At 45.0% G+C, this 65,522-nt stretch overlaps 2 protein-coding genes across 2 annotated transcripts; one reads left to right on the forward strand and one right to left on the reverse strand.

Annotated features, from left to right (window-relative positions):
* The first annotated feature begins 3,415 nt into the window (after window positions 1-3,415).
* Window positions 3,416-43,497, forward strand: LOC104533333 (probable E3 ubiquitin-protein ligase HERC3). The gene is made up of 24 exons (XM_010186246.1): window positions 3,416-3,670; window positions 17,828-17,987; window positions 19,479-19,555; window positions 20,148-20,369; window positions 22,765-22,856; window positions 23,877-24,007; window positions 24,701-24,861; window positions 25,382-25,458; window positions 26,231-26,355; window positions 26,898-26,957; window positions 29,292-29,403; window positions 29,760-29,949; window positions 31,536-31,699; window positions 32,229-32,342; window positions 33,635-33,658; window positions 33,745-33,834; window positions 35,143-35,313; window positions 35,944-36,087; window positions 37,391-37,557; window positions 38,428-38,494; window positions 39,165-39,247; window positions 42,001-42,184; window positions 42,902-43,004; window positions 43,289-43,497. Exons 1-24 carry the CDS (start codon window positions 3,445-3,447, stop codon window positions 43,495-43,497), a joined length of 3,153 nt encoding a protein of 1,050 aa, XP_010184548.1. The 5' UTR covers window positions 3,416-3,444.
* Window positions 43,498-49,825: 6,328 nt separating this feature from the next.
* Window positions 49,826-65,070, reverse strand: FAM13A (family with sequence similarity 13, member A; the record flags this gene model as incomplete). The annotated part of the gene is made up of 10 exons (XM_010186248.1): window positions 49,826-49,952; window positions 50,937-51,038; window positions 51,689-51,885; window positions 55,605-55,688; window positions 57,197-57,292; window positions 61,404-61,487; window positions 62,833-63,053; window positions 63,184-63,265; window positions 64,335-64,473; window positions 64,857-65,070. Coding segments are annotated over 10 exons (1,346 nt in total), but the record flags the coding sequence as incomplete, so codon positions are not given.
* Between the last annotated feature and the right edge of the window lie 452 nt (window positions 65,071-65,522).

The raw sequence follows: 65,522 nt of genomic DNA on the forward strand, positions 1-65,522 counted from the left end.
GATATAGATATAGATATAGATATGGGGAGTCTGTGCAAATGGCCAGCTTTGCTGCATTGCATCTGTACTTATCTCTAAAACATGAATACCAAGCTGGCTGTGTTGTGATCTGTGAAGAACAGGAATAGGTGATATGGTTGGGTACTGCAGCTCTTGCTTTTTGCTATAGTGTTTTTAAAAGGGACCAGGAACTTTAATGCCCTATCTAATGCATTTATAAAAACACACTTTCCCTAGGGGTTTGTCCGCTGGAGATAAAAATTGAACTTTTTAAAGGTGTATTGAGCTGAGTGCTAGGAATAATTAGCTTTAGAATTCCAGATAAGTGAATATAAACCTTATCTATATTTTATATATATGTATGTGTGTAGACACGTGTCTGTGTTAGTGCCTGCCCACACTAGAAACTTCTTACGTAATTGTATTAGTTTAAGGAGGGTATGCATCTCGTAGAGCAGCTTGCAGTGTAACATGGGTTTTTACTTCCTCTGCTAGTGTCAAAGAAGAGTAGCTGCCTTAACCACACTGGAAACGGAGCGTGAAATTGTCATTTGAAGCCTTGTTGTGTTTCAGGACACAGCTCCTATTTGAACACATGATGTATTAAGACTTGCGGCAGCTTTTCTGGGGGGAGAAAAAGCCCCAGACATTAACACACTTGTGGTTTGAAAAATGTGCTGCATCCTCAGAATAAGTAAATTTAAAATATGGCTCACCAGGTCATTGGAAAGTATTTAGTTGTGCTCATACACTCAAATGGAAAGTGGCCGTGTTGGTTTTACCTCTGGAGTGGAAAATGCTGCTCTGTCTCCTTGGAATAGAGCTGTGCAGGGATTTATCGGCAAAATGTTTGGAGGATGGGGGGTGGGATTCAAGGAAGATGCTTTTTTAAAAAAAAAAAATCTAGTTAAGACTTTCTGAGGGGTCTGGTATGCTGCATTGTCTGCCATAGGGATTGTTAAATTCAGGGTGCTTCAGAAGATCTGGCCACTAGCACGAATGAGGATTGGACTCCTCCAAAACATCACCCTAGTGTGCACAGGAATTTCTGGGAGCTTGAACTCTCTTCAATAGTATTTTACCTGGAGAAAAAAACCATCTCTTACCAATCGTGTCGCATCCCCCTGCCCATTACAGGAACTTCTTGCGTGGAATATGAACACAGGGGAAGTAATTAAAGTATTTTTAGCACTTTAAATGAAATTAGCACTAATGATGACTATGGTCTATGGGGAGTGTCCTGGTTTTGCTGGTTAAACCATGACAGGGAGCAGGCTGTTCAGGAACCCTTTTAGAAAGATATCCCAAATTAATATTTAGCTCATGTTGTACAGTGTCATGTAGTTCAACTCGTATATTGTGAAATCTTTTCAGCTCGGAGGCAACGTGCACTTACATTAGCAGGGAACACGATCTTTGGATCTCCAGGTTTGCTGCTGTCGTGCTGCTTCTGTCTTCGTCACACGGTGATTCCCCAGGCTGAAAGAAATGGCAGTCCCAGATTGCTGCTGTTTCTGGTGTTGGTTTCAAAATGGTTTCGTGCCTTAGTGTTGCCACCTTCAGGGTGTTGCTTTTGCCTTTTTTTTTGAGATAGAGCATGAAGTTCATGATAAATATAGCAGTTGTGTCATTTAAAGCACATGCATGCGCTTCAGTTTTACCGTGTCCCACAGCATTCCTATTCTTGGCATAGGAACTAGCGTAGCCAGAGTAGAGGGTGTCTTCCATCAGGCTTTTTGTGCTGAGGGCAACCAAGTACAGAGTGTACAAAAAAAACCCCCCAATTTAACTGGACAGAGCCTTGCAACCTCCTGCTTTTCCCTCTGGCTGCTTTGGAGCTGGCCAGTGATAAGTTCATGTGTAGATGTGAATGAATTGGATTATGCTATAAAGCAGCAAGGGTTGCTGGAGATAAATGGGATTCATTGCGTGCTTTAAAGCACCTAATAAGAGATCCCAGCAAATAGCTCATGGGATGAAATTGCACCACCCATGAACTACAGCTGGAAAATCCAATCCTTCCCCATCCAGCTCAGTCCTCCCTTGGTGGAAGGGACCAGCCCTGACTGCGTGACCGCAGCTGACAAGCGAGGGTAAGAGATGAGCGCCCGTTGCTTAGGGCTTAGATTAGGAAAGGCTTTATTGCTAATACCTAGAGCTTGAATTAGCACCAGGCTTTGGAAACAAACCGAGTGTGTATGTTCCCTATCTGCTCAGAGTGGGAGAAGGCATCCTCTTTCCTTGAGGAATCTTTGGTGCTTCAAGAGTTACTGTTTGCTTTTTGATCCTGTGCTGAGATAGTGAGTGCTGCTGCTGCAAATTACCATAGCTTGAAACTTGGCATGGTGAGTCATAAGACTTGATGTCTCTTCATTTTCTTTTCTTCTTCCCTTTAAATATAAAAAAAAGCTTTAATTGGTTTCTGGCTCAAGCAGAGGAGTTCTCAATGTCTTGTTAGTGTAGCGTGTTTAACAAATAACCCAAACCTGTCAAGATTAGGAGTGACAGGGGACTGTTACTAAAATCTTTCGCATGCTACTTCTGGAATGAGAGCTGTTTCTCTCCACCCAGCTTTTATGTATTGGCGTCCTGTTGTAATGATCAAGTTCAGGCTGAGTAATTCCTTGGGCCTTTTATACTGCTGTGTTTTTTTCACTTCCCGTGTTACCCCACTCTCCGAAATCCCTGACTTTCACTGAGCGCAGCACAGAAGATAACACCTGACTGCTGGCAAGTTGCATCACTGTTATCTGCCCATTGCTGCTGAGCAAAGCTGTCATTGTGCTGGTCCACAAGAACTGCTGCTGCTTGGGAAATTCTTGCTGCAGTTTAGGGATGTGTGTGTGTATGCACGTATTTAGGTTGCAAGAATGTGCTCAGTTAAGCAAAATACTTCTTAATCTGGATTTATCAGAAATAATACAGTTCTGCATTGGCCACTACACCACAAATACCTATGTCAGTCTGTCCAGGATTAGTTTGAGATAATTTTTAAAGATTTCTTGAAGCAATGGTCCCAAATATGACACCAGTTCAGGTTTGGATCTGTTAAGTCTAAAAAAGCATTGCAGTTGGTTTGGGGGTTTGGTAGATTTTTGGTTTTTTAAGCAGAGTGATTTTGCTGAAATGGAAGCTCAGATCTGCTGGGTTTCAGAACATTTTTTTACTGCCTTACAGATGGAGATGGCCAGGGCACGAAGGTGCTGAGTCAGTACCTGAGCTGAGCTGTCTTGATTCCTCTTTCTTTGTAATGATGACAATCCCTCTTTACTGACAGTCCACAAGCCTGACAGTCATGCAGGAAATGCCTTTTTTGGTTGTTTCCACCTCCTGCTCTGAGCAGCTTATCTCTGTAGGATCACTTGTTGCTACTTGCTTCATTCACACACCTTCCTCTCTTTCTCTTGCCCAGGAAGGATACATGACTTGCTGAAAAGAGAGAAAATGCTATGCTGGGGATACTCGTCTTTTGGACAACCTGGGATAGGTAGCAACCTCCAGGTGATCATTCCTGAACCGCAAGTGTATGGATTCATCCATGACAGAAATGTCAAGGAGGTGGCATGTGGAGGAAACCACTCAGTGTTCCTGTTGGAAGATGGGGAAGTGTATACCTGTGGCTTGAACACCAAAGGCCAGCTGGGGCACGACTGTGAAGGAAGCAAGCCAGGTAAGTCTGCTTTCTCTGTGTGTTTTAGGCTGTCTTTTGAGGCTGGTGAACTGAGAAGATCGTGGAAGCTTTGTGTTGATTGCTATGGAGCTGGAGCAGCTAACAGAGCTGAAGATTGTGTGTAATAACGCAGTACTGATGCTGAATAATATTTGCCAACTCTGGAAAGCTAAAGCTGAACAGCATGGCTGGGAAGACAGGTCTGCTCAGTTTAGCTGGGAAATGCATCAAAACAGAGGTGAGCGCAGGTGGTCTTGCAGCAGATTTTGTTATTTGGCTTCATGTTGCCTTTTTATAAGAGGGGAGAGAGGGCCATGAGTCATGAGTGTCTTCTGCTTTGTCTTTCCAGTTGGACTGTGTCCTTATGCCTACTGTTGTTCAGTTATTGTTAGAATTTTCTCATTTATCTTAAAGAGTAGATCTGTGTTGAGCACAGCTGTGGAGGACAAACTTGATTTTGGCCAAGTGGGTTTATAAATTTTGTTTTCCCCTCTTGGAAATACCTGGTTGACTTGTGCCTTCTCCCCTTCATGCTTTCTTGATCTAGAAGAAGGTCACTGTAGCCTTGTGTTCCCTAGACTCAAATTGCATTTTCTTCATTGTGTTCCAGCAGGCACAACCTGTGCGTGCAACCCCACGGGCAGCTAATGTCCCTTCTTCCCAGGGTGAAGGAGAGGTTTAATTGTGTATTGTTATTCTCAGAAACCCTGAAGCCTTTCTTGTGGACTTTCTTTTGAACGTTGACCTTCCATTAACTTCTTGGTTTTGGCATGTGGTAAAGATACAGGTGTTTCTGTTTCTATAATATAATAAAAATCCCTCCGTGGGTAATTAGACCAGTCATCTTTCCTCAAACTGCAGGCTACCCTCTGTAGGGCTTCTGCAATGTACCTTATTATTGCATGACAGTTGAGATGTGCACAAAGTATGTAGTGTGTGCAAATCTGACCTGATTCCGCTGCCTTTTTTTTTCTGTCAGTGTGTCTTTTTTCTCTTTCTATGAAGCACGAGGTGACGGATGCTGCATGTCCGTGATGCTAGATTAGAGGAGTTGACCTTGAATCTGATCTCTTTTGCTTTTCCTACAAGTGGTTTCCAGACAATTACTAAAAGAAATCAAGATTATCTGGATTGCTTAAGTCCTCTCTGTGCACAGCCACAGTTCATCTTCTGAGGACTTGTAAATTTAGGCCCTAGAATAGATCAGATGCTTAGTGTGTGTGCTGACACAGGCAGGATGCAGGAACAACCACAAAACGATGGATGAAATGCAAAAAGCAAATTTATTCTCATTAGTTCATGAACCAGGGCATCTCTGAAGCAGCACCTGGGCAGAGGCACATAGGTGGGGATGCAGGCACTGTGGAACTTGATCCTTGCTAGAGAGAGTGAGAAATTTCAAACCTGCTGCTTTCACCTCTATATCCAGGATTTTTTACAAGTGTAGTTTCCTGGTGTTGTGCTTTGACCTTTCCCACAGCAGAGCAGGAATCTCTAGCATGTTCGAGATGGTGCCTCTGAGTCCATCACATGCCTGTGTTGTCTAAGCACAGATGTTCTGCTTGTCAAGCACAGAAGACTAAAGAACAATTAGTACAATATATGTGTTTTTTGACACCCCAGCTGTAAATCACTTGAGTGTACTTACAGTCCTCCTTGCCAACCTCCCTTTATTACCCCACACTTAGTAAAAGGGAGCCGAGCTTAGCAAATACTGCACCTGACCTGCTGAGGTTACTTTGCCCTGCAAGTCCCTGTGCCAGCTGCATGGCTCTAATGCAGAGGGCCCTGAAATCCAGTACCATTGTTCTGAGTGCTGTAAAGATGTGTACTCTGAGAAACACCTTTGGGCTAGCTTGTGTACCCATCAAATAAAGCAAGCACAAGGTGATAATGAAAATAGAGGCTTCACAGTGAATAGGTGATCAGAGCTGGAGATGATCTCGTGAATCCCAAATGCAACCAGGTAATCCTGCCTTCCGCTAGGGCTGTAGCAGAGGAGCGGTCTGAGATTCGGAAGTAGAAATAAAAAGTTATTTGGGTTTGATCTCAAGTGCCCTTCTTGTGCCCCTTACATTAAGGGGCTGCCACTAAGATGTGGCACCAAGTCCCAGTTATCCTGCGTGTTTCACTTACTCTGAAAAAAGTTCTGCAGTGGTGCCCTCTGAGGAGCCTGTGGCCATCCTTGAGAAACTGTTTCTCCACTGACACAGGATGGAGCAGCTGGGAGGGTTGTGCTGTGAAGTGAGGACCAGCTTCCCTTTTTAGCTGATGGTGAACAGCCACCGCAGTCTTCACAATGACAACAGTGAACTGAGGGAGAGTCCTGTCCCACATGCTGCTTGTGTCCAACTGTTTTGGCTTGCGTTACTGGGAACTGAATTTCCTAATTCTCCTCTGCAAATAGGAAGAAGAAGAATCGAGCTCTCCTCTTTCATCCCCACCTCCCCTGTTTGGGATAGGTGACCTTACACTTCCTGTATAGAAAGGCAGGTCATTTTCCTGGCTCTCCGTTAGTTGTGGACCCATGAATGAGGCCATGTCTGGTAGAAAGTGAAGATTCTTTGAAGTGTGGGGCCTGTGGAGTGGCGTGGTTGTGTTGGGGAATAACATCAAGACATGAAAATGTGCATGGGGTCTTGAACTTTTTGGAAGCTGGATGGCTTCAGAGGGGTGGAGGGATGTCCTTCCTGCTGCCCAGGTCTGTGCTCGTAAGAGGAAACTCCCTTTTCTCTCTCACACTTTTTGTGTGTGTATGTAAGGCTTATGCTGCCAGCATGCTAAAAGGCTTCAACTGGTGTTTTCAGAATGTGTGATCATGTTGTTTAATCAGATATGGTTATTTCTGCTTGCGAATAAAATTCTGGGACTTTGCAATGCACTGGACATGGATCAAACCCTGTTCTCCTTGAAAAACTTGCAGGTTTTACTAAAAAGAAATGTTTTTTTTCTAGTCGGAGTAAAGTTGTTATATTTGCAGTAAGTGCTTTTGAAGACTTTGCCTCCTTTTTTTCCATTACTACATATTCCAGATATTTCTCCCCTCTTGTTTTGCTGCCCATTTACACATATCTGTAGTAGGATGACTCAATTCTGTTTCTGATTTGACTCACAAAAATGCCACACAGTAGCGCAGAAGTGTGTTTCAGTAATTCCTCTTAGAGAAGCCCTTTAGAGGGCACCTTTGGAAATGAAAGAAAATTGTTAATTAAAAAGCTGTGTTTACTGTCACATCAGCTCAGCTTTGGGTGTAATGTAGAGACAGGATGGCAACTGGTGAAGTGATTCTTGTGCCTCTCCAGTACAGGGAGCAGAAATTACTCGGGAGTACATGTCATTGAGCGAGCATGAGTCACTAGTAGTTTATTTTCTGAAAGTGCCCTTTCCTCAGACTTTACATTGTGGTAAAATTAATATTTAAAACGTCTAAAAAGTTTATCTTAACTAAAAAAAGTCCTTTTTGACTAAAAGCTAACAGTGTGTGATTGCTTCCAACTCCCTGCTTCTGAGCTAGGGCAATACCAGTTGTGCCGCTCCTATGGGCTCCACCAAGAGCCTGGCTTTGTATTGAATTTTTCTTTTTCTTTTTCTTCCCCCCCCCCGAAACAGTCCCTACTTTGTGTCTCTGCAATAATTTGGCAGGGATGCCAAGGGGCAGACACGGTCACAGTGTTCTTTCACCACGACCACAGTTAACAAAGCTTCTGTCTGACCTGTCCTAATTTTCGCTTGCGTTGTTACGCACTTGGAGTCCCCAGAGTCTCTGATAATACCTTAGGAGAAGAAACTCGTTGATCTTCGTTGTGAAGGATTGAGCTCCATGTCTGCAAAATTAGTCTGAGTTTGCTTTAATTTCCTGAGCATTGGCAGGTGTTAACGTACATTTTGTCTCTAATAGGAAGTGATAATTTTGTACTGTGATATTTTTGGGAAACAAATTTATTCTCCATAATTATATCTAAATTTCCACTTCTTTAACCCTTTAACACTTAGATTGATTTTCTTTGGGTCCAACATGGTGTCTTGACGGCCTGTGATGATTCTTAGTTAAGGGTGTTTTATCTGAATGTGCATGCGTATGCTGGGGAGCAAAAGGCTGACCCAGGTACCTGAGGTAAAGGCTCTTTTGGGATTTGGGATGAATCACAGAGGAGTGTGAAATCACTGTCTGGTTATGAACCATTTGCAAAGCTTTAGAAACATGCTTGCGTCTGAGAACTTATTTTCTGGTCTAGAGACTTTTCTCTGCTAGTCATTCAGACATCATTTGACTTCCACTAGTAAGAAAAACCTGGACTTTGGTAATTAGTGTTTCAGGAGAGTTGCAGGAAAGTGTCTGGTGCTAAATTTGCCTTGAACCTTTCTTCTGGTAACATACAGTAGGCAAACCCAAGCTTTTTTACTAAATTTCTTGTTTGGATGCAAATGTGAAGGGTAGCATTGCTTCTGTGTGCATTGTGGAATCTCATAGCTGCAGGGGTAGAAATGTCATCATGATGTTCACTCAGGGAAAAAAAAAAAAACCCAAAATGCAGAAAACCTCACCAGAACAACAAAACACTGCATGTTCCAGATCCCGTGGCTTCCTCTGAACTTGGTGGCCCTTCTTTTCAAACATAAATCCACTTGTCCTGAATGTCAGCACAGGGTTGCGGTGACCAGAGACCTCGGTGCTCGCTTCAGTGTGGCTGTTAATCATAAACCCTGTAACAGCTGAGAATTCAGAGGAGCAACCTGCTTGGAAGGACGGACTGGGGTGTTCTTCCTCTCTTAGTCTTTTCCTGGTGGTGGGTGAGGAGTCAGGCAGGAGGCCCTGGTTGCTGAGGAGGAGGAGAGGTGGCAGGGGCTGTGTGTGCTGGAAGTGGGCAGGGGAGGAGGGATGGAGCCATTGGGGAGATGCAGGGGCCTTGCAGAGTCAGACGTGGTCTTGCGCTATGGTGTGTCCATCCCAGCTGAACTGGTGCAGTTTGGGCTTAAGGATTTCAGGCTTCAAAAGTAGAAGACTGGGTTTCAAAATAACTTCATTTAGACACAATATGTATATGGTCGAATGAGAAATAAAATCAAAGGAAGTGCCTTCCTTAAATGTAAGGAATATATAAGTGCCTTCCTTAAATATCTTAAATATGCACACGTTGTGTTGAATAGGTTGACTGAAGGTTCTGAACATGCCAAGCATTTATAGTGGGCTGTTTTAAAATTTGCGTGGTCTGGATCATGCGGACTGACTTCTACCACTGCTCTCTGAGACAGCAGGATTAGGAGAGGCTGAACTGAGGAGAGAAGGCTCTTTAGGAGAGCCTAAACCAGTAGAAAATTGGTTTTTTGTCAGTAAAGACACTTATAACTCTGAAGTGCCATCTCTAAAAACACATGTATTATTATAAACACCAGATTTTTATCTTGATTTTACTTTAAAAAAGAGTGAGGTACTGTTTTTTTTAGAATTGGTACAGCCTATTTCATTGAGGACATGGGGGACCATTTTAATGTCTTTTATCTTGCAAGGCAGAGCTGCAGTAGGAATGACCAGCTTTTTGCCCTTTAACTGGGGACTTGTAAGGCAGTTTAGCAACATAAACTTGCATTTATCTTGGTCTTATTTGTTATTCCCATATCATGTTTCCTGATGGAAAAGGGGTTGGCTTGTTTTTCAGGGTTGTAACTATTATATGAAAAGACCGAGTTTGATTCTGGCTTGTGATATATGCTTGTTGTTTGTTTTCTATAAACATCAAATCTTCCACAAGATGCGTAATCATGTCTGTGATGATTTTAAGTTTGACTGAGTCAACATTAAGATACTACTCCTTAAGCTGTATTGGAAAGAAGAATTTATCTCACAGATCTTTGTGAAACATCTTTTTCTTCTGAGAAGTAAAATATTTTTGACACTTAAGGATGCTAACAGAAAACGGCTGTTCCTACAGCAGAGCTGTGAAGAAGTGCTCACTCCCTTAACACCTGACCTGCCTTATTTAAGCTGACCAAAGAGGAATGTACAGATGGGCATCTCCTTTTCTCAGAATGCCCTTCAAATCTTACAGTAGAGAAAAATAATATATAAGCATTTGTAAACATTCAATAGGAGTACATTAATTATGTCCCTTTCCCAGTCACCATACTTTTTTTGCAGTAATGTATTTTCAAGCAGTATTTGTCAACCTGATGGGGATGTCATTGAAAGCAAGGCCAAGGGGGCTGTACTGGGTCTGCACTGTGCAGGTGTGGCTTTTTGGGAATGTGTGGCATTCTCCTGCTCCAGTGTAAATCACCGCAGGATTGAAATGTACAGGAACAGAGCGAGGAGCACACCAAGTGCTTTTGAAAAATCACATGCGACTTCAGCAAAGCCTGGGGCTGCCACGAATGAGACTCTGCCAAGTGCAGCTACCTAGAAAATGTAGCCTCATTTCTAGAAGAAAATAAAAATTGACCCTGTGAAGGCCGAATGCTTCTTGTTGTGCAAAGCTGCTTCAATAATGTAAAAAGATGGCAAAATAGCATCTGTCCGGAGGCAAAAAGTGGAGCGAAGCCCTTGTGGCTGGCTTGCAGTGTGTATGGTGTAGAGCAATGCCCTTTGTCTTGCAGGCACTTGGAGGTGCTTCACTTTGAGCCTTCTGCTCAGACATGGTCACCTCTGCAGGACACTCCTACAGCAGTGATCTGGACAGCAGATGGATGATGGTTGCCAAAGACCTATGTTAACCTCTCCATGTGGCTATTATGGGCTGCAGAGAAGGGCTTGCTCTTCCTTTTCCCTGTCCTGCTGTCCCCACTTGCTGCCATTGACCTTTGTCACAGCTCTCAAGATTGCAGTGGCTTTGCTTGGGATTTCTCAGGCAGAAATACAGCTTTGTGCTGTGCAGTACCAGCACGTCAAATCCAGCATCTACGCACTCATCTCCCTAATTCCTCCTCCCACCCCTGACATCCATCCTCAGCACGTCACCCTGAAGCCTGGCGCTTCCTTCCCACGCTGGGGTTGCTGCCCTGGAGCTGTGACATTTACTGGAGTGTGTGTGGTGTATCTATGGCTGTGTCTGAGGAAGGAGTGTGCTTTCTCAGGGTAGGTGTCTGCTCTCACAGCTGTGAGGGGGAGCAGCAGGCAAAGCCTATGTGAAGTGACACCCTGGGGTGTCGCCGTGGCCTCTTGCTTCCCTGCCTTGACGTGACCACAGGCAGCTTTATAAAAGTGAAGGCAGTGCTAATAACTGAACCAGCCTCTCTTGGATGTAAAGCCTGTAAGTAGCTATGCTAAATAAATTAATGAGCAGTCCTGTGTGTGTTTTGTACAGGGAAGCAGTCATCTTGACAAACCTCATTAGTGTCTGTGGATGACAGGGGACTGCAGAATTTCTGTCTCTGTTACTTGCAGCTTCTCAGCCTTGGCCTATGGACAGTGTTACTGGGAATGCCACCTGCTTTACTCTGTCCTCTGCCCTTTACCATCTTCCCCCGCTCTATTTTTCTGTTCAGTGAGTCTACTTTGTATTTACATTTCCTCCTCTGTAACCAAATCATCAGAGGCATATCAGCTTCAGCACTGCTGCTGTCAGTCTCTCTTATCAGCTCTTGGTACTGTTCTGCTTTCTGCTGCGAGCGTAGCTGCAGTTCATGAAGTTCAGGAAAGGAGGACCTCAAGATCTGCGAGTTGGACTCATAAAACCCAGCCTCCTCGGTGGATATAGTAAAATTCAGTTGTCAAAAGCCAGAGGACATGTGCTGATGTAAACATTTGCTTGCTCCGTATTTTGAAGCTTTTGCCCTATCCTAAGAGGACTTTGAGAATAAGACAGGTTGCCATCCGTGGCTGAGAGCAGGCAGAAAGCGAGGACAGCTGCCATACAGTGGGGATGTGGTCTCCCCATGGGGTTTGTTCTTGTAGTCTTGTGCTGTGCAGGTGCAAAGCACGATGTTTCCCACACCTGTGTGTGCAGCAGTCTCACGTCTGAACGAAAAACATGAGCGTGTAGTGCCTTCTCGGAGAGGCTCACAAAGAGGAGAGAGGTAGCAGTGGTGAAACTGTGGGGCTGGTGTCAGGCAGGGCGGTTCCAGCTGCCTACGTGTTGTGCGTGTCCTACGCCTGGTCGTGCCAGAGGCCGTCTGCAGTCATGAAGGTGTGTTCCCGAAACCGTCTTGCAGCCCTCACCTCCTCCCCATGAGCCTTCCTCTGGCGTTACCACTGACAAACCACAGCCTGCAGAGCTGGGGTGAGCTAAGGCACAGAAGCAGTTTTAGCTGGCTGGGTTAAAATATATGTGTTCAGAAGCACCTGATAGCTTCAGAAAGTCTGTAGTTTAAGTGGTTTATAGAGTCTGGTCTTTTTCCTCCCAGACTCCAGATGTTGTCGGTGGCAGCTGTGAGCATGAGACACTTAAGTGGTTGGAGTTGAAAGTGTGCAAAGGGAAATCAGAGGCTCATTCTTGGGAGCTTTAAAGGAGAGAGGAAGAGGCAAAAAAGCCCTGACAAACAGTGTGATTTTCCCTTCCTCAGTTACCAGTTTCCAAGTGGCACAGTCACTCTTCCATTGGGGATGATGTTTCCTGGAAAAGCTGCTGAGTGTACTTGTGCTGTTAATACTGGCAAGAACATTGAATAGCTAAGATGTTGTTGAGGTTATGCTGACAAAATAAGGAGAAACCTTCATAAAGGGAGGGAGAAATCTTGGGTGTTCTCCTCTCACGGTGCACTTTGGCTTGCAAGCATTTCGTCTGCACTTTGTTTTTCTCTTTTCCTCTTTCCGGTTTCATTAAAACACCCAGACATGTTTCAATGCTCAGCTGACTTCACCAGGACTGAAATCACGAAGCTTATCACAGCCTAGAAATACAACCAGGATGTCCATATGCAGAAGCATCTCCAGGGTGTGCTGGTGGAGACTGGGCAGTCAGCTGAAGTTTCCTACTCAATGTATAAACATCTTGTCAGGGAGTTTGGTGATCCACTCTTGCTTACTTGTTTTTTGTACAGTGGGTTAAGGAAATGCTGGTGACTGATAAGTTTGGGCCATAGTGGTTTTCTCATTTTACTATAGTACCCATTGAAAGCAGCAGCAGGTTTTTCATGGAGTTTTTGGCTGCTGGATTAGGCTTCCATAAGTGCTAATGCTGTTGGTGTCACCTGACTAGCTGGTTTAATGTGTTGGTGTAATTCATCTCCAAAAGGAGACAACTCAGCTCCTTTTCTGTGAGAATTAAGGCTTTTTAGTACGTGGAGAACAGAAAGACCATATGGGTGAAGTTTAGATTGCTATTGGTGTCTGATTAAATATTCAGTTGCATTATGCATTAAACTGTTGTATCTCGTGCTTCTGATTTTTAGATCTTGGATACGCAGCACTCAAGCCTCCTTAATGTGGACATGGACTGTATTAACAAGCATGGCAACACGAATAAATTGGCTCATCTGTCCTCAGACTTGCCAGCTGCTAGCATTTAACCCGGAGGGGTTTCTTGCCAGTAGTTGTTTCTCCTTTTCCTTGTGTTTCTACCACCATCTCTTTCTTATCCGCGCAATCTAGCAAGACACCTATCTTAGAGAGTCTATGACCGCTTTCCTAGCAGATGGCAATAACCAAGATGAGTAAATGCTCCAAGTTGCTTATTGTCAAGCTGTGAAGGCAATGAGGAGTTTTGGCCAGGTATGGCCCAAACCCAGTGTATTGGGTTTGTGTGGTGAGTTTTTGGTAGCGGGAAGGGCTACAAGGGTGGCCCCAGTGAGAAGCTGCTAGAAGCTTCCCTGGCTCCACGTTGGACCTGCCTGTGGCCAAGGCTGAGCCAGTCGGCTTCTCATTATCCTACTCTGTTTTGATTGTTAGCAAATTAAATTGTTTTTATTTTCCCCAAGTTGAGTCTGTTTTGCCTGTGTCTGTAATTGTTGAGTGATCCTGTCCTTGTCTCACCCCACAAGCTTTTTGTCGTATTTTCTCCTCCCCATCGCACTGGGGGCAGGGAGTGAGCGAGTGGCCGTGTGGGGCTCCGTTGCCGGCTGGGCCTAAACCGTGACACCAAGCAGCATGAAATAACTTGAAACTCTTCCAAGCCACAGCTTCTTCTCACCGGGGAAGAAATCCGGGTTTTGCCACTGAAGGTGTAACTTCAGGGCTGGTAGTTTCTCTATGTCGTTTTCAGACAGTAGCAGCCATCTGGTGCTGTTGGTGTGCATCCCAGTACACATATGGCCAAAGGATTCTGCCATGTCCTCTGGCAAAAGCCTGTCCTGTGAGCAGCTGGAAGTTATACATAGCAAGGGTGTACCAACTCGCTGATAAACTTACCAGGAGTAGGAAAGCTAATTAATCATTCATTGCCCATGCATCCTAATCAGTGCAGCATAACTGAGTGCTTTGTGCTTCCAGCAGATGCAGACACTGAAGACCTTGTTACGGCTTTCCAACACTGTGGGGACAAAGTACAAGCCCTGGTTTATAAATAGTGAAGCCGAGGACTGAAGATGGGCTTTTTGACGGTTTTCATCCTTGGCCCAGCTTTACTGCCATTTCTCAACCTTCAAGCTGAATGTTTTGCCTATGACCATAGTTGTTGAGTGTTCCCTTCCTGTCCTTGTCTTGCCCCACAAGATTTTTGTCATATTTTCTCCTCCTAAATGTGTTGACTGTCAGAAAGCTGCGTTACAGAAACATACAGCGCCTGTCTTCAGCTTTTGCTGAGGTGTCCCTGCGAACCACTGCCAGGCGAGAAATCACAAGAGCAGTCCTGGGAACCAGGCCTGTCACCATTCAGGGCTGTTGGACCTGGACCTCATTCTGTTGTCCAATGTGTATTTTATGAAAAGATACAACAAGGTTAAGACCAAATAGAGTCAAACCTTGATATGTCTGTTTATGTTGAGATCCGTGTGTTAGAGGACAAGAGGGAGAAATGAAAATTTGCGCTCCAGCAGATAACGAAGAACTGGTAATAAATGACTTCCAAGCATTGGTGCTGTTTTGAGACAGCTGATGGCTTCAGAAAGAAAACATTGAGTCAGTGTGTACTTCTTGGAACTTGTTTGGGGTTTTTTGTGTTTGTTTGTTTGTTTTGAAAGTTTTATGACATGTTGAAACGCTGCATTGCACAACTCCTTCAGCCCTTCCCTGTTGCTTTCAGGGTTTTGTTCTGCTTGGCTTTGTATGTCATTGTGCCTATTAAGCGCCATTTGACTGCTCTTATTCATCAGTTACTGAAGACACAACACTAAGAACAACCTTCACCCTCTGCATCCTTCATCTCAGTGAAGTGGTGCATCTCTGCTAAGGAATGAATAGTGGTGATGCTCTGGAATCTAAAACAAATGTATACCAACCACTAAAACACCTCGTATTGTGGTGTGAGGTCAGCAAAGAAGTAATTGTCAGATGTTTTTGATAGTAGTGCCCATGTCAGCAGGGAGCTGGTACATTCGGTGGCTTGGCAAGCCTGATGGTGAACTGGGACCCTTGTTGGACTGCCTGGGCAGGCTGTGTCCCAGAGGAAGGCTGGCTTTTCTCCATCTCTGGAAAGAGATGTGTGTGAGCGTGTAAAACTGAAACTGTTTGGCTTTACATTTCTTCATGACTTTGCAGACAAGCTGTGATTGATAGGGTCTTGAGAAATGTATTATGGTGAGATGGGCCATGCTCCTACATTTCTAAAGGCAAAGATCTTCAGCTCCAAGACATGTTTTTTCTGTCTGTGGTTATCCAGCTGGTCCAGGTGAGGCTGTGCTCTGCTCCTTGGGTGAGCAGTGCAGTCACTGAGGCTTTCAGTGGCACAGGGCAGCCTTTCAAAACAAGCCAGTATTTATTCGTCCCCTGGGATGGCACATAGAGCAAGGTCAGGTTTGTGTTGCCAAATTAAACTTGAGATGGAGTCTGTGGGGACTGAAGCAAGCGCTCTGAATTCCTATACCCACTGGACGTCCTCTCCATGTCCCGGTGTGTGAAGCCCTCACTATGTGCTCTTTTCAGGGCGCTTTTTCTCCAGTCGCAGTACTGCAGTGGTCAGAGTCCTGCCTCCTCCAGCTCCTGGTGCTGATCTGTGGTCACTTCTGTCACCTCCCCGGATGCTCTGATGGCTCAGGAGCAGCTCACAGCACTCCTCCTGCAGCAAATGAGACCTATATACTTTCTGTGGCAAATACTGGTTTCCCAGGGAAATCTCTGTGATGGATGCCCCACACTCTCATGTTGTCTGCATCTGTCTTTTTGTCAGGCTCGTGTTGTCCCCTGGGGTGTTTGGCAGTGTGCAGGGACCAGCTTTGGAAGAAGAGCAGGCTGGTGAGTTTGTGACCAGTTTTAAGAGCTCAGGCACTCTGGATAATGGCCAGGCTCAGTGCACCCTGGCAGGTGAGCCCATAGCAAAGTGATGGGTTCATGCATCAAAAGGGATTTCCTGTGGGGATGGGGATGGCTTCATCCTTCTTTTCTTCTGATGGTGGGATCCTCTCCAGCAGAAGCTTTAGTTTTGGACCTTCAGGTCCCGGTACAGGAGCATGCTTGGCTGAGCTTTGCTGGTGTGTTAGACATATTGCAGCGGGTATTTTTTTGCCTTGCTGGCTGACTAAGAGGAAGAGACCACAGCCACGTGTGCTCTTGAGATACCTTATCTGTTGTATGTGATTGACCTTGACCAGCCCCTACAGCTGCACAGATAAAAATAGGCTCCCTCAATTACATATGCAAATGAATATAAAACAGGCTGCCAAGCAAGGCTGCAGTTGGGCCCAAGCATGGAAACTGCATGTGTAAATTGAGCTACTGCCCTCAAAACCTGTCTGTGCCTTTGCATGGGGTTGGCAACAGGACTGGGTGAAATTAGTGCTGCTGGAAAGAGCTGCAGGGAAAAGGGCCTTATTAGTGGTGGGGCTAAAGCATGGCTGGACAGCACAAAGGCCTGGTCCTCGAGCCGTCCTAGATGTTTGTGTGCGTATTACTTGTCAACTACACCTCTGTTGCCATTAATTACTTTGAGTGAAAGGAAGCATATGTTCAGGTAGCATTTCCTCTGTTAGAATACATACTCGAATAATTGTCACCTTTCTCTTCCATAACATCCATTAAGGATCCTTCTCCTTCTCATTTGCTGACTCCCAGACTTAGAAGGCCAACCCTCCTAGGGACGCCTTCCTTTTGAATTCATCTGAGACATTTAGATTGATGGGTATGCAGTTTTTGCTGCTAAGTACATTACTGATTTCTGGATGCCCTTGATGTGAGTTGTCATTTTCATAGAATGACATGACCCTTCCCTTCTCATGGCACAGGCAAGAGGGGCTTCAGTACAACCTGTCACTGCCTTGCGGCTTGTAGGGTGAGATCTTTCTTCATCTACCTGAAACATTTGTATCATTCAGGGAAGGAAAAAGAAAACCAACTTTCCTTCTGTCTGGTTTGTGGGGAGTTTTCCCATGAGATGTGTGGTATTTCCAATGTTTTACTGCAAAAACGAGACTTTTGCATGTCCATTTGTAAAAACTCTGGTTTGGTTTGGTTGTTGGTGTTGTAGGAGTAGTTGTCAAACCTATTTCTGTTGCCTCATGATTTTTTTTCCTTTTATTTTTCTATAAAGTCTTCTTGCTTTGATTCCTTTTTATGGGACATTTTTATGAGTGTCTGACAGTGGTAGTAATATGCTGCTAATAAGTAGTAATAGTAGTTCAGACGTGTTCCAAGCTTAGCACGGGGGATGTTGTAACACCCAGGCTTTCACGCATCGAGCAGTAAAGCGGGGTGGATGGGTTAGTTAGCTTTCTTCTAGCACATCTTCATTGGACATCACAGCTGTGGAAGGTCAAATAAGTTTTATAGGATCTGCCAACGTCTGGGTCCTTGGTGATCCCCACATCAAAACTGAGTGAGAAAACCTCAGATCTGGGAAGTCTGTCTGTTCCTAAATAACCTGATAGTTTTCCCTGATTTTTTTAAGCCATCTGTGTGCTTGGGGACGTCTGCCTGCCTTTCTCCTGTGACTTACAGACCAGGCTTTCAGAAGAGCTCAGCAGCTACATGTTTTCAGTAAAACCCGGGGCTTTTCTCTTGCAGAAAGTGTTTTAAAACTAAATTGGGAATCGGTGCATCCATCTCAATGGCTTTACAGACACACTTGCCTAGACCTGCTGTCTGCATGTTACTGTGAGATGAATCCTGTGACCAGAGAGGTTTTCTGTTTTCCTCAGAGCAAATTGGAGCCTTGGCTGGGCAGCACATTGTGCACGTGGCCTGCGGAGAGTCTCACAGCGTGGCGCTCAGTGACCAGGGCCAGCTCTTCTCCTGGGGTGCTGGCAGCGATGGGCAGTTGGGCCTCACCACTATAGAAGATGCAGTGACGGTACCAAGGTAAATTGTTCACAGGTTCAAGTTTCTTCAAGGCGGCTCCTTGGAGGTGACATGTCAAGGATTGCTCGCCTCCCAGCATGGAGTTGGGTGGAGCACTGCTCAGAGGGGCAGTAACTGGGCACTTATCACATAGGGATGTAAGGGTGATGCTGCCTCCTTTTCCATACTGTACTGGTGCTCCCTAAGCCCCCTGGGACTCAGACAAGTCCTCAGGAGGTTTGGGCCTTCAGCCCATGGGTACTTGGGGCCCAGAAAAGGAAATTGGAGCATGCTCAGCTTCCTCAGTGAAAAATACCACTATGTTTTGTCTGGATCAAGGAGGTTCATGAGGTAGAACCCAAAAATAGAAATGCTGTGTGTGATACCCCTCTCTATTCCAGTCCCTAGGACTCCCAGTCCTCTGAGGAAGGAGATACATTTCAAGAATGGGGAAAAAATACATGGCTGTGTGAGCTGGCACTTCAGCTCTGAAACTCTTTTGCAGTTTTGCCTGTTATCAGCAAAACTACTAAACCAGCCTCTGGCAATTCTGAATAGTGAATGATGCTCAGAAACTTTAGGGTAGTGCTCAGTTTTCTTCATTTTCTTATTTAATGTCTGTGCCAGAGCACTACTCGTGTTAAGTGCAAGGACATGTAGATGGTGGCAGTAGCAGAGGCCAGTGGGAGACACCAAGATTCCTCCATCCAAAGCAGTTCACAGATGATAGGTCTCAGCTTATCACTATAATGAGGATAACTGGTCCCTTTGTACTTTGTGGTGTTGGATGATGCTACATTAATGACAGATGTAGTCTGTCTCTTTTCAGTCTGCCACTGCAGATCCAGTGCAGAGTAGAAGTTTGGGACATCTGTCTAGGGTGGCTGTCGTTGTTGAAATAGTATTTAAAGGAAGAGTTTCAGTCACAAAACATTAATGTTTGAGCTGAAGGGCTCTGTGGAAAAACAGTCCTTAACTTGCAGGTGGCTCCTATATAACAGAGAGAGACAGGCTCACATGTCAATGTAATAGTGCCACTTTAAAAATAACATTTTCGTGGATTAACTTGAACCTTTGGCATGTTATTCTCTGTACAAAGCGATGAAGAAGTTTGGATACTGTAACTCATAGGAACTGCTAGGCTCCTGACAGCATGAAAAATGTCGATGCCTGAAAAAGAGAGACACCAAGAAGCAGCTATTTTCACCATTTCCAGATGGCTGGATTCAGCGTTATAGCAGGAAATATAGTTGGAGTTCATAGTCAAGTGTCTAAAGGTCTCCACAGATTTGCATTTGTTATGTATGGATCTGTATCATGTTCATGACTCTGTTCCTCAGTTTCGAAACCATAGGTTATGTATATGTGTAGAACAAATAGACTCTGTTCCTTAGTTTCAGAACCATAGGTTATGTATATGTGTAGAACAAATATCTGAATGGAAATAATAATTTGGACCTAGGGCAATACCGTATTTGTGGAGAGTATCTAAAATAGTGTTGTCTTCTTTAGGTTGATAAAGAAATTGAACCAACAGACGATACTGCAGGTTTCCTGTGGAAACTGGCATTGCCTGGCTTTGGCAGCAGGTACTGTAACAGTCATTATTTATTACCAAGATTTGTGCTGTTATTTTGCACAGTGTCCAAGATTGCATATTTCTGCATAATAAACCAAGGACATCCCTGACCCAACTGCTTTCAGGCCAAATGGGAGACTATAAAATGGATCAGGTGCCATTAATATTGAAGAAGAGCTTTGCCAATACTGCCAAGAAAGAAAACATTACACGCAGGCCACCCGCTGTCTCACTGGTGAATGATGGCAGGAACACTTAAAAGCTTTCCGTCTTGATGTAGAAACGTGTGTAATTAATTTCTTTGTGTTGAAATTATCCTTGGCTATCACTCTTCTGTTTGCAGTATGTGGACTGTTCTTTGTTATGCTGTTCTAAATTACTGCAGTCTGATGTTGCAGTTTGCACTTAGTTGCACATTTGTTTATTTTCCTGGTGGCTTCAGACTGTGCTTTTAGTTTAGCAAAGAAATATCTTGCATGATTTTTCCATCGTGAGTCTTGAGTGGGAGCGAAGTCCCCAGCACCAGTTCTTACTCATTTTGACAACCTTGGTTTTCTGTTGACCAGCTTTTATTCATTATTCTCTTCCTTTCCTTGTTTCAGATGGCCAGTTCTTCACATGGGGGCAGAACAACTATGGCCAGCTGGGCTTGGGCAAAGAATATCCCTCCCAAGCCAGTCCACAGCGTGTCAAGTCTCTTGATGGGATCCCTTTGGCTCAGGTTGCTGCAGGTGGAGCCCACAGTTTTGCCCTCTCTCTCTCAGGAGCTGTGTTCGGCTGGGGGAAGAACAGCTCAGGACAGCTGGGACTAAGTGACGAACGAGGTATTAAAATGATGGCCCTAGGTGAAAGAAGGATGGATTTTTTTGACCTAGTATCTTGCTTTGCACTAACAGTGCATTTTTACTGAGTGGACGTGTAACCCTCAGCAGCTCCTTTTGGGAGGAGAGGGCAGAGGCACAGTCTGATGAACTCTACAGGCTTTTCATACTTAGGAGGAACAGAAATACTTTTTCCCCCCTTGTGGATGTTAGTCAAAGTGAGGAAAGTCAGAAAGAAAGATCTTTCAAATGTGAGTGTCAACATGCAGGCATCAAAGGAAGTGCTTGTATTCTTTCCTCCTCAAAAAATCTTTGTCCATGTTTTGTTTAAAGTTGATGTGGAGCAAAGGCTGTAGAACAGCAAGCTGAACCCACCCCCTTGTTTGTCAACATGTTTTTGACTGACTAGCAACTGTATGCTGCAAAATGATGGCAACACAGAGTATCTCAGCATTGTAAATTGTTGTCTAGTTTATTGGTTGCACAGTTTTGCAGACATGCAGGGTCAATGGTAGGTTTTGTCAGGTGGCCATATTCAGTGAAACCGAGCCATCAACAGACTTGAAGACAGGCTCATAAATGGGGCTGAAGAGTGGATATGACACTCACTAGTCTGAAAAGCCCAGATCTCCCCTGCTTGTTATTAAGATATTCTGAGCTTTTTTTGCAAAAGCAAGGGTGTGAAAGGTTTTCTTTGGTGCTTTAAATTAACCTCTTCATAGTTTCCTGCATAGTTGCCGAGTAGCTTTAAATATCTAGGCAAGTTACCGTGTGGATGTGATACCTACCATGCACGGATAATTTATTTTGCATGGGTGGTACATGAGCTGTATATATCTGTAAATGTTAAGTTGCATAATATAGTAGTATATAAATACTGTAGGTTGCAAGAGAAAAGTGTTACCTTGCATTTTGTGTGCCTGTGATAGAATGATGCATTTTGGCAACCCCCCCCCACCAACTGAAAAATGTTTTTTATAGTCATTACTCAAAACCAACGTGTAGTTTAGCAAAGGGTGCTCAAATGCTGTATGCATCATTTTATCTTGCTTTACACTTTTAGGAATATGAAACACAACTGTAAGACTTGTTGCATAACTTGTGTTCTCTCAAAAATGCTCCAGGTCTAATCTCTTGTACTGCACATAAGCTAGAGCTGATTTGTGTAAGAGCAGCCATGTTCTTTCCATGTAGACTGGCAGATAAATGCTGCTAATTTCAACAAAGCTGCAGTTTATATAAGAGAGACTTGCTCTCACATGGGGCTAATCCGAGATGAATATGTAAGAGGCATCTACTTGTGGGCCTGTGTTGGCCATGCGTCATACTCTGCCTACCCTCAATACATGACACTACTAAATACCTGATATTTATGGTAAGTGAATCATGGTAAGACAGTGCGAATTATACTTAGTGAACATGAACAGCAAAGTCTACAGACATCAGTAGTCTGCAGCACTGTTATTTAAACAATTATGCTATAGAGAGTAAGTGTCATTCCTGTCAAAATAAAGATCAGAGTGCTAAAACAGGGAACAAAGTAAATGAAAAATCTGCTCTCATTTCTAAATCCATGAAGACGTGACCATTTTCATTTTGCTAACCAGAAAAAGCACTTGTCAAATCCTTGCCTGAGAGTCTTAAAAGTGGACAAGTTCTATAGGTAAGAACCTGATTTTTTTTTTTTGTTGGTATGAAGTAAGCAGCAGCTCCCCTTAATATCTACCTGTTTTGGGGTGCCTACTGCTCCTGGAAATGCTTATCTTTTATTTTATTTTTATATCAGTAAAACACGTAACCTTGCTTAGTGTACTCATCCTTGGGAGACCCACTTTTAATGATTATAATGTCAGAGTGAAGGAGAAAAGCATCATTTAACGGTTGGCAGAGATTAGCCTTTGCAAGTAGGAGGATCTTCTGCTTAAAGGATGACAACAGGAGGAAGGCTGGGCATTTAAGTGCACCTTAGGATTCAGCTTGTCTTGTGCGTTGCGCTCGTGTCTCCCACGTGTCGGTATTGTTCTGTGTGGAAAAGCTCTAAGCAAGGTTTTGGAAACAAATGTTTGCAGTTGTCAGCGAGGAGTCTGGAATGGAGCATGAGGCTGAAGGTGGGTGCAGCTAGGCTCTCCAATTCCAAGTGCATGTTGAGTTCATACAAGGGTCTCAGTATTTGCATTCTTGTTCTGGACAATTTTCTTTGAGCCAGGACAAATCTTTTAAGAATTGGAGGAGGAAAGCAGCAGTGAAGTACTCAAGCGTATGGTTTTTTCCCCCACAGTTGGTAAGCTTCCATTATGCATGTAGGCCACATCTGAAAACTAAACTGCCAATGGTTTTCTCAGACATTTAGGTTTGTGTTTGTGAAACAGCTCCTTTATTTTCTTTGTCTTCAATGCAGACCGAGAATCCCCTTGCCACGTGAAGCTGTTGCGGTCTCAGAAGGTTGTTTACATCAGCTGTGGAGAGGAACACACAGCAGTTCTGACAAAGGTAAAGATGCTCACCTGGGAACCCTGGCTGCTGTCTCGTGATGATTTCATGTTGGTTTCCTGGGTAATGGTAGAAAAGAACATTGAAACAGTGTATTCCATTTAACTCCAGTAAAAGAAACTAAATAGAAAATATAGTCTTATAATTTATTCTGAGATTCATTGCCAACATGTTACATTGCTGTTTTTGATGATGTTAGTGATCCGTGACAATGAATAGTAAAACTCAGGTGAATTGCTCAAATAAATTAGCTTTGAGCAAAAAAAGTAACAGACATACATCCAAAGGGGTGAAAATAGCATTTTGTTGGACAGTAAAAATAGAGTGATCTTATTCATCAGAATAAAATGCAAGTCAAAATGAATGAGTGTTCAGATGAAACATTAGCAGTCCCTCAGAGCATTTACAAGAGGTTTTCGGTTCCAAACCTGCTGTTTCTTTGTAGTGTCTAGCTTAGGATACAGAGGAGAGGGCTAGGATTTGATAGATCACTGCTCAGTTCCTGCCTTGCCTGTGCCAATTCCTAGGTGTTGCTTCATTTTTATGTGCCTCGGTGTTCTCCACCATAAAATGAATTAAAACAGGTCACACAGGGATTCCTGTCAGAAAAACACTGTAAAAATCAGTTATGTAGAAGCTCTTGTTCAAGGAAGAAGGTCACAGTCCTTTTGATCAGCAGATGACAGAGATGGGTGTAAAGTACTGCGGAAACGGGCGCAACTCAGCCATGTTTAAACCTTCTGGGGTTGCAGATTTATCTGGTGATGGAGAGGAGAAGCTGAACTAGTGTAGATATATACCTAATACCTTATACCTAAGGATAATTCTGTCAGTCTGTCATGAGTGGCAAGGTAGCTATTTGGAAGGTGCATTAGCAGAGCCCAAGCTTCTTTTCTGAATCCTTTATAAATCCCCAGCAATCTCTGCCTAAGCTTGGGCTCATACTGAAACTGCAGTCAGAGAGATATTGCTGGGTTATGGGTCCCTAAATGGAGAATATGCTGTTTGATTTGCTAACAGAGTGGAGGGGTGTTCACGTTCGGTGCAGGTTCCTGCGGGCAACTGGGACACGACTCCATGAATGATGAAGTGAACCCCCGAAGAGTTCTTGAGCTCATGGGCAGTGAAGTATCCCAGATTGCTTGTGGCAGGTGAGTCCTGTGTGCACTCTGAAGTCTTGTTTGGTGGACATTAATGCTGACACTGAATCTCGTAAACAGGGGGCATAGTCTTGCATCTGCATCCTGCGTGTCAAAACTTCAGTTAAATTTCACTTCTCATGAGAATTTTAAGGCCCTCTAAAGAAAGTGTTTTTGTAATTGTGGTTGTTCCTTGTGCTGTAACCTGGTAAAAGACACCTTTCCATTTTAATAATTCAGCAAGACTTTAGAGCAGCAGCACCTTTGGTCACAAGTTTCCAGCCTCTTTCGTGAAAAGAGAATTGGTAACGCTGTGTGTGGTGGTGTTGCCTTTTGATAGGTACAGGCTTAGCAAATGACCAAGCCAGTTCCCTGTGTAAGCCTGATAGCCTGTTCACTGGCATTCAGGGCTCTTTGCAACTTCCACCTAAAGAACTCCATTCCATAAACTGGTGCCATCAGGTGGCAGCTGTTCACTGGCACTCAGTGCTCTTTGCAACTTCCACCTAAAGAGCTCCATTCCATAAACTGGTGCCATCAGGTGGCAAAAAGTGAGCATTGGTGCTACTGTAGAGATGCTGCTTTGCACCAGCTTCTGGCCTAGGGGAACTGAGAAAAAGTTTTAGACTGCATTTGTTTGTTTGTTTGTTCTTATCCTTCTAATTGTTAAAGAAGGCCCAAACTTTGTACCCATCTCTGTTGCAGACATCACACTTTAGCCTTTGTGCCTTCTTCGGGAATGATCTATGCATTTGGCTGTGGAACAAGAGGCCAGCTGGGAATGGGGCATACTTGCAATGTTAAGTGTCCCTCTCCCGTCAAGGGTCACTGGGCAGCTCACAATGGGCAACTCTCAGGGAAACCTGGTACGTACTGCGCGTGATTTGGAGTCACAATTGGACATAAATTATTTCATTTCACGTATGGCTGTCTAAGGACATCTTGACATTGTTCTATTAAAGTCCTTGAAATAGCAAAAGAAACACATGCTTCTGTCCCAAATGCACTGTGGAAATTACTGGGTGACCTCTTGCTCTCTCTGATAATGTGTGACCTCTCCCTTTCTCTTTTCATGGCAGAGCTCAACATTTGGTGATCTTGAGCCTTCATGAAATTGTACTGATAATAATTTCTGAGAGCTTTGGTTTCTCTTTAAAACTCCCAATGCAGTTTAAAAATAACAGCTTTTCCCTCCTGCCAGGCCCCGTGTTTCTCTCAAGGAAGTGGTACAGTGCTTGAGTTCTAACTGGTTTCAGCCTGGCCTTCAAGGGACTTGGGTGCTCCTTGTAGTGTAAAACCTGAAACACTGGCAGTGCCAATGTGGGGGGAATGACACGGTGTTGCATCCATCAACCTCTAACACAATTGAGTCTCTTTCTTCAACAGACGCCTGTAAATATCACATTGTTAAACATATCTTCTCTGGAGGAGACCAAACATTTGTGCTTTGCTCCAAATACGAGGTAAACCAAACAAATTATTTTCTCAAGTCTGCTACCCCTTTACCAGCCTTCACAGTGCATTTTTTGGTTTTGATAATATCTCCTGAAAATGAAGTGTTGCTATGGGGTCCATTCCGCCTTACAAACCTTACCGATGATGACAGCTTTTTACAGGGTTTTAAAGGTTTTTAGGAGTGGCTGAAGGTTGCCTTCTTTGCACGTCAAAGAGCTATTGGGAAGACACTTATTTCAGTTCAATCAGCAGGGAGGGGAGTCCGTTCTCCTTTGCAGATTGGAAATGAGGGGCTGCTTTCCTTCTGAGGCACTGGGGTCTGCACGTAGGGCTGTGGACCACATACACTGGGGTTTTGTCAAGAGATGCTGGATGGAGAGCTGAATGTTGAACTGGTTTTTCCGCTTCTGTCTTCTTATTTCTTTCAAGAAGTGTTTGACATACACTTTTGAGGCATGGAAGTAGGTCTAGAAGAAACGTACTAAGCCTGTAGTTACATATGGTGGTATTTAAGAGGGCTTTGATACATTTAAGAAAGTGATATCTTGGGTTCTTTTATTCTTTTCCTCTTTTTGAAAATGTATTTGATGATGATGTTTTTTCCAATACTTTTCCATGCCTTTCCTTTTGGGCTTCTTAGTAATGCCACAGCTTCCTAACCAAACCTGTTCAGAGACCACACTAAGGGAGCTATCAGTTATAAATAGAAAACAGAGATTATGAGTAAGAAGGAATTGTTTTACAAGCCTTGTCTTTGCTGAAATCTGTATCTTCTCACAGAATTCCTTGCCTGCTGATGATTTCCGGACCATAAATGAAACACGTTACACCTGTTTAATAAATGATGAAACTATAGATGTCTGGAGGCAAAAGCTTTTAGAAAAGAACAGTTCTAATTCTGTCAAGTAGGTATTGTGGCACTGGACAAGCCTTTTGTTGAAAGTTTTATTTAAATAATTTTGTTGGCTTCCGTGCCACGCTTTCACTTGAAATTTAGCGGCCTTTTCAAGTGTGGTTCTTGGTCATTTCCAAGGGGAGGACAGTTGTCAGTCGCAAGGCTGCCAGGTTAGAGCTTCCAAGCAAAACCAGAGGAATTTGAGGCTGCCTCAGAACACTGCAAATGGTGGGTGGGAAATGGATTTTAAAGTTGTCCTTCGTTGTGTGCTTAGAGTTCATGAAAAGCAGCAAGAACTTGTGAACAGACTGATTAAATTCCTTCCCTTGTGCGCCTGTCATGAGAAGGGCAGAGTAGGTGGAAAGGAGGCACTGCTAACATCCCTCCTTTCGAAGAGGGATGTTACACAGCCCTGAATGAACCACTTACCCTCTGTGCCTCTGATGAGGTGATCCTGATTGATTCCCATAGAAGGAAGGGAGGATAGCTGAAGAGATTTGCTGGGACATGCGTTTGTAACCTCTATCTCTGGTTTTTTTTTTTTCCAAACAGTGATGTTGTTCAGATACTGTCCTCAGCTGCCTGCTGGAATGGAAGCTTCTTGGAGAAAAAGTAAGTGGCCAACAGAGTCCAGAAGTATGGCTTTTGCTTGGGGCAGACCAGAATCCCTTTACTTCACTCCCTGCTGCAGTGGGATTTGATTTCTCTGATCAGACAGGAGATGGGGGGCAGAGAGTGTCCACTGAAGAGGTGAGTGGTCAGAGCTGGGCAAAGAAGGCAAGTGGTCTAAGAAAGTGCATGGTGAGTGTAGCTGTAGGTGGCACAGGTTCCTTGGAGCTGTCACAGCTGTTATTTTTCCTTATTAAATGAATGTCAGCATCTTTAAAAGAGATGGATAGGCATATGACATTAAGAGGAGTGAGTGATGCCAGGTATCTGAATAGTCTCTTACCCAGCTGAGCTAGCTGGTAGAGGCTGGTGCGTGTGGAGGTGTACTTCAACACAAGCTGCTCTTGAAAAGCACATCTGGGGCAGCATGGAGGCACTTTCTCTTTAGGTGACATCAGTTGTGGAAAGTTTTGTGCTCCTGCTAACAAAAGCAGGAATTTCAGATGGGTGTAACCAACAGCAGGTGGTAACAAGGATGTAATATGCAGAGCTGAGTCAAAGGCTGTGGGTTGGCTCTGTCTGTAAATGTTGGGGAGGTAACAGCATAAGATGAGGAGGAAGATAAATTTTTATGGTGGTGTGATGAGTAAATGACCTGTAGCTAGGTGAAGAAAAGCTTAGTTACTCTGAGTAATCTTTGAGTAATATTTTCCAAGAGCAATTTGAAAAAGATAACAGTTTACTCATTATTGTATTTTTCTGCTTGTCCAATGGTTTCTTCTCATGTGCTGTGCCCAGGCAGCATGTTACTGCATCAGGAGAGTTATGTCATGTCAGTTTAAGACACTTGTTGAGTCACTGTAAATAGTCGCACGTCTCCTTTGAATGTGGAAATGAGCGGAGTTTGTGACTTCATCACCCCAGTGCCGTTCTGCTTCCACTTTAATATGGTGTCTTGGTTAGTGCAGGACTTCACTTTTACAGAACATCTTTGACCAAGTGAATAAAAAAAAAATTGAATCCAGTGTACACTGAAGTAAGGCTGTATTTAACCATTCTATGTGAAGCCTTATGTCATGGTGCACTTGAAGGAAATACCCTAGTATATCCCTCCAGTATCCTAATGCCGTATAGGCCTGTTTGCAGTACAGCTTTATGGTACACAGGGTTACATGGAAAGACAGCTTTTCCATGGCTGTGTAAGTGGGCGTGCTCCAGTGCTACTTCTGCACATCACAGCCTGAAGCGCTCTACCACAGTGTGACTCTGAGCAGCTATTTCCAGCCTGGTGCCTCTGCTGTTATGGAAATAGCTGCTCGACTACAGCAGGCTATGTTTAGCTTGTCATGTTGTTATAGCTGCACCAGCAAACTGAGAACTGCATCCTGTCATTAGTAGCTACCTTTGCTCTCAGGGTGTTTAATACACCAGAGTCTCAGATGAGTAGTGACAGACTTGGGAAATCCTTGAGGTCAGTGCAATTGTAGCAATGACCTTTTATTTTACTAGCAGCTGCAAGGTTTTATGTGCAGCTTTACTGCACTCAGTGGTGCTGAGAGCTTCTGCCACAGATGCAGATCATGCCTTAGATGCTGAGCTAAGTAACTTACCCGCTGAACAGGACATTTGGTGTTGCAAGATTTGGCTGTTAGTGTTGTCCTCTGCAGGCTTGCCTTCGCTATCCCTCTTACACAGGTAGCCTGAGCAAATGACAGCCTTTCAAGCACAGCAGAAAGGACAGCACATGTTTGTGTAGCTGAAAACCATGTGAAGACTGTTCTCAGCTGTGCTATGTTTTAATTGTGGTTGTTGTTTGGTTGTAGAAAATTTGAGAGTGGAATTGCCAAAAAGCTACTCTGAATGTCTTCCCCTGTTTTCTTTCAAAGCCCCTCATCTGATCTTTCCTTTTTGGCAGTCAATGACTTCTTATGCATCACCCTTCCTTTTCTTATTGGGTCTAATTAAGCAGATTTTGCTATAAAGTAGTGTATGTGAAGACAGTGTAGAGGATTCCAATACATATGATAGGTACATTTATTAAATATTTTTAAGCAGCCCAGCCTGCCTAGGCAGTCTCTTAGGTCAGTGAAGGAGTCCTGGGGAAATCAGTGTTTCTCTGCAAGAATCCCAACCCTAACCAAGGCCCAGAGGAGTTCAGAAGGGAGAATTTTTTGTCTTGTCTTCAGCAAGAAGATTCCAACTTCTGCTTGGTTTCTAGTCTGAGTAATTCCCTAGAGGTCAGTTCTCCATTGCTTGCTCTCAGGCCATGCCAATACACAGGTAGTGGTGTCTCTTCCTTAAACTTACACCTGTCTGTCTGGGATTTTTTTATTAAAGAATCGATGAACATTTTAAAACCAGCCCAAAGATCCCAGGGATCGATCTGAACTCCACCAGAGTGCTGTTTGAGAAGCTGATGAACTCTCAGCACTCCCTTCTCCTAGACCAGGTATTGCACTTCTGGGGTTTTGGGTATTCAGAGGGCAAATAAAGGCTTTGTATGTCCATAACATGCAAATAACAGCAGCTTCTTTGGGGCAGAGTTGTATTGCATATCTGCAGGCCAGATCCTTCATGGCATGAGTGGATACTTCTCCATTGACCTGGGCTGATTTTTCACCTTCTCAAAATGTCTCTGAGGCTTGTTTTTTAAAGAGGTTTTATCTCATGATATTTAGTACTTTGATGCTGTTAAGTCCACCCATTCTGAGTGTGCTCCATTTCATCAGGTCTTACACATCATCTACGTTGTAGGTGCTCTATCACCCAGGATAAGTTGCCACCTTTTGTCTTGTTTTCCTCTAGATACTGAAGAGCTTTGAAAGCTTTTTGATTCCTCAGCTGTCCAGCTCACCACCAGATGTGGAGGCAATGAGGATCTATCTGATCCTCCCTGAATTCCCACCCTTCCAGGACTCCAAGTATTACATCACGTTAACGCTTCCTCTAGCAATGGCTATTCTGCGCCTTGATACCAATCCCAGCAAAGTTCTTGGTAAGAAATTGGCATTTAAGGTGTGTGTTGCTCTCAGCATCCAGCTGGGACACAAAATGTTACCTTTAGGTTTTCCAGTCACCTTTTTGTGTTGGTTTAATTCTTCTGTTACAAAGGCTGCAATGATAATTGGGCATTATTTGTGGTATTGTGTTATGAAGCAGTCACCTCTAAAAAGCAGCTGGGAACCAAAAGCATTCAAGGAATCCTCCCTCCAAAACCTCTGCTTCCATGTAAAAGAATTCCAAACATAAAATTTGAATTTTAAACACGAAGTGTGAGGAGATGAAGAATGTGCCATACAGGTAATATATGGGAAGTTAGTTACAGTAATATAAAACGTATATAATTTATGGTGGTGTTGATAATAAATGAGAGAGAAAATTCAGGTTAAGAATTTTATGCTTTAATTTAGAAGTGAAGTATCATTTCAAAGAACACTTACTAGGGATGCTGATCTAATTTACCGTATCTAGTTTACCTACATTCGCAGGCTCAGTTTCAGATAAATTTTCATGCCTTGCTGTGAACATAGATTTTGTGTATCACGAAGATTAAATGATCTTATTCTCTTAAATTTGTCTGCATTTAAATATCCTTTCTGTATAAGGTAAATAAAATAATATAGTAAATATGGTATAAAGCTTTGTATAAGGTGCAGAAAAACCTGTTGGCTGTGACCCAGCTCTTCTCCAATTCTGAATATTCTCCTTTCTGCTAATATCATTTCCTATGAGCTTATTTTAAGCTAAGCAGAACATAAGCTGGTCAATGATTGTTACTCATGTTTGCTAAGCTATTACTTTTCTTCTTATCTTACTGTTTCATAATGTTATCTTATATTAAATCTTATATTATAATGTAAAATACTACGTACTGCATTCAGACCTGCCAGAGCATTACACCAGTGAAATTTACTTTGAGGTTTAGTTATATATTTTTTTTTTTTAGTTCAAAGAGGCTTTGGAACCAAGCTTCCTCCTCTATTCAGAGCCCACTGTGATTGTTAGCATACAGAAACGTAAAGGATTCTCGTACTTTTGCCAACCAGAATCCATTGTTGTGCTGACCCTTGAGAGGATAAATTGGTGTTTGTTTCTAACAGCTGACACGATGGTTTCCCAGGCTCCAGCTTCTACTTTGCAGGTGGATTGGTTCTAGCAAAGAAGCAAATAGTCAGGGTCCCTTCAGAGGAGAGGTAAGGGTTACCTGTCCTTGGCAAGAATATGGAGAATTGCCCAGGCAATTCTTATTTGCGCTTTATCACTCATGAGAGACAACAGTTTGCCCATAAGATCAGAGGGTCTTGAATACAAGATACTTGAAATGGTGTCAGATTCTCACACTGATCAGGGACTGGGGCTGGGTAGTGACTGGGGTGGTTGTATGAGAGTGGAAGGGGAAGAGCTTTTCAATTTCTGGTGTCTGACTGCTCACTTTCCTGTTGCTACAGTTAGGAGAGAAATAGGGAAGTTTTCTTTAAACAATGTTTAGGTGTGTTCCCCTATTTTCAGCTGTAGCCTCTTATTTAGGGGCTACTCTGGCCTTTAGTTCAGGTTTTATATTGATGTTCCTTTGCTTTCCAGATAACTGGTGGTCTCAAGTGTGCCCAAGATACTTCCTCAGGCTAGTGGACCTCTATAAAGGTGCAGTGGTTTACCTCCTCAGTGGCAGAAAAACACTGTTGATCCCAGTCCTGTTCAGTAGCTACATTACTGCTGCTCTCAGGCTTCTGGAGAAACTCCACAAGGTAAGAGGAAAGCCTGGGCACGCACTGACCAAAAATGATTCATTCTTGTCTGCCCTTCGCCATTTGTGGGCAGAGTGGTCATGGCCCTGGCTTGTGAGCTGTGTTGTTGTCCACCAAGACACCACATGGGAAGATGTTAGTGGTTTTCCTGAATTCAAGGTACTTCAAAATAGCTTAGTCCTGTCTCAAACACTAGGAAAAATTTATCCTAAAGAATGCTGCTGCTGAGTCACTGGACTGGGTGCACTGTGGCATCGCAAATATCTATCTCGTGATACTTTCTGCTCCTGCTGTGTTGGTGCTGCTTCGTCTGCGTGAGGAAGAGAGGAAACTAAAATAACACAGAATGAGGTTTATCTTGATTCTTCTTGCTTCAAACTAAAATATAAGGGATTATGTGTTTTTGCAAGACTTTCTGGGGCCTATTCTTGCAAGCTGCTATAATTAATTTTTGGAAAGCAAACCTGTGTGTTTTAAGAAAAATGCTGAATACATCCATATTTTAACAACCATCTGTTTTCTTCACTAGGTAAATCAGAAGGTTAAACACGTAGAATATGATAAGTTTTATATCCCCGAGATTTCCAGCTTGGTGGACATTCAGGAGGATTATCTCATGTGGTTCGTACATCAGGCTGGAATGGTAAGAAGTTTTGTTTCTAGTCATTGCAATAGCTTTCCATGTTTGTCTCTGGTTGTAGAGATCTGTATTTTTAATATCCTTAACAAGAGTAACGCATTCAGTATAGGAGCCATCTATGTGTTAAGTCTCATATTTGGGCACTCAGTGGCTTGACAAAGTTGACTTAAAATAAGACTGTCAGAAGAGCTGGAGGCAACAATATTTAAGTAACACTTGCAATAATCTCTGTGATTACTCATGTGAATCTCATTCAATCCTTGCACATGGGGATTAATTCAGTCACTGGATCCTTTTAATGTAATCAAGACCTCAGGAGCCAAAACCTGCATTCTAAAATTATAATTTTTACCCTTTACTTCTGCTGTTTAGGCAGGTATTGTGAATAATGTAGCCAGTGATCTTAAAATGTTGCTCTGTAAGAGGAGGCAGTGTGGCGTTCTGGCTAGGGGACTGAACCGGGACTCAAGACATGTGGGTTCTGTTCCTGGCTCTTCCAGTAACCTGCTGGGTGATCTTGGGTAAGACCCTTCACCTCTTTTATGCCTCACTTTCCCATCTGTAAGAAAGGAGATAACTAAACCGAGGGCTTGAATGTGCTGTGTAAGAATCTGGTGAGATTATTTATTAAAGCAAGGAAAGGAATCCCAAGTGTGAGAAACCACTAAAAAACAATCAGAATCATAGAATGGTTATGGTTGGAAAAGACCTTTAAGATCATCAAGTCCAACCATTAACATCCACCAAGTAAAACCTGACTGTAGCAACATTTACGTGTGTTTTTATGGACTTTCTAAATGTTGTGTGCGCTGTGTCCCCTACCCATCCCCACTTTCCATCATTTAAGTAGTGCTGCTGTGTGCTTACTTTTAGTGAGCAGAGCAATAAAATACTGACTCAAATTTATGTAACAGTGATAGTTAAAAACAGTTAAAATGTATCAATGTGGCTAATGAGAGGATTAATTTGCATTGCAGGAATGGTCTTATATTGTCATGCTGTGGCCTTACGGTCTCTCTCCTGTTGTTTTGTACGGTCTCTCCCATGCATACATGGCAGGCAAACACAGGTTTCTGTGTCAGTCCTCTTAGTAACATTGGATGTGCAAGTTTTGAATTAGACTTGTTTCCTTGAGAAGGAAGTTCCCATGCTTTGCTTTATGAGTCAAAAACTGTGTTGTTGGTCCCAGAGGAGAAATATTTTCTTTGGGTCACCTTTGAACTAGTCCATGCAAAAAAATACAAGGCACAAAATTAAAAGAGTAAGATTTTCATATTTCTCTCTTTTCTTCACAGAAAGTAAGACCATCTATTATGCAGGTAAGAAATCTGTTTCTCATAATTCTTATTTAAAGAAGTGCTATGGAAGCTGTGAATGAGAACCAAGCTGCCTGTCTTTCTTGCAGGATGCTGTGACACTCTGTTCTTATCCTTTCATCTTCGATGCTCAGGCTAAGACCAAGATGTTACAGACAGATGCAGAACTACAGATGCAGGTAATCCTTCTCTCTCCCAGTATTCCTGCCCCATTTTTTTTCCCTCTGCCTTTTGCATTGGTGCCTGCAAGGAAAGGCATTCACTGGGAGTTAGTGTGTGCAGCACTTTGTTGTTTCTGTGGTACAGGAGAGCAGCGTAGCTGGAGAACCTCTTTGCCCTGGATATTGCAGAGGCAGTGCTTGGTGTCTTTCCATTCAAAATGTTTGATAACATCAGAACTGTCAGTTGTGCATGTGGTGGAAATTTAAACTGTATAGGGAGGGAGTACTTTTGTATTTATGATAGTTCAAGGACAAGCAGCAAGGTGAGGCCTCTATTAGAGGAGCTGTAAGGCTGGAAAAGTAGACAAGCTTTCAGGTAAGTGGGCACTTTATTCAAGTTTCTGCCTGGTGCAGGAGGAGTGGTCAGAAGTGAGGGTTGAAGACCAACTCATGACACTTCATGACTGCAAGTAGCAGCTGTTGCAGCGGCTCACCCACCCATTTGCAGTGAGGGATGCAGACCCGAGGCTCTCCAGGAGTCTGTTCACAGCAGGGGTTCAGCTCCAGCACCCTTACCTGTAGGTGGCAGCCAAGCCAGCTCACAGCAAGGCTGTGACAAGGACAGCTGGACTCTGTGCCAGTGTAAACCTCCCAGCGCCAGACATTGCTCATGCAGGTGGCTCTGAGAGGGGCAAAACATTGGGCAGTGGTCTCTCATCCAGTCTGGGACTGCTCCCATCCTCTGTGAAATGAATTTGCTGAAGTCCTTGGTTGTCAGGTTTCTTCAGGCTGGAAAACTGTCACTGCACTGCTGTGAGGAGGGTGTCTACCTTACCTTGGCAGGACTGCAGGCTGGTAAAGCTTTTGGTGCCCTGAATGAATCCTTATGAAGACAACCACTTACAGGCCAAAGAAACCAGTGCTTCTGTGAGTGCTGGAATGGAGGAAGCCTGGTTTCCAGTGGATTTGTGTCTTGGGGTCAGCTGACTTTTAAACTGAATTTACAAATGTGGATTTGCCGCTTGCTATGGATGATGCATGAGAATTAATACACTATGTGGGCAAAGCTTTGACCAGACTTTGTGCCTTACCTGAATCCAGAAAATCCAGGTAGATGCGGTGTTGGTGTGGGAAATGGCAGGGACAGGTAGGCAGACATGCACACACACTTGTTCAGGGTGGGCGTGTAATCCCTGTACCCTGGGGAAGTCAAACTAAATGGGTAAGGAAGAAAGGAACACCAGGCATATAGTTGTTAACTGTTTTTCTTCCATAGGAAGAAAGGAGCTGAGCAGTGACTGTTTTTCACCTCTCTCTTACTTATAGGTTGCAATAAATGGTGCAAATTTGCAAAATGTCTTCATGCTTCTCACCCTGGAGCCTCTGCTGGCCAGAAGCCCTTTCCTGGTACTTCATGTTCGCAGGAGTAACTTAGTTGGTGATGCTTTAAGGGAGTTGAGCATCCATTCAGACATTGATTTGAAAAAGCCTCTTAAAGTAAGTTTTCCCCACACCTTTAGCACCCTCTCATCCACCTAGCATTTCTGCAGCCTTTCAGCCCTTCACATTACCACTTCACCAGTGTATAGTGGCTTCTCCATAGGTATAGCACACAGAGATGCTTGATCTAATCGATACAAGGGTTGAGTCTTTATTCTCTCCAACTCCTGTATTGTTTTGGCAGTGGACAGTTTACAAGAAGGCAAGCAGGGGGTTCATTCTCTTTTCCTGGTCTGTCTGCTGTATAACGGGCAGGGGAGGAAACATTTCTGTGATATTTTGTGGTCTCTGTTTTGCTCTTCTGCAGGAACAGGCCACTTACAATAGGACATATTTTGTCTCTGAGAGCTTGCTACAAAATTTAGCAGCTGCTGTCATGTTGCTGCTTCAGTTGTTGGGAGGACAGGGGGTTATTTAGGATTTGCATAAGGAGTTAAACATTTTAAAAATACCTGATGTGCCACTCCCTGTTCCCTTTCCTTCCCTGCAAGCAGAGCACTGAAACAGGCTCATGGGGAGCAGTGGGTTTGGGCATGTTAGACCAATTGCATGGCTCCCAATTGGAAAGATACCTGATTCACTCAGTGTCAGCCCTGCATCCCTGTTACTGACCTGATTTTTCTACAGGTCATCTTTGATGGCGAGGAAGCTGTTGACGCTGGAGGAGTGACAAAGGAATTTTTCCTCCTGTTGTTAAAAGAACTCCTCAACCCCATCTATGGCATGTTCACTTACTACCCGGAGTCAAACCTCCTGTGGTTTTCAGACACGGTAAGACCTTGCCCTCTATACGTGCAGGTTGAAATAATGTGCTGCATTGGAATGACAAGGAAGTTAGTGGCAAACTGTGGGAAAGAAATGATCTTCCTCTCATTTTCTACCTACAATACCATGTGAGCTCTATTTTCAGTCAGTGTAAATTAGTACAGGTCCATTAACTTTAGCAGAGTGGTGATGATTGTGCCCATTAAGGTGTTGACTCCTTCTCGTTATTCTTATCCTGTAATAAAACTTGTATTTAGTAAGAATCAGATGGCAGTTAACAGAACTGTTATCATCATGAATGTGATAATCATGTGCTGTTTTACAGAACCAGAGGCTTAGGTTGTAATGGCATTAGAATTCTGTACTTCCCTTGCTGTTCACGTAATTGCAACCAATCCACTTAGTTATGCTTCACTATCACCTTCAGTGTCTAAACTTGTTAATCCTTTATGTGAGGAAGCTCTTAAATGGCAAGAAAACATGGTTTGTAGTGAAAATTGGTTGGTTTTGGAAGGGTTTGGAGTGCCAGTCCTGTACCTGTCAGATAGCAGTGTGCTGGAGGTGGTGGTTGATGTCCTTTTACCTTCACCTGCCTGGCTGGCAAGATGGAAAATGGTGGTGTCAGTCTTTCCTCAAGGTGCAGTTGCCCCGGTGAGGATTCTTTCAATTTTTTACTTACATTTTACAAGGAAGAAAATGACATGATAGCTTTTGCAACTTGTAAACGTATTACAGAGCAATTACTCCTCATGTTTATGCCATGAAAACAAAAAGTCTCTTGACACTAAGAATGATGGCAGTGTAAGCACTGCAAATATGAGAGTCACGTATTTACAACATTTAACAAATACAGACAGCCAGTCTGTGACTGACATACTATGTTGGTCTGTTTGCCTGGGTGGCACCGTGGTTATGCATAAGCTTTTAATAGAAAATAGGCTGGGTGGTAGGGGGAGAATTGTTAACACATTTTCTTGCAGTACACAGACAGCAAACATCGAAGCTTTGCTAATGTCTAAATGCAGAGGTATGTAAAAAAAGAAATAAAATGCAGATAAGATGGGAAGCAGCTCTGTGTGTTTCCACGGCCAATCATGGCTTACAAAAGTAACAGGACTTAGTTTCTGTGTCTTCATTTCTGTGCCACGCTCCAGCAAGGAATTCACAAACAAACTGGGACACGATGGGAGCTCTCTGATTTTGTCCCAGTTGAAAACGCAGGGTCTGGCTGCTTAGCACATGGGTAAAGGGCACTGTGCGTTGCAGCAGTGACAGTGTCTCGTCAGCATTTCTCTGTGTGGTTTTGCAGTGTTTTGTGGAACACAACTGGTTTCACTTGATTGGCATCATATGTGGTCTTGCAATATACAACTTCACGGTGGTAGACCTTCACTTTCCCTTGGCTCTGTACAAAAAACTCCTGAACGTGAAGCCCTGCCTAGAGGATTTGAAGGAGCTGTCCCCTACGGAAGGAAGGTATGAAAAACAAAATTTGCAGCCTTTCTGAGAAAGAAGACCATTCAGCTGAGAAGAAGAAATGCCAAACTGGGTAAAAGCTGTTCAGTAAACACCTCCTGATCCTTTTGAGTGACTGATTAACTTTATGAGATCCATCTGCTTAGGCTCCAACCTCTGTACCTTCCTGACCCCAAAAACTGGGTATCAACACAGCCAAAAGCTATCTACCACACTCCTTTGGAAACGGGGATGGAGGCCTGTCCTTCCACTGAGTGATTGCATGCACGATCCCAGATCCTAACCTCAGCCCTTCCCCTCCAGCCGGGCTTGGGTTAGCAAGCAGAGCTGTTGCATGTCTCGTGATGTAGCCCAGGATGGGGACTGTGCAGAGGATTTATCTGCATAAATGACAGCTGTATTTAACAATGATGAAGTGAAATGCCAGAAAGACAGCAGCAGGATTTTGAGGGGTAGTGGAAGAATATTTTGTACATGATGGGGACATAGATATAATCCACCACCCTCTCTTCCTCCACTCCCTCAGACCTTTGTGTGGTGATGGCATGAATATCCAGCAGTCCTTAGGAACCAGAAATTCTGTTCTAAGACCAGGATCATTAAAGGGGATCTGTGTACTAGGTAGGCAAGGACTATATTGATCATTTGTGTGGACTGGCATTTGTCCTCCTTCTAACAAAGCATCTCTTCATTTGAGGTGTGTTTCTTTCTTATCCCTTCAGGTGACTCAAGGATTCTCTCTCCTGCAATCCCATTACCCAGGTGTTTGATGTTGGTTACTTTTGCTGTATTTCTTTTCCCATTTGGGGAAATACGGCTTTTTGAATCGCTGATTTTATTTTCTCATTTCTTTCCCTGCCTGTCATGTAGAAGTCTTCAGCAACTTTTAGATTACCCTGGGGAAGACATAGAAGAGACATTCTGCTTGAATTTTACAGTAAGACACATTTAACATGACTCTGTGATTGTTGTGGTACAGTTGAAGCCCCTCTACTTATTCGTGTGTATTATGGTTTACTCCAGACTATGCCTGTAGCAAGCACCCCATGTTAATGTTAAATGTTAACGTTAAAATGTTAAAATTCTTTGTTGTCAGCTCCCTTGTTCTTTTGTATGCAGTCATGAAAACTGAGCTAGTGAGCAGATTAAGCAGAGTAGTTTTCAAAATAGCCTTGTCACTGTGACATGTGACTTAAATGCCCGTGGCCAACTTCTCTCACTAGACAGTAGATTTGTAAATCTCCTTGGAAATGGAAGTTTGTTTTTAACATCACTAGGTCAATTCTTGAAAAGCTAATGCAATTTGGAATTTTCCCTGCTGTCGTAATATTAATACTTTTTAACTTAAAAATTTATTGTGAGTGTACTTGGTCAGACTTTCCTAGAAACAAAACACTGGAGGCTCTTGCGAGATGTGCTGAGGTGGTCAGCTTTCCCGTGCTACTAGGGCAGTGAAGGATGCAGAGCTTTTAGAGCAGAGCAAAAATGTTCTGCCTGTACCCTTTTCTCTGGCCTGCCCTTCACGTGCCAGCCATCAGCTGCGAAAGAGAGCTCTGTATCTTTCTGCAGGCCTGAAAAGTACCTCTGGTAAAATGAGTTTTCTGTAGATCTGCAGGGAAAGCTATGGTGTGACAGAGCAGAAGAACCTGATTGAAGACGGAGATAAAATTCTGGTGCAGAAGGACAATCGGTAAGCGGGGCGTATGTGGGGATGGACTCCTGGTGAGGTCAGGTGCAATGCCACAGAAAAATTTGGCTGAGGTGAAATGTGGGAGAATTAGAAGTCACTGTGAAGAAATTCAAAGCCCAGTTGTTCCAAGTTTGCTGGGTGCCAGTGACACCTGGATAAAAAGCAAGTTTTCATCACCTTTCCACCGATGTTTGGAAAATGTCCCACGCATTTCCAGATGGACGTCTTCCCTCTAAAAGACTTTCATACAGACCCATAGCAGTTTTCTCATGGTAAATAGAGATTGCAACGTAACTTTGGCCCCTGAAGGTTAATATCCCTGATGGTTTAGAGAGAAACTGTACGTGACCAACAAAACTGAGCCTGGCAAGCTTGCCTATGCTGTTAATTTTGGAGCCGGAAGCACTCTCCTGTGAGTAGGGCTGACGGAGGACCACCATCCCCAATTAGAGCCGTGCGGCCCTACTGTACACAGATTCCTTTCCGTGTGACTGAGCACCTGAGGGTTGTTACTGCACAGCTACCATTTCCCCCCCCTTTTTTTTTTCTCCAGCTGCTGAACTATTTTCTTCTCATAATCCTGTAATTGGATTTCTACAAATGCCTTTATTGAAGCAGCATTCAAATTCTTTCTCTGCTGGCAAAACAGTGTGATCCAGTGACTGGTCAGCAGCGTGGTCAGGGGCTTGTGCTGGGATTGCTGAAGACCTTGCTGGCAAGCCTGGAGATGAAGTCATTTCCTATTAATCTGATTATTTGAAAGGGTTCTGATTGTGTCCAAAGCCCTTGCTGTAACAAAAGCTTTGTCTGTGTTACCTTCTTACCTACTTTACTACTGCCCAAAGGGTGCAGTTTTACAGCTAGGTAGCTGCCTCCATGCAATACCCACATGGAGATGGAGCAGGGTAAGTCTGTCTCCCTGCAAAGAGAAGATGGGCTTCAAGTAAATAGAGGAGAGTTTAGTCTATGCTTGCGACAGTGAAGTAAATGTGAAAATGGCAGCGATGGTACCCTTTAGGTTTTTAGGCTGGACATATACACTCAAAAGAAAAATGGCCATTTTTTCTACGGTGTGCCATATTGGAACAAAGATTTTAGCTGAGCAAATGTTTGGGAAGAGCCCTAGGTTAGCTCCTGCACCTGTTTATGAAGTCAGGATAGGCCACAAGAGAAGAAAATCCTTCAGGAGAAAGGCTCGTGTGTAGCTCCATCGGCTTAACGCATTCCAAAATGCAACTGCTTCGTCTTGACCAGCGTTCTGAACTCACGCTAACCTCTAAATCCAAGTCTAGACATGGCTGTCAATCCATCCACCCTGCAGTGCTTAATGACTTCCTCCACCCCTGCGTTTAGAGGCCAGGGACCAATTTGCCGCCCTCCTGGCTCGAGCAGTTCGCTGTGTGCATGTTTTTGGGCACTGCCCTTCCTGCCTGGGGAAAGCTCACCGGGAACTGAGGAACACTCAGAGTTGCTTTGGCTGAAAAATGCCAAGTGGGAAATGCCCACGTTTTCCCTTTCTCCTTTGGAGTTCTTATAGGTTGTCACAACTTAGTGTTTCTGATAAAAGGTTCATGGCCATAACAGCCAGAGAGGAATTAAGCAACAGTTAAGTGCTTAATCAGCTTGGATTTCCCTAATGCTCAGGTGACCACCAGGAAAATGACCGCAAAACAAATGTGCTGAAAAATAGCTCCCCTTCACTGTATGATTTCTTATTCCGAGTTTTCATATTTATCAGTCTGCTTCCTTATTTTTCTTTTGCAGTTTCTCACCCATCCCTTGCCGCTTTTACATAGTGAATGCGTTGAGAATTCCTCCACCAAAAGGCAGAATATTTCTTTCAATTCTGACCTGAGATACTACATGCCGTCATGTTCCCTGATCTGCTTTATCCTCTGAGTGCTGCTCTCGAATGTCAGGCAAAAACAGCAGCTCTATCCACAGAGAACAGTTTTATTTGCCACATTGGCTGGTGCACTACTGTCAGGTGTTAAAAAAAAATAAAAGGAGGAAAATATTTTAAGCCATTGCACAAATCAAATTGTAGTGTTGCACTCGGATCATGGTGCTTTAAGACTAGGAAAGAGGGAGTAGAATAAAAGATGCTTAACCCACTAACAAAATTCAGAGCCAGGGTTTGGCCAGGGCCTGCCACCAGTTTCTTGCCAATGACTGCAGGAAGGTGTTTTTATTTTAATGCTGTTCTTGGGAAACCTTGAAGATAAACAAGGGTGTCATTTGGAGAGGGGTTGTTCTCCGTGCCACATACTCCAAATGCACAAGTCCTGTAACTGTTTAACCACAGTGTGAAGACGGAAGAGGAGGTTTCCTAAGGCTGTTTCCTTGCTCTGTAGTGAAGGGTGTCTCTTGACTCCTTTTGGTGGCTCTGTGGGGCCAGCGAGGAGGGAATTGGCCATGCAATTTCAGATCAAGTCTTTTCAGAGCAGGATTTCCTCCGTTTGCCTTTAGGCTACAGCATTGGCTTTGAAAGTGCTGAACCGCTGGTGGGACTCACTGGGGACCGAGTCAGTCCTGGTGTTTGCTTAACACAACTCCTGGGGAGTAAGCAGACACATGGTGGTGTTCGCTGCCTATTACTTGGTCTGTGTTGCAGTGACTCAGTGAGAGGGGGCAGTGGTTGAAGCTGTTCGTGACTCAGGTTTGCAAGACCCCATTAGAGGCAGAAACAGGAAAACCTGGCGGTGGTGCTGCTCAGGTGCGTGATTAAAAGTGCTTTCCTCTGCCTGCACTAGGGAAGAGTTTGTTGAAGCCTACGTGAATTACATCTTCAACCTCTCCATCCACGAGTGGTACACGGCCTTTTCCACGGGCTTCCTGAAGGTGTGTGGTGGGAAAGTCCTGGAACTCTTTCAGCCCACTGAGCTCAGGGCCATGATAGTTGGAAACAGTAACTACAACTGGGAGGAGCTGGAGGAGGTAAAGCTTCCCTCTTGTTGTGTTTCTCTTCTTTGTCACAAGATTGCGCAGTTGCGTGAGGTGGGCACTAACCTGGGACGTGAGATGTGATGGGCCACAGATGTCTTTTTGTTTTTAATGCTGCTTGTACATCTTCCCATCATTCACATGAAAAACTCCTTACTGGGCTGTACTGCTACTGCTAAAGCTCGGGGAGGAAATTCAGGATGAGAAAGCACAGGGGAGAGGGACTTCCCTCTGCTGTTTTTAGGGATGAAGCCCAAGACTGAAGGGAAGAAGCAAAGTCAGGGTCTTCACCCGCAGTAAAACTCACTCAGGGCAAAAAATACACGGCCAAGGGACACAAAATGAGGGTTGTGTCCTCCAGAATACACAGATCAGCAGTTACGTGCTCTGTCCCAGCCTCAGCGGTGTAAGTGCCCTTCCAGTGCAGAGCACATGATCCTATTCATGCGTCCAGCCTGCAACCAGGTACCCCAGGTTTCCTCATGGCACATGAAATAGCCAGAACCTAATGCCTGCCCTCCACATGTTGCGAGGAGAGCCCTTTGGTGGGACTTTGAGCTGTGCTATTGCCTGTGACCCATCCTGTGCCTCATTTCATAACTGCCAGATGTTGATCTGATGTCAGACACCAGCAGAGATCAGCTCTGGGCTCTGCTTACTCTTTGCTTCCTGGTGCCAGATGAAATGATGGGACTTTTTGGTTTTTAACAGAGCGCTGTCTACAAGGGGGACTACTCTGCGACTCACCCAACGGTGAGGATGTTTTGGGAAACCTTTCATGCATTTCCCTTGGAAAAGAAGAAGAAGTTTCTCTGTAAGTATCTTGTGGTGGTGTGGACTCCCCTGAAACTGAAGAACCAGCCCTGGTCCCTGCATCGCGGTGCTGTGCCTGGGAGGGTGGCAGCAGCAGGGGTGGCTGGGGCCCCTCTGCCTCTCCCTAGGGGTGCATCCATCCCTGCCGTGGGCATCAGACAGCCCTGGCTTTGCTCCTTTTTATCCTGCCCAGGCGTAAGAGGGAGCTTTGAAGGAGATAGGGTGCTGTGGGCCACTTTTACTCATTTGTACACCCAGATTCAAGCTCCCCTCTGCTTCTCGTAGTGTTTCTGACGGGCAGCGACCGCATTCCCATCTACGGCATGTCCAGCCTGCGCATCGTCATCCAGTCCACGGCCAGCGGGGAGCAGTACCTGCCCGTGGCACACACCTGCTACAACCTCCTGGACCTGCCCAAGTACAGCAGCAAGGAGGTGCTGAGCGCCCGGCTGGTGCAGGCCATCGACCACTACGAGGGCTTCAGCTTGGCCTGAGCAGCGCGGGAGAGGCACGGACACTCGGGTATGGAGGAAGAAGACGACGGGCTTGGCTCTATTTTTGTAAAGGGATGGATCAGAACATTTTTTGGGGAAAATATAATTAATAATAATAATAATAATAGAGATGATGCAGTCTCAGCCTGATGCTGCCAGCATTTTGTGGGGCTTCAGCAGGGAGAGGCTATTGCTTTGAATTTTCTCATCTACTGAACCATATCAGTTCAGTGGGTGTTTCTGTTGTTTCCCCTCCAGCATCACTGCCCTCCCACTACCTTGTAGTTTGCTTTTATTGCCCCTACACACACACTTACCTCTCCTTTTAGTCCCGTTTAAATATTTCGATGTTCCTTGCATTTAGGCTATGGTGGAAACTGAGGATGAAACAGTGATCTCCTTTCTGAAAAGCTGTGATTTTTTTCCCCCACTCTTTCCCCCCCCTCCCTTTTTAAATGCGAGCTGGTTCTTGCTTGCTTTGAATGGAAATATCCCCTCTACCCCTAGGTCCCTGCGCACGGTACTGGGCTGGGGTGTCCCTTGTGACCCCCAGGACACAAGTGTATTGGTGATGGTACATGCTCTGTCTTTTTGCACAAGGATGTCTCATGGAGAATAGGATGGGTTGGGAGGGGTTGGCTTGTTTTTCCTCACTTGTCTCAAGTTTTATTTCCAAGCAATGTCTTCTTAGAGAAGCCTCAGACTCCTCTGGAGCGGGGTTTGTGTTCAGGTGTGTGGAAGGACAAACCCTGCCTATAATAACGGGCTGCTCAAATTGCATCTCTCTTGTGTTGTGCTGTGCTTCTCTCTTGGCAAGTCTACAAGTTAGACAGGTGGGCTTTGCTGAGCCCTGGTTTTTTTTTTTTACCCAAGCAGACCTGTTACTCCAGCACAAGGTGAGGTGGCTGCTTTTACCACTGCTGCCTTTCTCCAGAGGAGCCGGGTATCGGGGTGTGTGGGTGTATGAGAGGTGCACGAGCTCTCCAGTCTCATCATCCTCTGTGCCATCGCACGGCATGGACAGCATAGCCAGCGGATCAGGCCCAGTCAGCGTGGGTTTATGAAGGACAGGTCCTGTTTGACCAACCTGATCTCCTTCTGTGGCAAGGTGACTGCTTAGTGGAGAGGGAAGGGCTGTGGATGTTTTTCTGCCTGGACTTTAGTGAAGCCTGACACCATTTTCCACAGCATCCTGGCTGCTCATGGCTAGGATGGGCATCCTCTTTGTGGGGTAAAACAGTCTGGATGGCTGAGCCCGAAGAGCTGTGGTGAATGGAGCCAAATCCAGTTGTGACCAGTCACAAGCAGTGTTCCCCAGGGCTTGGTTTTGGGGCCAGTCCTGTTTAACATCGTTATCAGTGATGTGGATGAGGGGATTGAGTGCTCTCTCAGCAAGTTTGCAGATGACACCAAGTTGGGAGGGAGTGTTGATCTGAAGGTAGACAGCCTCTGCAGAGAGGTCTGGTCAGGCTTGATCAATGGACCCAGGCCAAGTGCATGAGGTTCAGAGAAGGGCAACAAAGCTGGTGAGGGTTCTGCAACACAAAAATTATGAGGAGCAACTGAGGGAACTGGAGTTGTTCAGTCTGGAGAAGAGGAGGCTGAGGGGAGACATCGCTCTCCACAGCTCCCTGAAACGAGGGGACAGCAAGGTGAGGGGCTGTCTCTTCTGAACTAACAAAAATGGCCTCAAGTTGCGCCAGGAAGGTTTAGATTGGATATCAGGAAAAACTTCTTCACCGAAAGGGCTGTCAAGCACTGGAATGGGCTGCCCATGGCGGAGTCACCATCCCTGGAGGTGTTTAAAACCCATGTAGATGTGGCTCTTAGGGCCGTGGTTCAGTGGTGGAGTTGGCAGTGCTGTGTTAACAGCTGGACTTGATGGTCTTGAAGGTCTTTCCCAACATAAACGATGCTGTGATCTGTCAGGTCAGGGAAAAGAAATAAGTGTGAGATCCCCACGTGAGCGATAACTCTGCTTGGAGATTGGTTTATTTTTGCAGTTTGAGTTACTTTATTTTGCTGTTTCAGAGGAGCCCTTTCACTTGACAGCAGTTTTGCTAGGGGGGGCTGTAAAGGACAATATCTGTATGAATTAGGCTGGAAGTGTACATTACGACTTGAGTAGACAGAATCACTGCCTAAATCTACCCTGTAAGAGTGGAGAGCCTTTGTCCTCTTTCCCCCAGTCTCACCCCCCCCACATTAAGTGAAGTTTGAATGACTTCCCCCCCCATTATTGTTCAGGTCTTGATGTAAACCTGATTTTAAGCCTGGGGTGGTTTTGACATTGACTTGTTATTAGGACACAGTATTTATGCGCCGTGTTCAATACACAGTATTGAACTTCGCACCTCGTAACGAAAGGTTTTAGGCTTTTGGGTTGGGTTTTTTTTTTTTAAAGACGAGCTGTGGGCTCCACAGAGAGCCCTCCAGCCTCTTTCTAACGCAGCGTTGGAGACAAATACACGACGATCTCAAATGTTTATTTTCGATGTGTGTACATAGGACAGTATTATGCAATAAATCCGATGTTCAATTCTGAGCGAGCGGCTGCCTCTGTGCCGGGAAGCGCAGGTGGGGCTGCCCCAGGCCCGGGTCTGGCCGTGCCTCTGAGCATCTGGAGGAAGGGCCCTGCTGCCGCTGAGGACCCCAGCCCAGCCTCTGCGTGCTCTGAAGGCCCCCACGGCTCCTCCAGGCCCGTGGTCTCTCCTGCCCAGCCCCACAGGTGGTGGCAGGACCCCTAGGACCACATCCCTGTGTGTCCAAGTCCCCTGAGGAGCATGAGGTGCTGGAGTAGCCCTCCTCTAGCCTCAAAGCTGTTTCTTCATTGATTAATAGCAGATAATTAATTAATGAGGGGCCAGCTTTACCTCTGGGCACTGTGGGGACAGATTCACAAAGGTTTCCAACAAGGACATCTGGAAGCACCTCAGGCTGGAGCACATCTGGCAGCACGGACCCTCTGAAACGTGCGCGGATCAGGAATAACAACTGATGTCTCAGATCAAAAGATGCTTTAATTTCACTGCCTTTAACATAAACATCCATTATTTGCCTGTTTACTCAGGAGTAAACAGAATAAAAACAAGTGCAACTTGTAAGACTGACAAGTTTCTTTCCTTTATCTTTACCTCTTGCAATCTTACTCTGTCCACAATCCGTTCATCATTGAAATAAACTGCAGTGATTTACCGTACCACGATGTGGTAGCACAGACACACATGGCTGAAACGGCCCCATCCTCCAGCAGCGTGTCCTAGTGACATGGCAAAGGGTTGTCTCATACGAACAGCTCATTTGTGTCACATAAAGTAGATTTCTGTACAGAACTTCACACCTTTCAGAAAGCACAGTCTTGTATTTGATGTCGGCATAGACAAATCATCAGACAAAATGTGCGGCCATTGTGTGGATGGACTTGGAGGAGTGTGGGGGGCAAACAGCGCTCCCAGCTGTTTTGGGGTTAGTGGGGATTCAGATCAGCTGTGGGGGGTACAGAGACAACATTTTAGTGCTCAGGGCTCGGAGCCCTCCTCCTGTGCAGGTTTGGGAGAGGGGAGTTGCAGCATCTGTAAGCCCAGGACTGAAAGGTGAGCACTTGTGTGTGTGTTTCCAGGACTGGGATGTTAAAATTCACTTCTCTATGATGGGCTTTCCTAGCAGTTCCCTTTGCAACCAGGTGGATGACGGGGTTTATTTCTGCCATGGGGAAACACTTGAACAGTTTAAAAAGAGAGAGGGCTAGGTGTGGGTTTTTTCTTTCTTTTAATGTACAATCTCAGTTAACAGGTTTTGTTACTTTTAGCTTTCAAAGTTCAAAAATATAAACTCTCTAAAGTGCATAATTGTACTTACATTTCATATAAACTATCCGAAATTCTAGCAATATACCATGTAAACAGCGTAACTAAGCATCAGAAAATGCTACAATCTCATCAGTTTAAAAATAAAATGGACTGTTCCCTACATATTATTTATCAAGATTTGTCAGGGGCAAAACCCAGCAAAACAGATAATTTATCAGTACACAGTGCAAACAGGCTTTTAAAAATAAGCAGAGAAAACAGACTCTTGGGAAGCCTTGGCCCACTGGAAAGATGTATGACCATGAAAGAAGGGCAGGAACTGCTGCTCTTGTCCGTATAAAGAAGTCCAGGCCTGGATTCAGCAAAATGCCCAAGCTTCAGTCCATCGTAACTCGTCGAAATCCCAAAGGCAGACCAGCTCGAGGCACGAATTCATGCGTTTTGGTTTGCTGACCACCACCAAACTGAGCCAGTGCTGAGTTTTTGGTATCCAATGTCCTTTCTCGTCCTGCACTTCTACTGCTCAAGTGACACCGCGGCCCATTTGGCTCTGCTGTGACAGCCAAAATAACCAGAGAGAGGTGAGGAGGGACTCGAAGGATCCGATTTGCAGAGGCAGAGCCCTCACCTCTCAAGTGATGGAAACCCAGCAGCTCTGAAAAGCCAAGCCCCGGGTCAGCAGGCAGATCCTCCGGGCTCTTTGGAAACAGGCAATTCAGTCTTTCCTGGTTTTATGTAGAATGGGAAACTCTGCCATCAGTCAAAAATGAACCACCTGGGAGTGCTTCCACCAACCAATGCACACCACTGCCTTACCCAGCCAGATGAGCAATGGGCATCTGCAGACCCCTGGGAGAAAGTTGCCTTTGGAAGTGTTTGTGGGATCCTGAAGAGACCAAACACCCTTCAGCATCAGTTTTGGCAAGAATTAACAGCACATACAGCAAAGGGAACAGGGTAAGTCTAAGTACCACAACCCAAATACATCTACTTCTGAGCCCACTTGCCCATATAAAGAAGGAAGAGGGAGAATTTCTAGGAGCCCCCTTCTTGCCTCCTTGTGTGAGGCCTGGCTAAGATGCCTGGCACTGCATTTGCTCTCAGCCATTTGGCTTGGGCACATCAGCTCCCCAAGGGATCAACGCAAAAGCGGGCATTACTGAAATGCTCCCCCTGGCACGGCGCAGAGCCAGTTGGTGCACACGAGCCCAGGAGCAGGAGGGTGAGCCCAGCTGGCCCAGGACTGTGGGACTGTGAGCCCACAGCTACTTGGTGCACTCCTGCACTTGCTGCCTTTCACCTCTTCAAGTGTCTGTCTGTCATGAAAACCTAAACCAGGTGTCCCAGGGCTTGCTTTTCTGAAAGTCCTCAATGAATTTCAAAATGCTGAATTGTCAAAACCTGCACCTGAGACATGGGCCCTTTCCACAGGCAGAGCATGGCTCCAGGCTTTCGGTTCCCTGCAGCATCCTCTGTGCTGGTGAACCACCTACACAGCCCGGGAAGAGATGTCATCCTCTGCTGCCACCAGCAGTGTCATTGCTGCAGCCTACACAGCCTCATGGTGTACGTAAAAGAACAAAATTTAGGCTAGCGAGTATGCGTGACACCCACCTGGACTGTTCAGCCTGGACTCACGTTTGCATCAAAGGAAGGAGCACACGTACTAATAGGGTGGCCCTTCCAGATACCACACATTGAGCTGATCAGCTACCAAAATCCCAAGGGATTCTGACTTAAAGCTTTTCAAACCTCTTCACGGTCACGTTACAGTGTCACCTTGCAAGTGGAAAAAGCCAGCAAGAACCCCTGCATGGCTTTCTCTGCTATCCCAAACAGATGGAGGTTCTCTCTTCTACTTCAGTTGACTTTGCCATCACAAATACGGGAAAAAAACCCAACTCAAGCCTAGGCAAAACTGCAACTCAAACCAGCTCTGTATGATGACCGGGAGATTCTTACAGCGTTTGTCAAGAGCAACAGAAGATGCTGGACTCTAAACAGGTCAAAAGCGTGAGCAAATCTTTACTGTAGCTACAAGAGAACAGCCTGGGTGCTGTCTGACCTATGCCTCCACACCACATCGGTCAGGGCACTTCTCTTAAACTAAAGTAGAAGCTATTTGATGATTTAATCACTACTCATTCTACTTTGCCTCTTGCTATGATATCCTGGGGAAAAAAAAAAAGAATAGCATGGCTGGCTGGGATATTCTGAATGTTACAAGATCCGTAAGCAAATCAAAAAGAAGGATCCCTTCAGTCCAGTCACTGAGCGCAGCGTCACGGCTCCTGCACTGGCAAACTCCACTGTGGGCAGCAGGCCTGGAGAAGGGGTGGGCAGCAGCAAGTGCGGAGCAGAGGAAGCCGCCCTCCCTCCCTCTCCCACCTCTGGGAAGGGCCCCCTTCAGTTCCCAGGGAGCTCCTCAGCCCCAGCCAGGCTCCCGCTGCATCCGCTTCATGCATTTGTCCATTTGGGGCTCTCGACTCTCTCTTTACTGGCAAAAATCATCTCCTCCTTTACATGATCTTGGAGCTAATATCTCTCTTGCTGATCAGGACCTCCAGCAGCCTCAGCTTGGCCTTGATCTGCTTGTACTCGTTGTATTCTTCAGCCATGGGAGCGCGGTCTTCTTTCTGCACGTTCCTAGTGGGAGCGAAAGCGGATGGTGAGGATTTCTGTAATGGGAGGTCTTCCCTCATCACCCTCCCCCTGTCCCCCAAAAACCAGCTCCTTTCCTCTACTCCCCATCGGGGAGCAAACCCAAAACTTCCATCCTTTGAGAAGAAAAAAACAAAAAGAGGGGCAAACAAAGTGCTCCAAGCAAGCGTGGGACAGTTGCACATTGAGGCTGAACACAAAACCATGGTGCCAAAAGCAAAACCTGATTTGAAGTGTGCCCTACTTCTCCGAAATTGCCAGCCTCTACACAACCATTGGAAAAACGTTTTGGGAGCCATCTGGATGTCAGCCTGCTACCATGGCAAAATAAAACACAGCTCCCTCTGGCCTGGCACCGCATCACTCCTGTGAACAGGCTCACTTGTGCAAAGGAAGATGCTATCTGCTCAGATTGCTCTTGGCTGACGTGAAACTTGTAAGTTTTCAGTGATTTTACAGGAACCTCTAAGGATGATGGCTGGTGGCAAGAAAATAACACGATAATTTAAAAGTGTAAATGTATTAAAACATTTTATCAGGTCATTATTGAGGGGTATTTTCTGAAAATTATAAGCCCAGCCGCACTAAAGCAGAAATACTTCGTAAACTGGTGTCTAATGGGACAGAAGTCTGAGCACATCATTAGGAAAAACTCCGATTGTTTTATCACTGAGAAACTCTTCCATCGTTCCTGTCAGCTGGATTTTCACAACCTGTGCCTTTGCTTCCCCCTACTTGTCCTAAGACAGGGTTTTCAAGGAGGCTGTGGTCCCTCAGGTTCTTTGGATGGGGGCAGGAGGGGGGAGTAATTAATTTTAATGGTCAACCGTAACGAACGTAGGGAAAACAGTGATGATGAAGAAACATGTAATAGTGGATTTGGGTAACTTCCCATTTTTGGAGGTCTTTGTAGATGCCAAACAGGTGAAAAGTAGCTGAAGGACAGAGAGACAGCTGAGAAATGATTACCTTCCGTTCTGTCGGAAAAAATTATCTTCAAAGTCTCTCAGTTTTTTCCTGATTCGCTTTTTCTCTTCCCTGACTTCCTGGAGCTGCTCTAACAGTTCAGGGCTGTTGGGTTGAAACATAAACATGATTATTTGTATGCACACAATTATAACAGGAAGCACACAGTAAATCTACATATTTATGGCAGTATGCATGCCAAGCAGTAGAGCTGCTCCTGCAAGCAGCTCTGGCAACCTGACATTATTGGAAACAAAAAGCTCTGAACTTAGTCCAGCAAAACAACCACACTCAGTGTGCACTTCACAATTCACTGCTGACTTCTGTGGAACTTCCTTGGTGAAGGTGGGCCTGGTTTTGGTGACTTTTTTAGGATTAAGATTCAATGGTCACGACTGAAGGCGGCCACCCCTGTGTGTTTTTATCAGACCTAGCAACGTTCAATTTGACCTCTCCAAAACCTGAAAAACCTTGCGGAGTACAGGGTTGTTTTCATGGTAAAGGCTTGGCACTGGTGAAGTGGAGCTACAATTTAGGGCTAGAATCCAAAGATGCAGAAGTCAAATATCAGGACAAGATGGTTTCTTTCCAAACGTTTTCATATGAGGTTCTATTGCATTTAAAAATAAAGCATAAAAACGTCTGACTCAGATCATAGATGGAAAAAAAATATAAAATCCAGACACTTTTCTGACAAAGAAAATGCTATCTTAGCAAGAAATAACTTTGTGAAGCTGCCTGTGAATTCAACTTACATGGATGCTTCGTGGAGATTCGAAAGCCCCATGTCCTGGCTGCTCCTCGATGGCATCTTGTCATCCACTGGGGAAACGAAGCCGTCGGCGTCGTCCTCGAGCTGGTCCAAGAAGCTGCGCACGCTGAAATCTGTCTTCATGGTAATGGTGAGATCGGGCTTCACGTTGCTGTCCTCCTCGGAGCCCTCCTCTTCCTCCTGCAGAGGGACAGAGCACCCCCACACCAAAACAGGTCACTGCTTCTGTCCTCAGAGAGGAGCCTCCTCTCGCCACATGCACCGGGGAACAGGGACGAACAAAGTGGAAAGGCAGAGCAAGCACTTGGTTGCTAAGCAGTACAGGACACCAGGAGACCGTCAGTGAGACACCCTACACCCAAAACACATCAGAGACACCACGACCACCAACTCAGATTGCTTAAAGAGACCCAAGGCAACAAAATGCAGTGAAAAAACACCTGGGGGTCTTATCAACCCACTGCTTTGATTTATGTCTTCTGATGTGAATAAAAGCACAGTCATTAGGCACAGCAGCCATCCTCCGTGCTTCCCTACAAATACACCTGCAGCACGCAGACTGCCAGGTTAAAATGCAAAATACTCTCTCAACAGATGCAGCTCAGCAGCTCTCTCCAATGGCCGAATCAAAGACCTCAGGTGCACACGGTGCGATATCGATGAGCTCAGATCAGTCTTTGAATTCCCCAAATGTGGAATATCACTGGCTGCAGGACTGCTGTTGCTAACGTGTTCCCAACATCGGCTCTGTGCCCTTTAGCTGGAACACACTAAAACTCAAAGAGTGGAAACACTCTGCCCCGTGCAGTTTCCCCAAAGTACACTCATGAATTAGTCATGGTCAATGTTTTTGCAAAATTTACAGGCACAAGATTTGGCAGCCTCCGCTGCATTTGGTATTTGCTAATTTATAATGCTCCCAAATACAGGGCTTGGCCTGTGACGCTGTCCAGAAATCATTGGGATTTTCAGGGAACAGGGCTCAGTTTTCGAGGCAGTTTTCAACCTCAGTGTAAGGAACAACACACGAGCATTAGAGGAAGGTAATAAATGCCAGGATGGACAGTAAGTCTCTTAAATATAAATGTATGGAGATATGTATATGTATATGTATATGTATTTTTTTTTACAACCATGTAAGTCTAGCCAGGAAGGACCTAAGCACATGCATATCTTTAAGAGCTTTTGAGGGCCAATATCACTGAAGTCTTCAAGTCTATCCAAAAATATATTGTTGCACTGGGATCAAAAGCAGCCTTTTTCTCTACCTTTTTCATGCCATTCCCTGTGAATGGTTCAATTATTCCTACGAGATTGCTCCCATATTTCAAGCAAAAAGGGAGAAAGTAACCCTAGGACCTGGCATCATCCCATGAAATCCTCAAAGCCAATGATTTATAAACGCATATATTTACATGAAGTCAGGGTTTGCCCAGAGTTTTCTTTCTATGTTTAAGCTCTAGGCCATGAAAATGCGATGCAAAGCCACAGGTTAAGACTTATAGCTGAGATGGGAGGCTCGAGGGTGAAAACCAGATTAGCTGGGGAGAAGTTTTGAGTAATAACAACGATAATAAAAGACATAGAGACATTTGAAAACATCTCAGGAAAACCTGCAGGGAACTTGTGTGAGTGAAGGCAATATTTAGTGTATGATTAGAAAAGACCATTTCTCCAGATGTAAATTGTATTGTTTAAACAGATGGCATTAAACAGCGGTCATGTACTGTCCTTAAACCCTGCAAACAGCTTCAGGCTGGGCAAGGGCGAGTGGGACTGAAGCAGGAGAGCACTGATCCTGCTGGCATGGAGGGCGATTTGCTACGTCGATCTAAGCAGCAAAAATGGTGTGCTTTAATTTAGGGGAACCTCTGGCACCAAAGGCGGAGCTCCTGTGCCCTCTCCCAGGTCCTGGATTCCCCTTCTGGAGAGAAAGGGACGTTTTCATGGGCAGTGACACAGACTGCTCCCGCGGGCAGACGCAGGTGTGTTCCCATCGCCCCTCTCGCTGCCCACGCCAGCACGGATTTCTCTGGCCCAGCGCTCAGGAGCAGCCTCCTGCCAATGGAAGCCCAGGGGAGGGAAAGACAGCACAGAAATGTCACTTGTTTAGACCTCAGTGCCAAAACACCACATCTGGCTCTCACAAGGCCTCTTAAAGCATCTTGCTGTTTAAATGAAGAGCACATTGAAAGGATTCTTAGTGAAAGCTTGAATGGAAATGGCCATTTAAGGCCTTCATTTTGAACAAGTCTCACATGGGAATCTTATTTGAAACCTGCACTGGCATTTATACCTCGAACCAGAGCGCTCTTCATTGACTAGATCCACTTGGCTGTATCTGCTTGGACCTTTAGGCAATCGTGAGGCATTTACATTTTCCAGAGTAACAAATACAAAATCCCAGCAGGCGAGCTTTCCAGTGCTTTTTTCAACACTGACAATATTCAAAGATATTGTACCCGAATATTTGGTAAGGCTTCACCTCAAATCACCTTTCTTCAAGCTTTTATCCAACTCTCCCAAATGCTTCTAAAAAACCCAAACCAAAACAAACCAAAAACGCCCAAATCAAAAAACCTGACAGTGTCAGTGGCCTATCAAGATACACAGTGTTCTGCCCACAGTGGACCTATGCAGGGGGTAAGTTTTGGGGCCTTTTGGCAATTTCCTCTCTTTAGTTTTGAGTGTAGCTCGGTACAAAGCTACAGCCCAGCTTCACAGAGCCCCATTTCAGTGTTCATGGTCACCAGAGACCACCATAATCTATAGCTGTAAGTTTTGACCTGGGGTGCAAGCACAGGTGAAAAACAGAGGACACCCTAAAAGAAAGAAACCCAAACCAAACCAAAACACCCTCCACCAGAGCACTGATGCCGTTTTGGCCCAGCAGTTGTCTAGCAAACACTGAGAGCTCAGTGATGACGAACCAGCCTCCCCACAGGAGCATCACACCTTCAGTCTGCAGCCTGGTTCTGATGCGTACGTGCTTTGAGCAGTCCATTCGTATACAACCCACTGTAAGTACCTACTAACCAAATCACGCTCAATGGCCAGCTCTGCAGTATTTACACCATTAAACAAACTGGCTGGATGATGGGTGAGTGATCCAAGTGTGCACTTCTTTCCCCTATGACACTGGATGGGCAAAAAAACCAAGCCAGGGCCCAGCTCCACGCTGCACGTCCTGGTCAATATTTGGACATCCCTCCTTGGGGAAATAAAGCCCAATATTGTGGCATTCTTCACCACCAAGAATGACCATCCCACAACAGCACCAGAAAGAAACACAACAATCCTGCCATCCAAACCTGACCAAGTGCTAACTAGCAGAACCGAGTCGTTCCTATTTCCATCCTCATGTGATCTGGTTCGAAATACCACACGGAATATCACACGGTGGTGACAGAAAGCCCTGGATGAGATAAGCACGTGACTGGGAGTAGGTAGGGATCCCGTAAGTGCCCCGCTTGGCTCCACGTGCGAGTGTTAGTTTTGTGAGAGCTCATTCCTGCCATGGTGCAAGCCACAGAGCTTCGGAGTGAGAGAAACTACCGCCAAACACATTAGTGTCATTAAAAAGCAAGAAAACAGCAAGGTACAAAGGTAACAGTGACTTTTTTTTTTAAGCAAATAAAACACATGTGCAGGAGGAGGGGGAAGGAGAAGGATGGGAAAGAATGCAAAGCCAAGGAAACACTGTAGTCTTATCTACGACAAGGGAAGAATTTGATCAGAACTGGCGAGGCTTAAAGCAGCTACTGATTTTTCAGGAGGACACTGCAAAAAAAAAAAATCAACACTGATGGGAAAAAATATCAATCGATCGATCGTTTTCATTGGTATAAGGGGAAAATTGATGCAAACTGAGCAATTAGTTAGCAGCTGGAGGTCTTCACCTTTATCTCCTTGAAGAAGGAAGCTGTTTCGCCCTCGATAATTGGCTGCAGCAAAGGGCTTCTCCGCTTGCTGGAGGGGGAACCCTGTGACAGGTGTTAACAAGTACGTTACATTATGAACCCCTTTCTCCTCCACCACCTGCTCTCAGCTCATGCTCACCCACACATTCACTCTCAGCTCATCGCTGGACCATCAGGAAAAAGCTATTTCTTAAAGAAGAGAAACATGCCTGGCGAAACCCCTGAACCTGGGGCTGTTTTCTGTAAGGATGCTGCTAAGCAAGGGACATCGCTGTCAAACGCTTTTAAGAAAAAGGCTTGTGTGCTGGAATACCAGCTGGGAAGGAGCTAGAAAGTAAAGGCTGCAAGAAAATCACCCCCAGCCTGAGGCCCATGCACACACACAACACAAGAGGTTGGCTCTCCACAGCTGTGCTGAAAGCCCAGCTCCGCTCTCCAGGAGCCTGCTTTCCACTGAAGTGTCTCATGATGCAGAGATGGATTTCCAAATGTGTCCTGCCTCTGCACGAGCCCCTCTCGCTGCTCTCACTGGAGGGGCTGGGCAAAGCCAGTCTTGTCTCTCCTCTGCGAGCCACTGTGCCATTTCAGTTTTGCGTCTAAGCAGGACCTGAGCTCTCCTTTGAGAGCTCTGTGTTAAACTGCCCATGCACAGCCACATGGTTTCTTCCTTCTGATTGCCAGCACCATCTTCACAGCACACATTTCAGGGAGTACTTTGCATATTCAAGGAGGACCACCTCCTACTTGTTGCAGAAAAAAACCCCACTTCTCAGTGTGACTGCACTGAGTAATGCCGTGCCTGTGCATTCACTTCACCGGCCGTCCACAAAAAGAGGCCAGGACATAAGTGCTGCTTGGGAACAGCAAAAAAAGTAAAGGATTGTATGTGACAGAGTAAATAAACAGGAACCACAATAAAACAATTCTCTTTCCATAGAAAGGCTGTAAGTGTCCTGTGTTTTTTTGGATCAAATATTTTTAAAAAAGTGGCCTACACAAGTTGTCTAAAATTAGAGGCAGTGCATTCGCTCCCTAGAGGGGTGTATTGGATTCCTTGCTGGTGGTGGTGTCTCCTTGACAAAGCACCACCTCAAATGAGGGAATACCCAGCACTTGCAGGATCTCTTTAATACAAATTGTTGGGTGTTGGGAGACTGCTGGCCCTTTCTCTCAGCCAAGGAAACTGGTACCTCCTGTGGGACCCACACGAGTCTGCGCTCCTGACATACAACCCTGTGTAACCACGCAGCATGGAAGACCTACAGCTCAGAGTGGATCGGTAAGCAAAGGGAAGTGAGGCTGTAGCCAAACACAAAATGATGAAATAGCAGCAGCAGCCCAATGGAAAGAGGAGAAACAACACAAGGTGAGATGTGCCCCATGGCTCACGGGTGGGCACTGGAGTCCCTTGGCCAGCTTTGTGTCACTGATTCACTCATTTACTTGGTCTTTGAGTGATGAGGGAGGTCGGGACTTGCCCTTACTGACTGCATTGTATGCACAAGTGTGGTGATGCCTGTTTCCTCAGCTTGAAACCAAAGAAACAGTCCCCAAAAGAATGCTCTACTCACAATAATAGGGATGGTGTTGGCTCTGGAGAGGATCTGCTTGACCAGGCGGTACCTGTCATACAACGGCTTCATCACCTGTCGTTCATTTTTGGTAACCTGAAAAGGAAGAAGAGAGATCCATGAAGCCTGCAGCAGATACTCCACTCTGTAATGCACGTGCCTGTAATCACTGCTCGTCAGAAGAGGCCTGAAGGGAATTTCATGAGGTTGAAAGGTTAGCAGTGTTAGCCCTGAAGCTGGTAATGCAAGTGCCTGTGTACATCACTGCACCTCCCGTCCTGGGTGCCAGACGAAGCAGCACCCAAGCTGGGGGTGTCTGGTGCTGTGGCTGTGAGACAGGTGGTTTAAATGACCAATGTGGGTATCGCATGTCTGCAGCACAACACAACCCAGGGAGGCAGCAGTCTGTGCGTGTAACCACGTCTACCATTGTAAGGCACAACGTGAGGTCTCCCATCCTTGTTCTTGTGGCTGGGACCTCAGAGGTAGTGTTTGACCCAGGAGAGAAAGGAGCTGCAAGGACTGGATCCTGCAACAAAAGTAGACTTTCCCAGGGTAGGTTAAACTACAGATTTCACAAAAGCTGACCTTCTGGCTTTGCTGTTCTTCCTAATTTCCTGTGCAAGCCAGCAGTTCTTCATCTTTTAACACCCTAACATTGCCCTCCACCGCTCCCTTCCCACAGCCTTGCTGGGGAGAAGTTACCACAGCGCTGAAAAGGGACGAAGGTGCCAGGGCTGTGTGGCACAGAGAGGACAGAGGAGGGCTGTGATGCCCTCCCCAAGCCTTCCTTACTCCAATCCCAGCTGTATGTCCTGCTCCCTCCTCAGTTTGAGAGTGCTCATTTCTGTTTTTCTTTCAGACCCAAGGTAAACCAAAAATCTCAGCAGTACTGAGAGTGCAGGAGAAGGGAAGATCGAACAGAAAACAGCTGGTGTGGGAAAGGTCTGTTCAACTAAGGACTGGTTGTGAGGAAGCTGGGGTTTATTTCTGCAATGTTTTGTTACAGTAGGGTTAGAAAACAAACAATACTTGGCAGAGCCAACGTGATCATCATCTTTCTTTGTATTCAGCACTGTCTGACCCACATCCTATGACTGTCCTTACATTAGATCTTTTGTCTAACTTTAGATGATAAAACTCTTATGAAGGGCAGCTTTAACTGATTCTGTTGCCATCCCTATCTTCAAGGCTTTTTCCTGCTTCTCATCATGAGAGCATCTGGAAAACTGCCATATGAAAATGAACATCAATAGTGTAACCCCCAGCGAGCTTTGTACAGTCTCCCTTTCTATGATAGAATAGGAGGAAAGGGAATACAGCTTGAGACAGGGAAAAAATAGTAATATGAACTGTCTTTTGTCTGCGTTTGACTTTCACCGTAGGAAGTTTTCCAAAGCTTTCACATCCTCCCTCCAGAGCAGGAGGGGGTGTTGGTTTGCAAGGGGCAGAGGAGCTGTAAGTATTGCCACCAGTAGGACTGGCAGGGATGAACTCCAACAATTTGGAGGTAGCCTCTTCCTCCTGATAACCAAACCTATTTCCTATGCTGGGGGCAGATGAATAACGAGGAAGGAGGAAGACCACCTTTTTATTCCTGTCTGGGTTCAGTGCAAACATCCCCAAGGTCAGGGGCATACGAATGGGCAGGCTGAGCTCTAGGACCTGTGTGTCCCACACCTCCAGAGCAGAGCTGGGCTCCAATACCTGAGAGCCTTAAAGCTGGCTGTGCACTGAGTAAGCAGCTCGCATGGATTACAGAGACGTGAGCAGCATCACACAACTCACTCAGTCCTCTCTGTACTGAGTTTTGTGTGGCTGTGTTTGTATTCAGATGTACTGGCTAGCAAGTTGACTCCAACTCTGGACCTTTCTCTCCAACAGATCAAGCGTATCACTGGAGAAGCTGGGTAGCCTATATACCTGTTATATACATATATAAAAATATATATAAGTATTTTTCCTAGCTTTACTAGGTTAGCAGTTAGGAGAACAGGAGGCACAGCACAACTATTGGCTCAGTCAGTCTCTGTTACCAAAAAAAAAACCCAACAAAAAATCCCCCAAAACACTATGCTGAGGCTGAGAGAACCAAACCTTCAATTAACAACATTTTTCAAAGTCGATAAATAGCGCTGTTCTGTACAAAAAAAATAAACATAAGCCTTGGAATGGGCAAAAAATCCTTAGATAAGTTGAAGAATGGAAAAAAATAAACACCATGCATCAGTGACCAACCATCAGTATGGAGGAAGAACGCAAAGAATTAATCTAGGCATTGGAAATAAGTGTATGGGGCCCGAGTCAGCCCTGCAGACTTACAGCAGCGCGCTTAACAGAAAGCAGATTCTGAAAGAAAACGTTTAGCACACGGGCGAGGTGTCCCACTAGGTAAACATGAGTTATCCCAGCAAAACCCGAGTATATTTTGGGAGGAGATCCAAATGCAGAAAGGCTGTTGGAAGAATGGAGGCTTTGACATGGCTGTGGGGCATGCTCCACACGGCAAAGGAGCAGCAGGCAGGAACAGACCGCTACCCGCATTGTCAGAGCGGCTCCAGTGTTTCTGCAGAGTTGGACTTTTTGGCTTCACTAAAACAATTCAGTTCCACCTCTGCAGGTTCATCTATCACTGGTGCAGAAAGACCCAGTTGCACAATAAATCTGAGCTCCATTGTTTTTCTTGTTTAGTTAAATATCTTTAATAATAAAAAAAAATACTTGGCTGAACTATCCCCATTCTCCTCAAGCTCTCAGTACTTTTCCACTGCTGTAGCGCCAGGAGCTGGGAACAGCAAAAGCTGATCAGCTGCAGCCTTCCTTGCCATGCGGTGCAGTGTTGCTAGGTATAGACTGCTTACTTAAAAACAAACAAATGCAAAAGCAGTTGCATAAATAAAGCATCAGAAAGAGGACGGGGGGAAAGGTATGCTGACAAGCTAGGCTCTCGGCTTGTTCTCTTCTTAAACAGATTTAAGTGAGTTCAATTCAACAAGATGCCACCTGTTGATTTACATCACTGCAAAAGCAGAGTTGGTCTCATGGAGAAGACAGCGCAAGTTAAGTGGATCCCCTTGTGCTGGCCTTTAGCTGTTTTACACAATAAAACTGCATGACCTCTCATACAACTACACCATTCTCAGCTGTTGATATATGTGACTGGACAATATTAGCACTTCATGAAGGCATTCAAATAAATTAGTGAGACTTTTTTAAAACAATAGACAGAGAAGGAAATCATTCAGGAGCACAAGGAAGGAAGATATCAGGAATCCCACGCAGCAGCAGAATGACAGGATTTGTCAGCTGCACTAATCAAGTACTCCTGAGGAGCAGTAATTTGCTGCTCCCAAGCCACCACTGAAGAGATTAGCACCGCTCTGAAATTAAGTTACTTTACCTGTACAGCTGGTAGCAAAGATTATAATGTCATCAGTGAAAGAGAAGGAGGGATTCAAACAAAGCCAACTTGGTGGCCTGGAAGCCACTGTGTTTCTGCCATGGCAGGAAACAGCAGGACACAATACTTCATTCTCTGTCTTCATTAATTTTCCTCTGTTAAGATCAAATGTGCAAGAAACCTCATGCTCTTCCCTTCCACTGGCACACAGCAAAAAACATTAGTTTCTCAGGGGAAGAATGAAATCTGCTCTCAACTTAGGCTGTGATGCTCAGGAGACAAACTGTTTCATTAATATCCTTTGGCACAAGAGGACTGCACAAATAGCAAGCTGCAGGTGGCCCCCTGCAAACAGCAGGATGCTGGCAGAAATACGCTGTATCTTCTCTAAGCAGGAGTGATGTCTGCACACCTGTCTTCCCAGTTAGCCATTAATACCAGCAAATGGCAAAATTCCTGACTGAATGGGGACCCACACACAACTATTCCAAAACTGGTGAGTCAGCTGGGCCACTAACAGGATGTCTGTGGATCCTGGCGAGCGTGATGCCAAAATAATGCACATTCAGCCTCATTCAGCCCCCATAGGCTTGGGATCTTACAGGTTTCTGCCAAACCAGCGCTGGGTGCAGACACCTGGCTGAGGACAGACTCCTCCCCAGCAGCGGTAGTGAAGGATCAGGGAGGTGGATTAGAGGATGCACATGTGGTCTGAACAGTGAGAGGTTCAAAGCAGCATTAGAGGGATCATTTACTACAGACAACGACATATAAAGATGTACTTTGAAAAGCATCCTGTGTACGCACCGGTCTGCCATGGATGCTTTCGTAATACAGCAAAGCTTTTTGAAGAGCCACTTTTTCAGCTGCTATCTGATCTCTTGTCATGTCCTGTGAAGAGCGGCACAGAGAGAGAGAGAGGGAAGAAAAAAAAAAAATTCAGATTCTTGGACTCTAACAACATTGTTCTGCAGCCTAACCAAAGCCATGCCATTTTGCCATTAATGTTTTGAAGACCCAGCTCTGCCTTCCAGCCCTCTTTTCCCAGCTATATTGCCAAAGAGACTGTTAACAGTGGCACCTTATGCACAACACAGGCAGATTAAACCCATACAAACTTTGCATATGAAGGTATCTTATGTACATAAGGGGGATTTATCAATTATCAGTGTGCTCTGAAAAACCACTGGGATGCAACTCCTTATGACTGTGGCTCTTTTTCAGTTAAGATCTGAAGTGAAGTTTCTGTAACAAAACACATGTTCGTTCTTGTTCTCCAAATCCAAGACAAGCTGCAGTACCTGCTGCAAAGCCCTCTTTGCTTTGACTGCCACAAATACACTTTACCAAGAAGTGAAGCTCAGCCAGACCGTCTCCTTCTGCCAATTCTGCCACGGAGTGGAAAGCTCTGGCAGACAGGCTGAGGGGACCAAGCCAAAAAACAGGGCAGACAGTTGGAGACTTCCCTAACCAAGTTTGCCAGAGCTCCCCCACTGAACTTGCCTGACACTGAACTTTCTCTCCCTACCAAATACTACCACAGGCCCCCTTTGAAAGGCCAGGGTGTGGATTCTTACTACTGTCAGAAAACTGCCAAACACACTCTGTGTGTATCTTCTTCTGCAGATCTAACAAAGATAATGCTGTCTGCCTCTCTCTACAAAGCGCTGCACAATTTACGGGCCAACAGACGCAAGGACTTTACTTACAAGGCTGCCCAAACCTCAGGAACCAGCACCATCAGACACAAAGACAGCTCTGCTGATAACCCTCAGAGATTACTGCAGCTAACAAAGCTCAGTGTGAAACTTTGAAGAGCAGCGATAAAATGTCCCACAGAAGAGCACTCAGCTCTGGAGTGTGCTCTAAGAAAGCAGACGACTTAATCTCTAGAATCACTGGAAGGCTGAGAATTTGCCAAAAGCCTTTGGACATAACAACAGAAATAGCCAAATACAGGGCAGGAAATATTGCAATAGTTCAGAAACGTTACTTGGAATATTCAGGGATCAGCAAAAGAGCACACAATGATGTTCATTAGAAACCAAGCTCTGGGAATAAAAAACCAACAGATACTAAAGGCAGAGGGAAAGAAACTGAACCAAGTGGGCTAGGAGTAAAGGCTGTAGACTTTGTGACACAGCAGAGGAGACCACAGGGCTTTTGCAAGTGACTCTGCAGCCACGAACTACATACTTGTACTTAAAGGCCTAAATCCAATCTGCCTGCATTGTACCTTAATATCCTCAGGTCGGTTTGTCTCTGTTCGCTTTTCCTGAAGCTTCTTCTGGATAGACTCAAGGGTGGCTTCCACAGCAGGCTTGGCAGATTTCTCTGACAGGTCTTGCTTCTTGTCATCCTCCTTTTCGAGCTGAGAACCGAAGCTTTTGGGGAGCGTGTTGCTCCGCTGACGCACAACAGGGCCAAGGTCTTCCTCCGATATCTTCAGTTTTGACTCTAAACATTTGGGGAAAGAGAAATATTTTTTCTTTTTTAAAATGAGAGTGACAGGATTGCTACCTAACATCAAATTCAAGTGAGGCAGAGTCTAGCCGCCCCCTGAGGTGCACCAGTGGCGGCTGCTCACCTTTAAGCTGCTTTCGGAATTTGGCCAAATCATTTGTCCATTTGAGCACTTCAGGGTTGGCTGCTTTGTCGCTGTGGGAAGGCTGGGAGGAAAGAACAGTCAATGCTGAATCTGCACTAAACCAACAGGAGAGACCCACTGAAACAAGCGAGTGTCACAGAAAACATACAACAGAATCTGGACCCAGCAGGGGCACTGGGTTCTGATGAGCACCTGCACACCTCTGACCAGCTCATGTCAGACCTCCTGCCTGTCACAACACTGTCTGCTAGGGGCATCATGAGATTCATTTTCTTTCTAGAAAACACACAATTTTTGACGGCAAACATTAAGTTGTAGGAGTGTCTCAGAAGGCCAGATGCACATTAGAGTCCTTGTGCCTGTTGTTGACTAACAAGAGGGCACCTCCAAAACAGAGAAAGCCCAGAATGAACAGTTTGAGAGGTGTTGAAATCCATGCATCCATACCAAAGGCTGCTTTACAACCAGAGACACTGAAATAACCCAAATGCTAGCTTACAGCAAGCTCTGCACGTTTCTTCCAGCCTTTTCCATGGCAGACAAGATCCTGTGAGTACAATCCTTTGTGGTTTAGAGCACCAACAAAGATGCACACATCCAAAGCTTTAGCTCCTTAAAAAGCTTCCTGTGCATCTGCGCATCGGAAGGGCCTGTCAGGAGTAATCAGAGCACAGCACACGGCTACTGCTCAGCAGCACCTGACTGGCTCCTTGCTCAGGAGTAAAGGCAGCTGCTCTCTCTCCTCTGCAATGCACTGGTGTCCTGGGATTACCATCATGAGATGCACAACTGTGCTTCTCACAAGCTGTATTTGAATAAATAAACAAACAGTTTATTTAAGTTTAACACAGCTATTCCTAAGCACTGAGTGCATGCTTTTGGCACAATGTCTTAGGCAGTGATCAAAATCCTTCAAGTTTATTAGGCTATCTCTTGTGTTGCACTGATAGCACATAATGCCTGGAAACGCAATTTGCTTGGTATGGATGCACATTTTCCTTTTTTGGGCAGCAGCTTTTCTCTCATAAAAGCTTTCAAGCCCTCTGCATGTTTGACAGACTTCCCTGATGTCGCTTCCCTTTGTTGCTAATTCATACCTCTCCATACAAATGCTTAACTCAGAGACTCACTCTGTATTTCCTCTCCTCTTCGAATTTGTCCTCAAATCTCCTGATCTTTTTCTTCAGTCCCTGAATCCTCCGCGTGAGTTGTGCAGGGGTAAGGTCCTCTCTGTCATCTTCATAAGATCCCAGAGACGAACTCCGCCTCCTAAAAAGAGCAGAGATTGCAGGAAGAGCTTATCCAAACAGCCACCATACATCTTGCAGAGAGGGCCACTTAAACTTTGTATAAATAAAGACAAATCCCACAGAAGCGAGAAAGCTGTGTTGCTATTCTGTTATGACAGATAGCAAAAAATGCTGTAACAGTTTCTTTCAGCTAAAGCAACTCCCTAGAGATTAATTCACAAACTCAGAAGTTTTTAGTCACCAAGAATTTTTCTTAAAATGCCAGTTTCCTGTCAGTAGGAACAGAAACCCAGCACAGTACAGCCATACGGCGTATCTCATCCAAAGAGATGTTGCTCGATGCAACTGTGCAGACCATCTACAGCTGGGTGTGAGAGTCAGCACAGGCAAATCACAACCCACCTCATGAAGGAATGAGAATTGGGAGGGGAAGGAGGCACTTCTGTGTCATCCAGGTACTGTTGGCTCTGTCCATAGGCATAGAAGCGAGGGGACAGCATAGGATCACTGTCCTCGTCCAGAAGCTGGCGAATTAAGCGACCGGCCTGCGGGGAAAGGCGAGCCTCATCTGAGTCTAAGCCGTCTCGCTGCCATGAGGAAAGAGCAGGGATGGGCTCTGGGAACAGTAAGACAAAGGCTGGTTTTATCGTTTTGGTCTGACACACACGACAGACTCCAGGCCACTTTACTAATGAACCCCGACCCGTCTGTCCTGGACCACAATTGCTTGTCACCAGGCATCCTCTGGGTCATTACTCGCATCAGCCCAGCATGCAGAGCATGGCCCAAGTATTGCCTGGCCACCGTGGGTACTCTGCACGAACATAAATCATCTCCTAGGTGCAACAGAAAACTGTACCCAAAAGCCGGGCAGAAATTAGCACAGACTGACACCAAACAAGGCCATCAACTTCAAAGAAAAAGTTATGCTGGACAAGAAAAAATTATTGGCACGTGGCAGCATGAAGGAGGCAACTGGATTACAGGAGGATTTTTTTTTTCAGTTTCAGGATGCAGAAATGCTGTAAATGAGTGGCACAGAAATTGTCCTGTGTAGCCTCCAGCACT

This window comes from Mesitornis unicolor, unplaced genomic scaffold (genome assembly GCF_000695765.1).
Source record: "Mesitornis unicolor isolate BGI_N332 unplaced genomic scaffold, ASM69576v1 scaffold1806, whole genome shotgun sequence".
Taxonomy (NCBI): domain Eukaryota; kingdom Metazoa; phylum Chordata; class Aves; order Mesitornithiformes; family Mesitornithidae; genus Mesitornis; species Mesitornis unicolor.

Bases quoted from the DNA above. Each gene is read 5' to 3' on its own strand.
- LOC104533333 (XM_010186246.1), top strand. From the start codon at position 3,445: ATGCTATGCTGGGGATACTCGTCTTTTGGACAACCTGGGATAGGTAGC. The intron at 31,700-32,228 runs GTAAGAGGAAAG...TTTCTTCACTAG, and splicing joins TTCTGGAGAAACTCCACAAG to GTAAATCAGAAGGTTAAACA. The intron at 38,495-39,164 runs GTAAGACACATT...AGTTTTCTGTAG, and splicing joins CATTCTGCTTGAATTTTACA to ATCTGCAGGGAAAGCTATGG.